Source organism: Spinacia oleracea, chromosome 4 (genome assembly GCF_020520425.1).
Source record: "Spinacia oleracea cultivar Varoflay chromosome 4, BTI_SOV_V1, whole genome shotgun sequence".
Lineage (NCBI taxonomy): Eukaryota > Viridiplantae > Streptophyta > Magnoliopsida > Caryophyllales > Amaranthaceae > Spinacia > Spinacia oleracea.
In genome coordinates this window covers 67,999,407-68,060,354 of record NC_079490.1, presented here as the reverse complement: position 1 = coordinate 68,060,354, position 60,948 = coordinate 67,999,407, and the positions used below count along the sequence as shown (strand labels likewise).

At 35.2% G+C, this 60,948-nt stretch overlaps 3 protein-coding genes and 2 long non-coding RNA genes across 5 annotated transcripts; all 5 read right to left on the bottom strand.

Moving 5' to 3' along the window:
• Positions 1 to 20,221: 20,221 nt before the first annotated feature.
• LOC110805332 (uncharacterized) lies at positions 20,222 to 21,391 on the bottom strand. Its single transcript, XM_022010925.2, has one exon. It carries the CDS (start codon positions 21,389 to 21,391, stop codon positions 20,222 to 20,224), a length of 1,170 nt encoding a protein of 389 aa, XP_021866617.2.
• Positions 21,392 to 21,422: 31 nt separating this feature from the next.
• LOC110805333 (uncharacterized) lies at positions 21,423 to 24,080 on the bottom strand. The gene is made up of 3 exons (XM_056841821.1): positions 23,490 to 24,080; positions 23,195 to 23,378; positions 21,423 to 23,137 (listed from the first exon to the last, which is right to left on the bottom strand). The coding sequence occupies exons 1-3, from the start codon at positions 24,078 to 24,080 to the stop codon at positions 21,423 to 21,425; spliced, it is 2,490 nt and encodes an 829-aa protein (XP_056697799.1).
• Positions 24,081 to 24,786: 706 nt separating this feature from the next.
• LOC110805331 (uncharacterized) lies at positions 24,787 to 26,576 on the bottom strand. The gene is made up of 3 exons (XR_002537987.2): positions 26,141 to 26,576; positions 25,791 to 25,919; positions 24,787 to 25,243 (listed from the first exon to the last, which is right to left on the bottom strand). It is a non-coding gene; the product is annotated as an uncharacterized lncRNA (long non-coding RNA).
• A 3,976-nt stretch (positions 26,577 to 30,552) lies between these two features.
• LOC110781018 (replication protein A 70 kDa DNA-binding subunit C) lies at positions 30,553 to 32,494 on the bottom strand. The gene is made up of 6 exons (XM_056841820.1): positions 32,435 to 32,494; positions 32,042 to 32,315; positions 31,872 to 31,962; positions 31,609 to 31,733; positions 31,450 to 31,528; positions 30,553 to 31,358 (listed from the first exon to the last, which is right to left on the bottom strand). Exons 1-6 carry the CDS (start codon positions 32,492 to 32,494, stop codon positions 31,211 to 31,213), a joined length of 777 nt encoding a protein of 258 aa, XP_056697798.1. The 3' UTR covers positions 30,553 to 31,210.
• A 19,381-nt stretch (positions 32,495 to 51,875) lies between these two features.
• On the bottom strand, positions 51,876 to 52,790 carry LOC110805329 (uncharacterized). The gene is made up of 2 exons (XR_002537985.2): positions 52,384 to 52,790; positions 51,876 to 52,111 (listed from the first exon to the last, which is right to left on the bottom strand). It is a non-coding gene; the product is annotated as an uncharacterized lncRNA (long non-coding RNA).
• Positions 52,791 to 60,948: the final 8,158 nt, after the last annotated feature.

The following is a 60,948-nucleotide window of genomic DNA, read 5'->3' as shown; positions in this document are numbered from 1 at the left end:
GCCATGCAATCTGAATTAGACTCCATGTCTGAAAACCAAGTTTGGGATTTGGTCGATTTGCCAGATGGCTACAAGGCCATAGGAAGCAAATGGGTTTTCAAACTGAAAAAGGACAAGGATGGGAAACTAGAAGTTTTTAAAGCTAGATTGGTTGCAAAAGGTTACAGGAAAGTTCACGTTGTGGATTATGATGAAACCTTTTCACCAGTTGCAATGCTAAAGTCTATTCGGATAATGTTAGCAATCGCTGCATATTACGATTACGAAATATGGCAGATGGATCTAGGAGAAGCACAGTACTTATCGGAAATGACATTCCTATGTTGAACGCTGTCAAGATTTGGCTTGGGAAATGTTTTTCGATGAAGGATCTAGGAGAAGCACAGTACATACTGGGCATCAAGATTTACAAAGATAGATCAAAAAAGATGATTGGACTTAGTTAAAGCACTTATATCAATAAGGTGCTTGAAAGGTTCAATATGGAAGACTCTAAGCGAGGATACCTACCCATGTCTCATGGAATGACTCTAAGCAAGACTCAGTGCCCAAAGACACTGGATGAGCGTAGACGAATGAATGGGATTCCATATGCATCATTGATTGGTTCAATAATGTATACTATGATATCTACACGCCCGAATGTTGCGTACGCACTCAGTGCTACGAGAAAATACCAGTCAGACCCAAGAGAGGCACATTGGGCTACTGCCTAGAATATTCTGAAGTACCTGAAAAGGCACAAAGATGATTTCCTGGTCTATGGTGGAGATAATGAATTAATTGTTAAAGGCTATACGGACGCACGTTTCCAAATCGACAAGGATGATTTCAGATCACAGTCTGGGTTTGTCTTCTGCCTCAACGGAGGTGCAATAAGCTGGAAAAGTGCTAATCAAAGCACCATTGCGGATTCTACAACTGAAGCGGAGTACATTGCTGCACATGAAGCAGCAAAGGAAGCTATTTGGCTAAGGAAGTTCATAGGTGAACTTGGTGTAGTCCCCTCCATGAAAGGACCAATAGCTCTATATTGTGATAATAACGGAGTTATTGCACAGGCAAAGGAGCCTAGACACCACCAGAGAGTCAAGCATGTACTTCGTAGATTTCACCTTCTACGAGAGTTCGTTGAAAGAAAAGAAGTCGAGATAAGCAAGATTGGAACTGACGACAACATTTCAGATTCATTAACTAAACCTCTGCCACAAGCGAAGCACAACTCGCACACTGCAGCTATGGGAATCAAGCATGTTAGAGAATGGCTTTGATGTCCTTATTTAATGTTTTAAAGTTTTAGAGTTTAATACTTTATAAAACGTTATTGGTTAATGTGAAGGGGTCGAAAAAGCGCGAGGCTAATGCGTGACCTTGTCCCTCGTGGGTGTGACGATTCTTTTTATTCAATCAAGTGTAATTGGATTTCCTGTGAGTATACACCCAATTGACTAGTAATATATAGGAGTCGCCATTCAGTTTTTAACGACAATGAGAAAAACTGACAAAACCCGGTTATCGTGACATAAAGGGAGTGCAATTATGTTTGACCACGACGGCCGTAGGTTCCCTTGTGATCCCTGGTGTGGGGATCTCTCAATATACACCCGCAAGGTAGAGATTGAGGGTTCGGGGGACTGTAACTACCGAGAGGAGTAATTCGCTCGTCGATAACTCCAGAGGCAGGATATCCTTACTAGCTCAGCATAAATAATTGAAGGGACATGCGTTAACTATTAAACTAATCTGAGTTGATTTTAGCAATATGCAACATATAACACTAATTCGATCGTGATTATCTGATTTAAGTAGCATTAAGGGACCTAGCATGATAATCCGATTTCCCAAAAATATTATATTTGTTAGGCGTGATAGAACAATCATATTAGGTTAGTTTAACAGTTCATAAAAAGGGCGAGGAAAGCAGTTAAGTCATCGAAAAGGGACACATCACAACGCACCCTTGAGAGGTGCGTCACGGTTCTCAGAAAACTAACCACTTTGACTTTGTTATTTCTCCTTTTTATTTAACGAATCTCAATTATGGGACAGGATACGTTCTGTTCGATTTATGGATCGATTGCGACAGAACGCGTGAACAGTTTCGCATCGAGAGGCTTAGCCTAAGGGGTTTAGAGTCAATACTCAAAATATATTATGTGTTGTTGTGTGTTGTTTCACGTCGAAACTAGGGGCCTATTTATAGGGAAGAGTTCGTGGAAAGATAGAATTGCAGAGTTCTAATCCGCAAAGAGTTAGGAAAAAACACGTACCCAGGTACTTTCAGCGCCCAGCTCTGGGCGTCAAAGATTTCGGCGCCCAGCTCTGGGCGTTGAAAATAGGATCCTGGCAATTTCAGCGCCCAGGGTTGGGCGTTGAAATTGCTGTTTGGGCCGTTTCTTCGTCAGATTCCGATTCCTAGAATCCGGAGAGTTTGAGATTAATTCGAGTCTTTTAGCGCGTATGAATTTCATGACGGAATGCGTCTGGGCCCGTTACGAACTCTAGGTTCGTTAGGATTTTAATTAATACGTAACTCTTATTTCCGAATCCTATTAGGAATAGGATTCTCGCAGTTTTCTATCTCATTTAGGTTTTATGTTGGAGTGCAACACCTAATTCTGATAGGTTTCTATCCTTTATGTTTTGCCACTTTTAGAAGCTACCTTTTACGGCAATTACTATTTGGTGAAATGAAATGGGGAATCGAGATTCGTTTATTTTATAGGAGATGCGTTGTCAAGTGGAGTTTTTATGCTTTCATCATCGAACCTTTCCCTTGCGGGAATGGGGACAAAACTAGGTGTCTACAGTTAACCATTCATATAAATGAATAGAATTCATTTTTCCGTTTAATTTGTGGTTTATTAAATGATGAGTCCCTTAAAATTGACGATATATTCAAGATAGACTGTCAGGACCAGTCCTGTGACTAAGAAATGTCTATCAAGTGAACTTGAATGTCAAAAGTTGAAAATGGTCCCTAGTCGGAGTTTTCTATAAAGATGGACGCATAGAAAACACTAGTTAGACGACTAGAATGCAAGATGACTAGTAGTTCTGTTTCTTGAACTATGTGGACATGGCAATGTCGCAATCATTTGCATAGATACTTACTTTGGGAAGACTAGTATCGGACAGACCTATGAAACTTTACTTTAAGAGATGAAAATCTGTCACAAGTAAATTTCACTGAAATAATTAGACACTAGTCCTCAGTACCTGAGTGATTTGAGATTACTTGTTTGAGAACTGGTTACTTTGACGTTGTCAACCTTCGCACCGTAAAAGGAGGCCATAACAGCAACGTTCGGGTAATCACCTATCAAACAAAGTCTAACCTCAAGATCACAAGATTGGGATTGTCCTCCCATAAATCGGGATGAGATGCTGAAAGTTGTGCAAGGCCACTCGGAGAGCTAGAAACTGTAAAATGCATGGCTGTGCTCAGATGAATCATAGGCTATGATTATCTGTTTATTTGATCAGTTGAACTCTGAAACCGAGAAACACCTCTGGACATAATAAGGATGACAACTCTTACCTTATGTTCATCAGCAAGAATCAAACGACAAAGGAATTAGGCAATGCACACTTTTCCCTAAGGACAAGTGGGAGACTGAAGAAAATAATGCCCTTGGTCCAAGTATGAATTCAATGCTAAGTATAATAAATGCGGTTCAGTATTAATTAATTATGCAAGTTAATAATTCAGTGAGATCCAGTGAACTGTATGCCTAGCTAGAGGTCGCTTCAGTTCAAGTGGAATTAATAATATTAATCCAGAGCTTACTTTTGGCTGAAACCGTAGGGTCACACAAATAGTACGTGAACGGATCAAGTATTTATGTGAATTAAATACTCCATTTATGGATATTCGGAATCGACGGATCTCGGTTCCAGTGGGAGCTGAAATCGTCAAAAGGAAAATTATGAATACTCCGGAAACGATGATATTGCCGGAAACGGAAATATGGATCGTATTGAAAATATATATATTATCCAAGTCGTAGATGTTGCCGGAAACGGAAAGATGGTGCGTATCGGAAAATATTATCGGAAATGGAAATATTGCCGGAATCGGAAATATTGCCGGAAACGGAAAAAATGCCAGAATCGGAAATATTATCGGAATCAGAAATAAAATCCGGAATCGGAAATATTAAATATTTGTTCGAAACGGAAATTAAATCTGGAATCAAAAATATTAAATATTGTTCGAATCGGAAATGAATTCCGGAATCGGAAAATTAATCGGAAGCGCATCGTACGAAATAAACATCGGACGAGCTTGCTAGAAGCAAGGCCCACCACGAAGCTAGGCCCGCGCCTAGCGAATCCCGCGCAAGCACAGTAGGCGAGCAGCACAGCCCGCCAAGCAAGCTAGCCCAGCCGAGCAATAAAGCAAGGCCAGGCCCAGCGAGCGGCAAGGCCAGCAGGCTGGCACGCCCTTCGTGGGCCGCGTACCAGCTGCTGGGCCGAGCCAACCCACCGCGCGCGGGCAGGTGATAGGGTGTTTTTCCGTCGTTGAATAGAAATTCACCTCACCAAATAAAATTTATAAAACCACTAAACTAACCGGCTATATGGACTATAGCGGCAAGTATAGGGATCGTCCCATAGAAACGGTGGTTATCGAGTTGAGATATTAAGCTAGTTCGAACAAGAATTGGTTTGAATTATCACTAAGAAACTAAAACTAACAATTAAACGAAATTGAATCAAGATAGGGAAACGTTAGGGAGTCGGGGATAGGCTAGGAAAATCGGGGGAAATGAACTAAACTATCTAGCAATGATGATCATGCAACGACTTGGCAAATAGGCAAATAGCATCAAATGACGAACCCGCCACCTCTCGGATGGGGTATGCTAAGCGTCTAATCTACGGAAGAGCTTTCGCCTAATCCTAGACTAAACAAACTTGCATATAATAGGCACAACTATTTTCTTACACAAGATAGGCTCACAATCTCTTGCCAAACCTAACCTATGCTTCCAATTGAATCTAATCGAATAGCATTTGCAACTACCACTCAGTTAGGCATAGATATCCTATCACTAAATCATATTTAATCACATTAATCAATCAACAATCAATCATCAATTCCCCCTAATTAAGCCCCTAGATTCTCCCCTTTCCCTAACCTAATTCTACTCACTAATCATTAATTCTAGGCTAGAAAGCATGAAATTGAAAGATTAGAAAGAGAGAATCAAAGAGTAGAACAACCAATTGAACAATCAACTAGAAAATGAAGAATCAAAGTAACTAAAGTCAAGGCAAAGAAGAACTCAAGAATTAAAGGAATTAAAGAACAGTCAACAATCATAACAAGAGCAAGAAGTAAGAAATTGAATTGAATTGCAAGAAATTAGAAAAAGAGTTTAAGGAATTACAACTTGATGCTTCAATGGAGGAGAGTTTCTCTCTCTAGAAATGCTGAAAATCTATTTTGGGATTCTAAAAATGTAAAACTAAAATTCTACAATAAAATTAAAAAATGAAAAATCTATTTATAAGTTTCCCCAAATAGAAGCCGAAATTCGAAAACAAGCAGCTCGCGCAGCCATTCGGTCGAACATACCCACTGTGCGACCGAACATAAGAAACCCATTCGAGTAAACATTAAGACTTGTGCGAGCAAACGCAGCGAAGAACAATTCCTTCGTCATGCGCGACCGAACAAGAAAGCCTGTTCGGTAGAATAGTGTTTTCTTGGCCTTTGTCTCCTTTGAGCTTTGATTTGGTCGAACAGAAAAACCTGTGTGGGCGCACAACTCTTGTGCGGTCGAACACAATACCTGTGCGGTCGTTTACCAATTTTGAGGCATTCTGTCTCCAAAATCCATTTTGTCCGACCGAACAAAAAGGAACATTCGGTCGCACAAAACTGCAGATTCCTTGATGTCCATCAGCCCTCCTCTGTTCGGGCGCACAAGTAACAACTCGATCGCACAAGCCCTGTTTTGGCTCAATTCTACTTGTTTTCCATCACTTTTCATCATGATCACCTATAAAGCACAAGATGGAAAGAAACTTATAAAAATCACACAAAAAGCTATAAAAACTATAAAAAAGAATAACAAACTAACATAAATCCTAAGCTAAGAGCGACATAAATGTCGCTCATCAGCAGGCCCCTTGTGGGCTGTTCGTGTGTGTTTCGAATCCTTATGCATTTAGGATTTATCCGATTAAATTATTTTCCTGAAACTACTAGAATTAGTTGTTAAGCTAAACACTAAAATTAATAGATTTAATTTAAGTCTAATTCTAATTGAATTAGATAAATTGAATCCTAATAGGTTTCTAGTTCCGATAATCCTACCCTATAAATAGGTGATGGAAATCACAATTTATAATACATCAAAAAGTATTCATATAGTTTTAAGTTAAAAACTAAGGTTAATAATTTGCCAAATAATTATAAACGAATAACATAATACCTTAGGCTAAATTCTAGTTAATTGAATCTAAGACGGAACCGAACGTGTTGTGGACTATCTACGGAGGGACTACACTTGAAGTCCTAAACTTGTTCTTGTTCGGTTCAGGAGCAGCTAGGGAAGGCACGCTTCGAATGTATGCATCCTAAATTATGTTAATTTTTATGTGGCAATTAATTTGGATTCCTGGCTTTATGGATTTTAGGCATGAAATATATGTTTTATATTTGTCATAACCTAACATGATTTAGTAAATTTCATTACTTAATCTAAAACGATATCATAAGATCTTTGTAAATAGATCGTAATACCCAGTATGTACTAAGTTTCGCCTTGGTCCATCATTGATGAATGATTTCAAATCTAAGTCATTAGCATTTGAATGTTATTTCACAACAGAGAGATATGTGTATGATACACATAGGACCAAATTAAGTTTTACGTACTCCCACTAAACTTCTTATACATCTATAAGAATCATGTACATTTTATGAAACTAAAATACTTATTAGTTTCACTAAAATACATATTTCCAATTCCCAATTGCTTGCTTAAATCTGTACTTAGATTTTATAAATTAGTTTTCCCTTTTCAAGTATTTATTTGGATCCACAAATCCTATCACATGCCATATACATAGTTTCTTCAAACATTTGATTGAGGAAAATGTTTTGTCATCCAATTGCCATATGTACCAATATGCAATAATTGCTTGATTTATAGACTTCAGCATTACAATTATGCATGAGGTTTCAACACAATCCATGCCATGAATTTGCTTGTAACCTTTAGCAACTAATCTAGGTTTGTGTGTGAACACAATTCTATGTTTGATGGGTTTTATCCGTAAAACCAATTCGCAACCAATAGGTGTAAATCTATTCTTGCAAATCATCAAATTTTCAATTTTGTCATCAAAAAATTGGTTATGTTTTATGGCCTTCAGCCATCTAAAACATCTGAGTCTGTATATGGCCTCTAACCATTTTAGGGAATCTAGGTTTCGTCATAGCTTTCTTACAAGTCACAAACTCATTAATCTACATGATAATAGTTTGACTGTAAGTTGTAGGTTTCTTCACTATCTAATAGAAGAATCACATAGTTTCAGTGACCTGAACTCCATGTTAATTTCTTCACTATCTAATAGAAGAATCTCATAGTTTTAGTGTCTTACTTGGGTATAGAACATCAAACAATAGAATATCAACAAACACTTGAAAGTCTTTCAATATTCTGTTCTCCTTGAAGCACTTGTAAAGTCTCCTAAGAGATGTCTATTCTTTAAACCCACTTCTAAAGTCCTTAAAGAATAAGTGGTCGGATTTTCTGAAGAACTTCGAAAAGCCTCCGGAATGTCCATTTATGTTTGTTGTTCTCCTCAAAGACTTTCGAGGTCCAATTTCTCCCACTTGTCATTTTGGAAAAGAATCTCCAAAAGGACACTTTTCCGAGCAAACAAACATTATGTTCTCAAAAATTCGTGGTAGAAACAATACCCTTGTGTCTCATTTGAATAAATCACAATGAAACATATATCTATACTTGGGCCTTAGTTTGTTGAATAACAAACACTAACCTCCCACTGAGTTTAGCAACTCCTTAGATATATATATATATATATATTGAAAAGATATTCTGAAATTACTTTTCAATAGCTTTGACGAATTTGGTTTAGTTTGGTGGTAGTTGAGCATTTTGTTTTAGAAATTATAGGAAAAGTCTTTATGATTCATCATTGAACGAATCAAGTAATAATTGACTTCTATAATTCCAACTTAGATATGCCAAATCTTATGGAGCTAGATCGTGAAATTACAACACACAATCATTGATGATCATTTTTGGTCTTAAGGTAATCATCATCATGATCTAACCTAGATCTTTATGATTTCTTGCCAAGTGGTGATTTTATACTTTTTCTATGAATCTTTGAACTAGCCAAACAGATTCAAATTTATATCATTGAGTAAATAAACCAATATTCACTCAAACCTAGGTGAAATAATAAAGTCATAAAATCTTTCTTTAGCTTTGAACTCCATCGTCTAGGCGTTTTAACAATAGTTCATATCTTTTGTTACTTTCAACAAGTAAGACTAGCTTGTCTTGAATGATCTAGAAATCGATCAACTTTCAAAAGTCCATCAAAAGAGAGCTTTAGAACGTTAACTTGTTGATATGGTCTAAGTAACAATGCCAAAGATTTGTGGAACTCAAATCAAGAGATTGATTTGAACCTAGTAAAGTTCTTATTGTTAAAGATTTGTTTGTTTTAATCAAGCACACATGACTCAACCCGTAAATGACCATTTCATTCAAATCACAAACAAACATTGTTTTTGTCTTTCTTGAATGTGAGTCTTTCTGTGTTTGAAAACAGAAATTTAGGTATGCTGATTATGGAACAAAATAGCCATTAAGTTCCAGCCTTGAAAGGACTTAAAACAAACTAGATTACCCTACAACTAATGTAGCATTGTCATGCTTCATTTCCCACTTGTAGGCCATTAGTGTATCCTAGCTTCCATCATTTGAGTTATTACCGAAGTAAGAACCTCAAGCGGTATATGATACCAAGGAAGTGAGATTGCTAGGTTACTTTTCTTTAAACCTAAACTTATAGGTAGAAACGGAATCGTAAATTCCTTTCATTTGTTCCTTGTTTTCCTATTTCTTGTACCCTTTCTTATAGCCTTAAGAATTGAATTCTCTAGTGTTGGCTTTTATACTTTGTCCAATGTTACTCCAACAAAGTTCTTTCCATTTTATTTATGTTGAAGCTTCCAAAGTTCTTTAAGCATGGATCTATTCAAATGTCTAGGGACTAGACTCATTCGAGAATTAAATGGATAAAAGATATTAAGTTGTTAACCATTGGTAAAGCTGAGCGTTTAAACTCAATGCTTTATGATCTCAAAGTTACATTGTATTTTCAATTCACAAGCACCAATCGGTTTGCCATTTGACTTTGATACTCGAAAACAACTATAAAAGTCTCTAAAAGAAGCGTACATTTTAAATTGTTCATTTTCTCTCATTTCCGTGAATCGTTCTTGGATTCACTACCAATCGAGGAAATTTACTGTTACCTTTCTAAAAGGATTTACCGAAGTGCAAGATATATAATTATAAACAATAATTAAAACATACATTGAAGAATGCAAAGTCTAAACATTTATCATGAATAATAACTTGAAAATTAAAGCAATCATGCAATTTAAACAAGTCATTGGCATTTTATTCGAATTTATTGTTCCAACAGGTGTGAATAAAATGAATCCAAGATCCTAATTTCATTGAAGAATTAAACACATTATGTATTTAGACTCAATTCTAAAATATTTTAGGTAAGAAAATCCTTTGCTAATAGTCTAGAAACTACTCTTGGTTGATAGGCACGTCTAAGAACTTATTAGGTAAACCTATCCCGTTTGCCACGACATAAAAGGACTCCTTACTTATATTGTTGAGTTTCACCAAAACTAACATGTACTCACAATTATTTGTGTACCTTACCCCTTTAGGATAAAAACTATTACTTGAAGGAAATAATGCCCTTGGTCCAAGTATGCATATAATATTAAGTCTAATAAATGCGGTTCAGTATTAATTAACAAGTTAATAATTCAGTGAGATGAAGTGAGCTGAATGCCTAGCTAGAGGCCGCTTCAGTTCAAGTGGAATTAATTATATTAATCCACTGCTTACTCTTGACTGAACCCGTAGGGTCGCACAAATAGTACGTAAACGGATCAAGTATGTAATGACATTAAATACTCCATCTATGGATATTCGGAATCGACGGATCTCGGTTTCAGTGGGAGCTAAGATCGTCAAAGCCAAGCAAATGAATACTCCGGAAACGATGATATTGCCGGAAACGAAAATATGGATCGTATCGGAAATATAAATATTATCTAAGTCTTAGATGTTGCCGGAAACGGAAACATGGTACGTATCGGAAAATATTAATGGAAATGGAAAATATTGCCGGAATCGGAAATATTGCCGGAAACGGAAATATTGTCTGAATCGGAAATATTATCGGAATCGGAAAATAATTCCGGAAACGGAAATATTAAATATTTGTTCGAAACGGAAATTAATTCCGGAATCGGAAATATTAAATATTGTTCGTATCGGAAATGAATTCCGGAACCAGGAATTTAATCGGAAGCGCATTGTACGAATTAGCATCAGACGAGGCTTGCTAGATGAAGGCCTAGCACGAAGCCAGGCCCGCCCTCAACAAGCCAAGCGCCCAAACACGGAGCTGCCACAGCCTCGCCAGGCCCAGCACAAGGCCAGGCCCAGCAAGGCGCGCGCGGGCTGCGAGGCCGCGCCTGCTCGTGTGGGCCGCAAGGCCTGCGCGGGTGCGTGCGTTCCTCGTAGTCGTGCAACACTCGTGTTCGTATTGAATCCTAATCCTATTGGAATTCGTGCATTGATTAAAACCTAACCCTAATCCTAAGAGATTAAATTTATTATTTAGGGTTCTAATAGGATTCTAATTAAAAAATCCATATCCTAGTAAGATTATAATTCCTTTCCATAAACTCTATAAATATCGGCCTAGGGTCACATATTTAACAGACGATTTTGAAGTATTCAAAGGTAAGATTTTTAAGCAAAAATCAGCCAAACACTTGCAACCCAAATAGCCGAAAATCCTAGTAACCTTAAGGGCGATTCTAGTTGGTCAAGCTTAAGGCGGATCCGAACGTGCTGTGGACTATCTACGGAGGGACGACACTTGGAGTCCTAAAGACTTGTTCTTGTTCGGTTCGGGCGCACCTAGGGAGGGCACGCTACTAAGTGTATGCATTTGAATTATGCTAAATGATTATGTGTAAATAATATGTTTCCTGGCTTTATGGTTTTTCCGCATGATTTATGTTTATTCATATGTATCATAACCTAACAGTGGTATCACGAGCCTCTTATTATTTTCATAATCTAAATTGCATGAACATGGTTAAGTTTTACAAATTTGCAAAGAATTAAAAGGGGTGATTAATTTTCGTAATTGTTAATTAATTGCAAATTGCGTTTATTTAATTATATGTACGCAGTTTTTCGGCAGTTTCTTCGTTACTCATCCAAATCGAGTGATTTTTGTGTCAATTCCGCATGTAAAAGGCATTCTAAAATTCGAAGCCTAACTATGACTTTTCGGAGGTTTTAGTTTTTCGAACGCAAAAGTTTGTAAATTTAAGATGTTAAATTAAATATTTGCGATTCTTGTTGAAAAATCTTGAGTTTTTGATTGACCTACAGTATATGTTTAACAATTATGAATGCCTAGACTTGTTAATTATACAACCTAATTTGTAATTATGATTAATTTGTTGAAATTCGAATAATTTAGAATTGATTTGATTTTCATAATTAATTAATAATTTAATTAGGTATCCATGATTCAAATCCATCATAAAAATTGTTAATTTATGTTAAATTTTTAATTTTTATGACCTAGATTTGAATCCTTGTTAAATCGGAAATTAATTGATTAATAAATTTTCGATTTTTCGCCCTAAAGTTTTGAAATTAATATGTTTTATTAATTCGTCATTAATTTTAAATTAAAAATTTTAAATTTTTATGAAAAAGCTCATGAATATTGCACGCACAAAGCAATGGAAGCTACGTGTTACCCTTAAGGGGTGTTGTATAGTGCGGGCACGCGACGACTAGCAAGGGAGCTCGTCGCCCGTGCGGTACGAATGCAGCGAGCAACATAGCGTGGCGCGCGCGCGAAGCAAAGGAGCTGGCTGTGTGTGCTATGCGATGGGCGTGGGCAAGGGGCAAGGCAAGCGAGCAGTCGCGTGTGGGCAGCAAGCGAGCTACGCCACCGCGCGCACTGCCTCGCGCCAGCGATCGAAGCCTCGCGCAGCGAGCGCTGGCTCGCGTGCAGCGAGCGGTGCCTTGCGAGGGTGAACAGCAGCAGACGCGACACAGCACAGAGGATGCGCGCATCGTGGCCAGCGATGGCTGCATGTGCGTGTGGCCTATGGTTGTGCGTTGCGTGGTGATGTGCGTACCTTGTGTTACGATTAAATCGTTTTAAATTTTAATTTGAGTTTTTCAGTTCGAGTAATTTTAATTATTTTTTAAATTAATAATTTAAATTGTTTTCTTGGATTTTAATTTTGAATATTATAATTATTATAAATTTTAATTTATTCTAAATATTTTCCTAAAATTAAAAACCTTGAATTAATTTAAATTCGACTGAAAATAAATTAAATAAGTGGATTCAATTATAAATTTATATGAGCTTTAAATTTTAATTAAATTTTTATGTTTCCGGTTAGACTAGAAATACATTTTTATGTTTAAAATTAGTAAAGCATATGAATTTATTGGTTTAAGTGGGAGCAATTTTAGTCATAAACTCTTGATTAGGTCTACAAATCCTTTAAGGTTAAACAACTTGATTAGAATTAATAAGGACTGAATAATTGGTAGATTATTGGTGCCCTTAATTAATTGCTGCAAATATTTAAGTGATGCATACAATGTGTTTTAACAAACCAATTATGTGGGCCATTCATGATAATGAATGGATGAATGGTATATATTGTATATGTACTGTTTTGCAGGTTATAAAGTGACTAGTATGGCCCAAATAGGATAGAAAATATGGTCTGCGTACCATTAATTTGAATGTAATTGGTCTAAAGCACCAAATTTGTTTTTCAATTCAAATATGGTCTGCGTACCATCAAATAGTTGTAATTAGTTTAATTATAGCTTATCCTATTTGAAGAAAATGGCGCCTCCCACGGAGATTTTCATGACCGACTTTGAAGTTGAAGCTTCAAGATGAAGTCGGGCCATACTAGATCACATTTATCTTATGCATGTTTTAAGTTATTTATTGCTTTTAAATATGTCTTAAATATGCATGAGATCGAAGCTTGATTATGTTGCATGATTAAGGATTTTAGTTCACTTAAAATCTATCCAACATAGTAAGAGCCTTAAGTTCCAAACTTAAAAATTGAGTTAAAAGGTGCCATGCCAAAATAACACTTACTTGGATATCCTTTTTTTCATCGATCTTAGTAATAGTTTTCCGCCATAGCGAGGTGTTACTTATCGATACTAAAGGGGTAAGGTACACAAATAATTATGAGTACATGTTAGTTTTGGTGAAACTCAACGATGTAAGTAAGGAGTCCTTTTATGTCGTGGCAAAATCGATAGGTTTACCTAATAAGTTCTTAGACGTACCTATCAACCAAGAGTAGTTTCTAGACTATTAGCAAAAGGCTTTTGCTTACCTAAGAGATTTTAGAATTGAGTCTAAATACATAATGTGCTTAATTCTTCAATGGTTTTTAGGATCTTGGAATCATTTTATTCACACCTGCCGGAACACATAACTTGAATAAAATGCTTAATGAACATTGAATTATGCATGTATGCTAGAATTTAAGTTTATTAAGAGAAACTGTGAATGATTATTTATTTGTTTATTCTTTTTCAATTGTAGTTTTAATTATGGCAAACAACAATTCATTCAACATTCGATCAATTCTCGAAAAGGAGAAGTTGAGCGGGAAAAACTTCCTTGACTGGCAAAGGAACTTGCAAATAGTTCTTATGCAGGACGAAAAGGAGTATGCCCTAGAAGAGGCGATGCCCGAAGCCGCAGGCGAAGGGGTCACTCAGGAAGCCCTCAATCGTTGGATTGATGCCAACAAGGATGTGAAATGTCAAATGCTTGCAACCATGAGTGCAGATCTACAGAAAACGTTCATCAACTCAGATGCTTTCACGATCATCAGTGAGTTAAAGAACATGTTCCAAGATCTGGCTCGGGTCGAAAGATTCGAGACTCATAGGCAAATTCTTGAGACCAAGCTTAAGAAAGGCGATCCCGGAAGTCCACATGTTCTCAAAATGATTGGACTCATTGAGAATATGAGTCGGCTGGATCAGCAATTCTCTCAGGAAATGGCTGTAGACACCATCATCCATTCTCTTCATAACGGGTATGATCAGTTCAAACTGAACTACAGTATGAATAGTCTGGACAAAACGCTCACTGAGCATCACGGTATGCTGAAGACCGCTGAAAAGACGCTCAAAAGTGATAAGCAAGATGTGCTTATGGTGCGTGGGGGCAAGTTCAAGAAATCTGGAAAGAAAAGGAATGCTAAGACAGGTGGCAACAAGGCCAGCCCAACTAAGCAAACTGGTGCCAAGTCTCAAAGGAGGAAGGTCAGTCAACCCACTTCTGAATCCGAATGCTTCTACTGCAAGAAGAAGGGGCATTGGAAGAGAGATTTCTTGAAGCTAAAGGAAGATCAGAAGAACGGAACAGTCGTTCCATCTTCAGGTATTTTCATTATAGACTGTACACTTGTTAATTCAACTTCTTGGGTATTAGATACTGGTTGTGGCTCACACTTATGTTCCAATTCACAAGGACTAAGAAGAAGTAGAAAGTTAAGCAAGGGTGAAGTCGACCTACGAGTGGGAAATGGAGCACGGATTGCTGCATTAGCTGTAGGAACATATTATTTGTCGTTTCCCTCTGGGCTAGTTTTGGAACTAGAAGAGTGTTTCCATGTTCCAAGTCTTATTAAAAACATCATTTCTATTTCTTGCTTAGATGCTAAGGGATTTTCCTTTTTAATAAAAGACAATAGTTGTTCGTTTTATTTTAAAGAGATGTTTTATGGATCTGCTAGATTAGTCAATGGACTTTATTTATTAGATCACGACAAACAAGTTTATAACATAAATACCAAAAAGGCCAAAAAGGATGATTCAGATCTCACCTATCTGTGGCATTGTCGATTAGGCCATATTAACTTGAAACGCATGGAAAGACTTCAAAAGGAAGGAATTCTAGAACCATTTGACTTAGAGGATTATGGTAAGTGCAAATCATGTTTACTTGGAAAAATGACAAAGCAACCTTTCTCTAAAGTTGGAGAAAGAGCAACTGAACTATTGGGTTTAATCCATACAGATGTATGTGGACCAATGAGTACAAATGCTAGGGGTGGTTTCAGCTACTTTATCACTTTCACTGATGACTTCAGTAGATATGGTTATGTCTACCTAATAAAGCATAAGTCTGAATCCTTTGAAAAATTCAAGGAATTTCAGAGTGAAGTAGAGAATCAATTAGGCAAGAAGATTAAGGCACTGCGGTCTGATAGAGGCGGTGAATATCTGAGCTATGAATTTGATGACCATCTGAAGGAATGTGGAATTCTATTAGAATTGACTCCTCCTGGAACACCACAATGGAACGGTGTGTCGGAACGGAGGAACAGAACCTTGCTAGACATGGTTAGATCAATTATGGGTCAGGCCGAACTTCCAATAGAATTCTGGGGACATGCACTAAATACAGCCGCACTCACTATAAATAGAGCTCCGTCTAAAGCTGTTGAAAAGACTCCATATGAGTTATGGTTTGGAAAGCCTCCAAAAGTGTCTTTTCTTAAGATTTGGGGATGTGAAGTATACGTCAAGAGATTAATTTCAGACAAACTTCATCCAAAATCTGACAAATGTATCCTTGTGGGCTATCCAAAGGAAACAAAGGGGTATTACTTCTACAATACATCTGAGAACAAGGTGTTTGTTGCTCGAGATGGTATCTTTTTGGAAAAGGATCACATTTCCAAAATGACAAGTGGGAGAAAAGTAGACCTCGAAGAAATTCGAGTCGAACAACAAACTCTAGAGAATGCTCAAGATGACATTCAGGATGAAACTCAGAGATCTTTAGAAGTTTCTGGTGAGAATCATGGTCAATCTAGAAATGTAACCCCGCATAGATCGCAGAGATATAGATCTCAACCGGAAAGGTACTTAGGTATTTTGACGAACGAGAGCTATGACGTTCTATTACTTGAAAGCGATGAACCTGCGACTTACAAACAAGCTATGACGAGCCCTAGCTCCAAGCAATGGCATGAAGCCATACAATCTGAATTAGACTCCATGTCTGAAAACCAAGTATGGGATTTGGTCGATTTTCCAGATGGCTACCAAGCAATTGGAAGCAAATGGGTTTTCAAACTGAAAAAGGACAAGGATGGGAAACTTGAAGTTTTCAAAGCTAGATTGGTTGCAAAAGGTTACAGGCAAGTTCACGGTGTGGATTACGATGAAACCTTTTCACCATTTGCAATGCTAAAGTCTATTCGGATAATGTTAGCAATCGCTGCATATTACGATTACAAAATATGGCAAATGGATGTCAAAACCTCTTTCTTAAACGGCATTTTAACATAAAATGTGTTTATGACACAGCCTGAGGGTTTTGAGGATCCAAAGAATGCTAAAAAGGTATGCAAGCTAAAGAAATCTATCTACGGATTGAAGCAGGCATCCAGGAGATGGAATATACGTTTTGATGAAGCAGTCAGTGACTTTGGTTTCATCAAGAACGCAGACGAATCTTGTGTATACAAGAAGGTCTGTGGGAGCAAAATTTCTTTTCTAGTATTATATGTCGACGACATATTGCTTATCGGAAATGACATTCCTATGTTGAACTCTGTCAAGATTTGGCTTGGGAAATGTTTTTCGATGAAAGATCTAGGAGAAGCACAGTACATATTGGGCATCAAGATTTACAGAGATAGATCTAAAAGGATGATTGGACTTAGTCAAAGAACTTATATCAATAAGGTACTTGATAGGTTCAAGATGGCAGACTCCAAACGAGGCTACCTACCCATGTCTCATGGAATGACTCTAAGCAAGACTCAGTGCCGAAAAACACTTGATGAGCGTAGACGAATGAATGGGATTCCGTATGCATCATTGATTGGTTCAATAATGTATGCTATGATATGTACACGCCAGGATGTTGCGTACGCACTCAGTGCTACGAGTAGATACCAGTCAGACCCAGGAGAGGCACATTGGACTGCTGCCAAGAATATTCTGAAGTACCTGAAAAGGCACAAAGATGACTTCCTGGTCTATGGTGGAGATGATGAATTAATTGTTAAAGGCTATACGGACGCAAGTTTCCAAACCGACAAAGATGATTTCAGATCACAGTCTGGGTTTGTCTTCTGCCTCAACGGAGGTGCAGTAAGCTGGAAAAGTGCTAAGCAAAGCACCATTGCGGATTCTACAACTGAAACGGAGTACATTGCTGCACATGAAGCAGCAAAGGAAGCTATATGGCTAAGGAAGTTCATAGGTGAACTTGGTGTAGTCCCCTCCATTACAGGACCAATAGCCCTGTATTGTGATAATAACGGAGCTATTGCACAGGCAAAGGAGCTTAGACACCACCAAAGAGTCAAGCATGTACTTCGTAGATTTCACCTTCTACCAGAGTTCGTTGAAAGAAAAGAAGTCGAGATAAGCAAGATTGGAACTGATGACAACATATCAGATCCATTGACTAAACCTCTGCCGCAGGCGAAGCACAACTCGCACACTGCAGCTATGGGAATCAAGCATATTGGAGAATGGCTTTGATGTCCTTGTTTAATGTTTTAAAGTTTTAGAGTTTAATTCTTTGTAAAACATTATTGGTTAATCATTCACAATAAATGAATAGAATTCATTTTTCCATTTAGTTTGTGGTTTATTAAATGATGAGTCCCTTCAATTTGACGAAATATTCAAGATAGACTGTCAGGACCAGTCCTGTGACTAAGAAATGTCTATCAAGTGAACTTGAATGTCAAAAGTTGAAAATGGTCCCTGGTCGGAGATTTCTATAAAATTGGACGCATAGAAAACGTTAGACGACTAGAAAGCAAGATGACTAGTAGTTCAGTTTCTTGAACTATGTGGACATGGCAATGTCGTAATCATTTGCATAGATACTTACTTTGGGAAGACTAGTATCGGACAGACCTATGAAACTTTACTATAAGAGATGAAAATCTGTCATAAGTAAATTTCATTAAAATTATTAGACACTAAATCCTCAATACCTGAGTGATTTGAGATTACTTGTCTGAGAACTGGTTACTTTGACGTCAACCAACCGTCGCACCGTAAAAGGAGGCTATAAAGGCAACAATCAGGTAATCACCTATCAAACGAAGTCCAATCTCAAGATCGCAAGATTGGGATTGTCCTCCCATAAATCGGGATGAGATGCTTAAAAGTTGTACAAGGCCACTCGGAGAGCTAGAAACTGTAAAATGCATGGCCGTGCTCGGATGAATCATAGGCAATGATTATCTGTTTATTTGATCAGTTGAACTCTGAAACCGAGAAACACTTCTGGACATAATAAGGATGACAACTCTTACCTTATGTTCAAGAGCAAGCATCGAGCGACAAAGAAATTAGGAAATGCACACTTAAGGACAAGTGGGAGACTGAAGGAAATAATGCCCTTGGTCCAAGTATGCATATAATATTAAGTCTAATAAATGCGGTTCAGTATTAATTAACAAGTTAATAATTCAGTGAGATCAAGTGAGCTGAATGCCTAGCTAGAGGTCGCTTCAGTTCAAGTGGAATTAATTATATTAATCCACAGCTTACTCTTGACTGAACCCGTAGGGTCACACAAATAGTACGTAAACGGATCACGTATTTAATGGCATTAAATACTCCATCTATGGATATTTGGAATCGATGGATCTCGGTTTCAGTGGGAGCTAAGATCATCAAAGCCAAGCAAATGAATACTCCGGAAACGATGATATTGCCAGAAACGGAAATATGGATCGTATCGGAAATATAAATATTATCCAAGTCGTAGATGTTGCCGGAAACGGAAACATGGTACGTATCGGAAAATATTAATGGAAATGGAAAATATTGTCGGAATCGGAAATATTGCCGGAAACGGAAATATTGTCTGAATCGGAAATATTATCGGAATCGGAAAATAATTCCGGACACGGAAAATAATTCTGGAATCGGAAATATTAAATATTGTTCGTATCGGAAATGATTCCGGAACCGGGAATTTAATCGGAAGCGCATCGTACGAATTAGCATCGGACGAGGCTTGCTAGACGAAGGCCCAGCACGAAGCTAGGCCCGCGCCCAGCAAGCCAAGCGCCCAAACACGGAGCTGCCACAGCCTCGCCAGGCCCAGCGCAAGGCCAGGCTCAGCAAGGCGCGCGCGGGCTTATGCTCGTGGGCTGCGAGGCAGCGCCTGCTCGTGTGGGCCGCAAGGCCTGCGCGGGTGCGTGTGTTCCTCGTAGTCGTGCAACACTCGTGTTCGTAACGAATCCTAATCCTATTGGAACAAGCTTAGATTTGCACGCCATGCGTGCACAATATAAGAAATTATTAATATTTTAAAACGGTGATATATTAAAAATATACGGAGTAGTTGTAATAATTACATACTTAAAGTTGAACAAATCAAATTTCATAAGTAATGGACACTAATTATACAGGCTTGAAGAAAATCAAATGGCGAACTTAGATTAACTTTACAACCAACATCCTTCAAGCATGAGGATATTCCAAACACTTTGTTGTCTTCTTGTTGTCGTTCTTGCTCCCTAATAAGAAGTATCATTGTTAGTTAAAAGATGTAAATGAAAATCACAAAAGCTAGGTATATAAATATACACACAAAGTGTTATTGAAAATACCTATGGTTAAGTTGAAGAAAATTAAGGCAAGAGAACTTCTATATACACAACGTTTTTAGTGAATACACCGTCTCTTCCTCGAATATCTCCTTTGCTAACCAAAATTTTGGTTGTTTGTTGGGAAATTCCTCTCGATAGTGCGACATACAACTGACCATGACTAAAAACATGTTGTGGAAGATAAATACCAACATGAGGAATGGTTTACCCTTGAGATTTGTTAATAGTCAAAGCGTAGCATAATTTCACAGGAAATTGTTTTCGAATCATTTCAAATGGTAACTTTACATCTTCAGCTGTTTTCAAAGGAATACGTGGAATAAAAACTCGTGTACCTTTGTTATGCCCAGTCAAGATTTCAGCCTCGATCACATGATCCATTAACTGACAACATACTAACCTTGTCCCATTGCATAGTCCACTACTTGTATCAATGTTCCTCAATAGCATGATCGGCGAACCTACTTTCAATCTTAGAGCATGTGGTGGGAAACCGCCAAATGACAATGAATTCAAGAACTCTTGCTGATAGAGATTTTGACGATCTTTTGGCACAGAGTCAAAGGAGTAGTAAATTATTTCTCTCCCCGCAAACCTTTTTAGTATCTTCTCATTCAACATGTCAACTTCATTGTTTGTTGGAGTTATTATGGCTCTCTCAACCATATATGTCACATCACCAACATGCTCAGTTAAGTTTGGGAATATCTCATGAACTAAGCTATCAATTGAGTTCTGATTTCCATTTGTTACACACAATGAAGGTGGTAACTTTTTCATGTTTTCATGAACCATAGGCTCACATCCATCACCGACTCTTAAAAGGAATGCTGCAAACTCTTCATCATTTCTGGATCTCATATTCTGGCTGAGGCGAAGTATTTGAACATGCCTCCAAAGTGTTGACCTTACCAAACATGCATCTATGGTTTGAGCTTTTGTTCCTTTTGGTACAACAGGGAGAATTTGTCTAAAATCTCCACCAAACACTACGACCTTACCACCAAACGGAATATCAACCCCCATTAAATCTCTTATACTACGATCAACTGCCTCATATGAATGTCGATGTGTCATTGTTGCTTCATCCCATATTATAACAGCGGCATGTTTTACTAATTGTGCTTCAATATCTTGTTTGCTGAACTTCCATGTTGATGAAGCATGCAACGACACCGGAATTCCAAAGGTTTTATGAGCAGTTTTTCCTCTATGCAATAATGTGGCAGCGATACCCGAGCTAGCTACTGCAAGACCATAATTTCCTCTAAGCTTAATGGTTGCAAGTATGGCGCGATATAAAAAGGTCTTACCGGTCCCACTCGGACCATCTATGAAGAAAATTTGACCAGTATCTCCATCAATAGCTTCCATTATGACATTAAACGAATTACGTTGATCATCATTAATATGTTCTACGCAATGCACATCTTCCGGGGGGCACTGGTGCAGATATTTCTTCAGGTATAACTCTGGCCAATTCTACGTTACCATCTAGTTGCATGCTTATTTCAGGGAGGTCAAAGTCAGTTATAGAATTACTTAATTGCTTCAACATGCGCTCTATATCATAGAGAACCGAGTCACGCACAAAATTTGTATTTGATGGAGATGAGAAAGTATGGTCTTCGGCCATGAAAGGGTAGAATTCATCCCATAAAGATCGAACTCCAGTTGGTTGGCAATAGACCAATAATGTGACAAATAATTTTCTCAATGATGATGGCATTTTAGAGTTAGATGCTTCATGTAAACAATCACGAATGCTTGCATCGTTCTCCATTAGACCATGTTTCTCAGCTGCTTCTCTAAAAGTCGGATAGACAATTCCATTGACAGTTCGAAGATGTTGGAATGATTCTGGGCCTCTGACATGATTTAAGAGCAAACGCAAGAAAAATCTTTCTCCTTCCATTGGAGATGCAGTATATATTCTTCCAATCACTCTCTGCTTATTCCTCCTTTTTCTCCATGTTTTTGATGATGTTAACCACCGATAATGTTGAGGGAATTCTATGTAAAGGTACTTTCTTGCTTCAGGATCAGAGACATTCATCTTAAAGAATTCAGTGAGCATGGTTCGCGAGTTTTGTGGCATTTGAAGGATATCTTCAATAGATTGATTTGTGTTGAACCTGATCTGGTGCCTGTTTTGCAAGTGGAGTTGTAATCGTTCCACGGATGGGCACATTCGGGTAAGTGTAAATTGGTAAATTCTCCATAATGCCTCAGGTGCACAAACCCATCTAGCATCTATAAATTGTTGAATCTCGTTGGTATCTGTTCCTGTTCGAACTTCCATAGAAACACGAGCGACACCCTTGTGCACATACTTGTACAAATATTTGACACACTTGATGCTACTACAAATCTCTACATTGATATGACAATCATACTTTAGTAGCAGCCATGGATTATACGGAACAACCCAACTATTATCAACATATGTTGTGCTATTCTCATGCAAAGGTACCGCAGGGAGATCACCACGACGACGATAAATAGGGTAGGAGTTATCACCTTGGATAGTTCTTGCCGAAAATGGTTTAGGAAATTTTCTTTTACAAACTCCATTCTCCATGCAAGATGAATTTCGGTGTCCAGCGCCACAGGGGTTATGGATCATATGTTTAAGAACAGCATCATATAGTTGTGGCTCCTCATCTCTATCAGGTATCTCAGCTCTCACGATTTTGTCATATTCTTCAGGTGATCTTGGTTTGTCATTTTCATCCAATATCAGTAACATGTGGACATGTGGAAAACCTCTTTTCTGAAACTCAATGACATACACATATGCCACAACCTTTCCAAGGGCACTTTTATCGACAACATCACTTTTGAACTCCTCAAATTTTGCATGAAATATCCTAGTGATTAAATCAGGGCGATCTTGTGATGTTTGACCAGGCAATAACTCTTCCACAATCTCTCTCCATGATGGGTTGCATGTCATAGTCACGAATAGGTCTGGCTTTCCATAATGTTGAACTAATGCCATTGCATCTTGGTATCTTTGGTTCATGTCTCGTGGACTTCCAACAAACGAAGAAGGCAATATTGTTTTTTTACCGGCATTTACTGGTAACCATGATGTGGGATTAGTATATTTTGTGAAACCTATATAAATAAAGTTTAATAATAAATTTAGATGATTCTATGTAAGAAAATATATACCTGGGTTAAGTTCTCCTGCATCCAAACAATCTTGTAAGCCTTGGTACAATTCAGCTCTTATGGTATCTTGATGGTCTCTAAACCATCTCAGCTTATTAGCCTCAATTTTGACAAAATTATCAACAACAAATTGTTGTAATAATCTCCCTGCTAATAAGATGATGGATATGACATGTAATCGTATCTGCAATAAAATAATCCCCTTGTATCATAAATCATTAGTAAAGATACATATATATATATATATATATATATACACGAATATAGTAGTTATTGTTATTTAATTTGACATTACTTGGAAGAGATAGGCGTAGAAAGCTCGGCAAGGAATGGTTCTTCCAGTACTGTCAAGACTATTAATCGACCATCCATAAGAACCATATGGAAAGAGTAAAGGATATTGAAGGGGGTCATAATATCCGGCCGTGTCCATCACAGTCATTAACTGACCAGAATTTGACTCAACTAAAATATCTCTAGGATTTAAGTTCGCAACTTCTTCTCCACCAACAATCACCGCAGCAACTTGAGAAGCAGTAGGAAGGCAATATTGTGGTCGATTTGAAGGTTGTTCATTGATACGAAGTGCACAGTTCTGTATGTCTTGTCGTTGCGCTAATCTTCGAAGATTATGAACAAAAGGATTGCATCGATCGAGAATGGACTTAATCTTTTCAATAATATCTCGATGCAATGTGTTATTCTCTGCAAGACGATGCTCAAGCTCATGTTCGGTGTCGTATATATACATCTGGAGGAAGCGTGGTCGAGCTTGTGAGCCGGATGGAAGTAACCCACCTATCTTATGATATATAGAACCTTGAGCCCGAAAGGTATATACTCCATGTTGAGCATTTGCTAAACTCTCATCTAAGTGAACACCCATAGAAGTGAAAGCAAATAAGTGATTAATTTTTCGTAAGTCTTTCCTAAAATGTAATCCAATGGGCGTCTGATCGGCATATAAAGAAAAAAGGTCGTCGGAAACATGTATGGTTGGCAAGGTAATCTTCCCAGACAAACAACATATTTGGGATGATTCATTGTGAAAAAGGCGAGCCTGACAACTTGCACATGTTCTAGGAGGTGACAATTGAACACTCGGGACTCCTCTTTGCTCATGAAAGTTTATTGCCGAACGATGATAAACTCTTTCCCTATTTTGTCGACGAACATTGTTACCCTGCCTGACATTAGGATCTAAAGTTTCTGAAGCATCATTTTCACCAAAATCTATAGAACCACCTTGGACACTACTTTGCCCGACGCATGTAGATATATGTGATATGGTACTGTGACCATCATGCCTTGCTGTATTACGAATTACACTTTAATTAGAAATTTTGATTAATATTTAAGGTCTTACAATTAAAAGTAAGTGAAATCATATATAAATTATTAAGTTAATAATTATAGCATTATACACGAGTTAGTAAAAAAAATATAATCATGATTAGTTAATTGTAATTGTTGATTTCTTTCACGTGTAACATAAAAAAAATTTGACAAATTTATATATTTTTTGTACAAAGATATTTTTGCATAAGTAATGCTAATTCCTTTTCTTCATGTTAACAAATGTACTATACCAATTTCGTCAAATGCATTATTTTTAAGCATACTTCATAATAAAACATTAAATACTAAAAGAGTGTGTCTGAGTACATTACTTAATTCCATGACCCACTAACCAATGAAGTGTTATTTAATTGAGCTTGAAAATTACAAATACATACTATTGTCAATTTGTCATACGAAGTAAAATAAATAATTTCTCAATATTAAGTATGCTAAAAACATGATAATAAGTAACTCAGGTGTGTCTTGAAGGATTGGTTGAAGTAGGGTGTGTTTCAATTGTAACACGCTGATTGGTAATTTTCAATAAAGCAGATGAATTAGTGCGTTGCCGACTATTTCTCCTTGAATTATAAGTAGCGCGCCTTCGAGCATTCTGAGTAATCGCTTCTTGTTCAAGTTGTTCGGGGGTACTTCTTTCTCGTGCTAAGTTTCGATAGTATGATGTAGATGACATTTGATTTTCCATACCTTGGTAAAAATATATTTCATTAATTTTTTGGAAAATATGTTCCAAAATTTTCACATAAATTAGACAATATGATAAATTAGTGATACTTCCCAATTTATATGTTTTGACATTTTCATAACGTATAATTAAAACCCAGGTCTGTACCCAGAGAATTATTTTACACAAAAAAAAATATAATGTGAAATTGAATAATCCCTCATTAGTATTTACCGTGCATAACTTTAGAACATTAATAACACAATTAAATTTAGAGGATTAAAGTCACAAATAGCTACAATATCTCAATGCAGGGCTATTATACTTTTTTCTTTAACTAAAAGCAACCACCATTTAGACAATAGTATATCAAAAATTAGAAGCGCTAAATCACAATGTTTCATGAAACACTTCTTTTGACAACATACCAAATTATACACGTTACTGAATTCATAAGTGTATTATGACAATTAATACCAAATGATATATAAAACCCATCTTTTATATTACTCCAAATTAAATTCTAAAATTAAAGACTCAATAGTTGCTAAGATCATGATCAAGCCTTACTTTAGAAAAAAGAGAACATCTAACTTGGACAATGAGAAGATTGTGTGGTTGCCGACTATCGAACTGCATTGGAAATGACAGAATAACAACGACGATATTCCACTACTCCGTATATCATGCCGAACCTATCTGTTGACATTAAAAAATGAAAATAAGCGATCACTTTAACACATGAACAAAACTAAGCAGCGTAGAAGAAAGCAATACAACTTCGAGACATGATAAGTTTTTATCTATCTATCATAATTCAGGTAAAATTTTAGTCGGTTATAACATTGGAGATCATGAGAGAGATACAAAAAATCAAAACCATATATATTCTTGATACCTTTTAAAGTAATTATACTTACATGTAAATTAGTACCCAGGAGAAACATAATCGTGAATTTTCGCGAAATGGAGTAACATTGTAGGTGTTTTATTTGTGGTATAAGTACGAAGTTAGTTTATTTTGTGGAGTGTTAGTGTAGTGGCCTAGTGGGCATTTTAATGGTAGTTTCATCTAGATCGTGGGTTCCTTTCCCTCCCATTTTCTTTTGTCAAATTTTTTAAGAGTGTTTCATGATGGAGTAGTTAAGTGCAGTTTTGCAATTTTATTTTTATTATTATTTTATTTTTTATTTTTTTGAAGTATATTTTAATTTGTGCAAGTAATCTATTGTTTTGTGTAAGTAACCTGTTGTATTATCTTCTTTTGTGTTTTTAGCCCCATAAGAATTATGCTGCTAATTAATTTGAGTGTAATTATTAGAACGGTGCTTCTAATTAATATACTGGGTATGTGTTTTAAAATATTAAACATATTACTCCCTCCGTCCCTTAATACTCGCACCGGTTTGACCGGTGGGAAATTTAAAATATTTGAATTGACTTATTAATTCAATGTGTGTTAGTTGGTAGTAGGGGTGCTTATGAGCTCCCCGAACTCGCGAGCTACTCGAACCCGACTCGGTCAAAGCTCGGTCAAAACTCGACTCGAATCAGCTCGACTCGAGCTCGAGATCGACTCAAAAATTTAACGAGTCGAGTCGAGCAACTTGATACTCGACTCGAAAAGCTCGAGAAGCTCGAATTATATATACATAATAAAAACTGTTATAAAAATATAAATGTTTTATTTTATCATTTTTATTCATCATTTTATGTTTTTTAATTCTTTAATAAAAATATTTTTTTTCTTCCTAAAATGGATGAATAAGTTATTAAGGACAAAGAAAAATAATCTAATTCGTCCATATGGATTACACTATTTGGCAGTCAAAATGTCTTCTACCGTTACTCCAACGTTGGTACATAAATAAGGGAGGAAAGAAGAAAATAAGTATATTCATTTTGTCCCACATGGGTAAATAAGTGGGGGAGGAAAGAAGAAAATGTTATATTAACTTTGTCCCACATTGGTAAATAAGTGAGGGAGGAAAGGGGAAAAGGGTTATAAGTATTACTCTTTGAGTATGAAAGTGTACAAATCACTTCCATTGGGCTTTCATTTGGGCTAATGGATATATTGACTTGGGGTATAAACTTACTTTTTATAATATTTAAATTTGATTTAAGTCGAATTTAAGCTCAATTTTGGGTTTTCAAGTCGATTACGAGTTGAGTTTTAGCTCGAGTGCTTATGTTTTCGAGCCAAGTTCGAGTCGAGTTCAAGCCGAGTTCGAGCTTGAGTTTAGTTTTTGAGCTCGGCTTTGAGTTTTCGAGCTGATTTCAAGCCGATTTCGAGTCGAGTTCGAGCTCGAGTTTAGTTTTCGAGTTCGAGTCGAGTTTGAAAATTTTAGGCTCACGAGTTTTCGAGTCGAGTCGAGTTTCACTATGAGTTTTCGAGTTCGAGTCGAGCTTAGCCAAACTCGAGCTCGACTCGGCTCATTAGCATCCCTAGTTGGTAGTGAGATATTTTTTTAATATAGTTAGTGGAAAATGTGTAAGGGGTGGGGAGTGGTGAGTGTGGGGTGTGAACTTTTAAATGATTTTTTTGTAGGGAGTAGAGGTGTAGGTGGGTTAGTAGGTAAGTGTGAGAAATAATATAATATTGGTAAATATTTCCATTTATAAAAGCGGTGCAAGTATTAAGGGACGACCCGAAAAGGAAAGCGGTGCAAGTATTAAGGGACGGAGGGAGTATATATTATGCGAGTATGACGGAGGTTGTAGAAAGGTACTAAGAACTAAATCTTTATACGGAGTGTTAATTACATAAATAAAGTGAGTATAGACAATCAAGGGATGGACGCAACGAAAGAATTATAAAAGTGCATAAAGGTGCATATAATTTACGTGTTCCTGGGTGCAATAGAGGGGTAAAGATTAGTCATACTATCATTTATAATTTTCTATATTGTTCTTTATTGAAATCGTCAACAATAATGAAAGTAATAATTGATAGACCTATATATATAGTTGCATTGCTTATTGAAACAATATTTGAGTTACAACTCTATTATATCATAACTACATAGCTCAATCTTGTAAAACCAATGAGGTCTTTACATAATAGTTAAGAATAAGGGCCTATAAATGATAGGTCTCAGATTTGAATCTCCCTTCCCCATTTGATATGTATTGCCTTGTGGCTCACTCTATATATATATATATAAAAATATAAAAAAAAACATAGCTCAATCTTGTTACTGAAACTTTAGGGTGATTTATTTGGTGACATTCCTTTTTACCAACTAATATATTTCCATGTTTAAAAGCACTTTGACTTTGTATTGTTTTACATAAAAAAAATAAACAGATAGAATGCGAAATTTTGGTTGACGATAAGAATTTTTGAATACTACAACTGAGAAATTCATCGTATTTGCAGTCATATAAAACCTTATCGGTTATTCCGTAATAGAAAAGCTTACCGACGATCAAATAAAAAAATTAAGTAAATAACATTAAATTGTAATATTAAATATATACATGTGCCCTAAAATGGAACAACTGATAAATAGAAAAGAACATGATGATCTTGATGCTCATTGATCCAATTTGATTCTACAAATTCTGCTCGCAAGTTATAAATTTTGTATTAGTAGTGTAAAGAGAATGTTATTAACAAAATAATGTCTAAGATCAAGAAATGATGATATAGAACAGGTACGACCCATATAGCCATATACAAAATCCCACGGCGGTTTTTTTAGAGAGAGAGGCTCTGCCTTTTCTCTAGAAAACCTAAGGCCTTTGTTAGAAAACACAAAACCCTAGCTAAATTTTCACAGCCGCCATCCTCCAAAACACTCAAATCTAGTATTATGCTTAGAGCAATCTCTCAGCTATGATGAATATGAGGTTAAGATCCATTCCTTTAGTCCTCTTTCAAGAACTTTAGTGACAATGGCTCTACATTTTTCGATTAAATTTTTATTGGGAAATATCTTAGATCATTTATGGTCAAAGTTTATTGCTTTTCGGTAAAGGTTGTAGCCAACCTCGCCTCTTTTTCAGTCCGGTGATCTTTGGTGCCTCAGTCGGCTTTAGCCTAAGATTGTTATCTCGATAAAGATTTCATCCCAGAAAAAAAAACTTTAGCCCACGAAATATCTTGGTCGAACAAAAGGGATCCAGATCTAAACCAGACATGTAGATCTGAATTTCTCCAAGTTCTTCCATGCCGTATTTGTCTTCTTCAAAGCCCTCTTGTATCCAGAGGTGATGATTTTCTCAGATCGTCGTCATTGCAACCTCCCTCGACATGGTCGGTGCCGACACCTCCGATGGATGCACCTATACTCACAATAAAGAAAGTTTGTAATAATTGTAAATGTAGTTGTAAAGTTATTTTTAATTTTCTTCTAATACTGGTTTTGTTTGATTTGTACATGCTGTTTTTTTTTAAGTTGATTATAGGATAGAATTAGCTTAATTTTTTTCTATGGTATAGTGGGTTAGTGTAGCTTCAGTTTATAGTTTAGATTTAGCATTTTTTCTATAGTGTAAATGTAGTGTCGGGCTTCGGGTTTGTAGTCTTTCGGAGGATGGAGCGTAATCATATATCGTTCGGCTAATCGTTTATCTTTGAAGCCTATTCACCAAGTTTACTTGGAACTGGGGCTGGGGTAGTTCGAGGTTAGAGCGTAGTTTCATTGTACGTTTTGTTCTACAAGAAGTGTTTTACTAGTTCGGAGTCCTCGTAATTCACCCATTCGAAAGGATGGTGTCAGGTAGTCCGCCTTGGTTTTCTTTCCTTATAAAAAAAAAAAAAAAAATATGATATAGAACAGGTACGTGCGTAACGATCAATTTGTAATCCACATAGTACCTACTTTTTTAGGAGATGAGCACATTCTTCCGCCCAATCAGCATATATAACATACGTGACTTTGTAGTCTGGAAGTTTCAAAAATGCACGGGGCGGGTTTTTTAAAATGAAAACATAGGAATTAGATAAATATGACCGACATTTGCGTAATAGAACATCTTTCCCATTAACCTACACGAAGTATAAAAGAGGAACACTAATGTAAGAAATTAATATGTATGAATAATTAAATCATTAAAATTCATGAAATTAGGGAAGTTTTAGACCTGGTCAAATATTTCCCTCAAGGCTTCGTTTGGTAGAGTGTAAAACGTTTTCAATGTAAAATGATTTTCCATGGAAAACATTTTTCAAGGGAAAACAAAACTTCAAACTAGTTTTCCTTTGTTTGGTAACTTAAAGGAAAATGGGAGAAGATGGTGAATATTGAGGGGAAGAAAGGAGAGGGAGGTAAGGAGGAATGAAGGAAAAGTGGTTTCCCTCCATTTCAAATGGAAAAGAGTTTTCCACATTTGAGGGAGTCATGGAAAATTATTTTTCATCCCTTACCCTACCAAACAACGTAAAATGATTGAAAATGGGAAAATCGTTTTCCATGAAAACGTTTTACGCCCTACCAAACGGAGCCCAAATGTGATGCAGAAGATTGTAAGAGGAACTCAACATGCTTGGTAAATAGTATGAGTCGCATAGAGCCAGTTGAATATTTGATCTTGATCCTCATTGACACACTTATAAGAGGTAAATGTTTCAAATGATTAAGCTCGGTCATTGTATGATATAAGAAAAATGTACATATAAAATGAATAATGAATAGTTTCCATTACCCCTCTGTAATTTGTATGTTTTGCCTACGACAACCATAACACACCGTATTATGACCGGTATAAGTGAGCTCATTATTGCATACGGAGCAAGCATCGAACCAATAAAAACTTTTAACATCAATATCAACTAATTCTACCAACACCCGGTACATGATCACCTATATCACATAAATAAATAAAGAAATTAAAAATATAAATGACACTATATTCCAAATAAGTTTTGTTAGCAAATAAAACTACATAAATATCTATTAATAAAATACAAATCTAAAATTTTAACGAATTGTGTATGCTTTAAGTGAGAGAGAAGGATTATAATTTGTGAAAAAATGCATGTTTCAATGAAGTATTCTTACTGTCCTTATGGTACCAAACTTCTTGATGGTGGTACGATGAGCATTTGATGTCAAAAGTGTATGATGTATCGACAAAGTACTGTTACAAATGGACTTTGACTTCCTTTGAGCAAAGTTATCATTAGCATACCTATAAATAAACATATCACATAATTTAATATATAAATTAGTTGATAGTAGTAGTTGATAAAAAAAATATAGAATTACGAAAAACATCATACCATTGCACTAAGTTAATAGTAGTCGCATCTTTGTGTGTCATGTACAATCGACTAAATCTCTCAGTTGATAGAAATAAACCTGACATATATGTTAATCATTATTAATCTCTCATATAAATTATGTTCGTATAGCAAAGAAATATTAAAAAAAATTCATACCATTGAAGTTCTTCACTTGCCAGCCACATGCTAGCAAGACCACAATGTGGTCTTTTTTTTGTAGAAGTTGCTTGCCGATTTCCAATATGAAGGTATCCCAAATTGTCATTCTTATTGCTATGCAACTACAATGTTAAACAATAGAAAATTGTTAACTAATGTACCGAGTATTTGAATTATTTATAAGCTTGAATATGTAACTTCGTACTCTATAACTTTTTACATTTCTCCATTTTTATGAAAACTTAACATAAAAATATTACCTTTGATCAAGAATAATAATATCTTGTTTTAGGAACCAATTATTTTCCAGAGGAATCACATTTCCCACATATACAAGAATTCCCATAACATCTGCAAAGGAAACCATGTATTTTTATCAATCGTAAATTTGTAGGTTGTTAATTAGAAATTGTAAATTTAGAAAAAATACCTATTAATCGTTCTTTATATTTATTATAATCTTGAATTGCATGCAATCCCACGAGATTATAATAAGTTGTTGGATAATCGTCGTTATCTTCGTCGGATACGATAAATTCTGTTTCTTTGGTTATCTGCAGTTGATATTGATGGGGCACCGTTTTAAATATTTCATCCGCGGGAATAACACTCACTCCTTCGATAATGTATACTAAACCTTCTTGTAGCCGACCAATGAAGGAGTCCACATCTTTGGGAAAAATAATGCATTGAATTGCTTCTCCCTGGATTCATGCATATATATAAAAAATCAAGTGTTATTCATGAATGTACATTTTATTTTCTGGATAAAAAGAAGTTGGAATTGAATTGTTTGCTTACATTGGTGTCGACTAAAATGAACTTCCATAGCTTCTTTCCTTGTTTCAATACTTGAACATCCAAAAGTCGAACCAACCGTCATTTGACATTTAATCTTCTTACGGTCGGAAACAAATACATAAATGGTGCATATCTTGTCTTTTGAAACATGATAAAAATAAATAATAGAGACTCGATTAGTACTACTACTTCCGTCTTAAATACGGTAATGTACTACTCCAAAGATGGAGGGAGAAAGGTAGACAATGAAATGGGTAGTGTAATTGATCAACAATAGATTCTAAATAGGAGTACTCCGTAAAATTTGATAGGGTTGCTTTCTCTTAATTATATTAGTGGGTAGTTATTTTGCTTAATACCATTGACACATAAGGAAGAGATACCCTAAATTATATGCCTACTATAGGATTAGTAAGATATAAGATACGGAGTATATAAAAACTGCTCATATTTTTAGTAGGTAGTTATCATATTTTTTTCTTAAGTATTGATTTTATTTTATTTTTTTTTTTTTTTTTTTTTTTTTTGAATATTGTTGTTTGTGAGCTAACTGAATGTAGGGAGGTTAAAGTTACGTAAATGTATTTGAGTAAAGGACATTTTTAGCAAGTGAAAATTCCCAACCATGAAAACGGTGTTCCCTTTAAAGTGTAACATAGATTCGTGCATTGATTAAATCCTAATCCTAAGAGATTAAATTTATTATTTAGAGTTCTAATAAGATTCTAATTAATAAATCCATATCCTAGTAGGATTATAATTCCTTTCCATAAACTCTATAAATATAGGCCTAGGGTCACATATTTAACAGACGATTTTGAAGTATTCAAAGACAAGATTTTTAAGCAAAAATCAGCCAAACACTTGCAACCCAAATAGCCGAAAATCCTAGTAACCTTAAGGGAGATTCTAGTTGGTCAAGCTTAAGGCGGATCCGGACGTGTTGTGGACTATCTACGGAGGGACGACATTTGGAGTCCTAAAGACTTGTTCTTGTTCGGTTCGGGCGCAGCTAGGGAGGGCACGCTACAAAGTGTATGCATCTGAATTATGCTAAATGATTATGTGTAAATAATATGTTTCCTGGCTTTATGGTTTTTCTGCATGATTTATGTTTATTCATATGTATCATAACCTAACATTACTAAGATTGATGTAAAGGTTATCCAAGTAAGTGTTATTTTGGCATGGCACCTTTTAACTCAATTTTTAAAGTTTGGAACTTAAGGCTCTTACTATGTTGGTTAGATTTTAAGTGAACTAAAATCCTTAATCATGCAACATAATCAAGCCACAATCTAATGCATAATTAAGACATATTTAAAGCAATAAATAACTTAAAGCATGCATAAGATATAAATGTGATCTAGTATGTCCCGACTTCATATTGAAGCTTCAACTTCAAACTCCGTCCTGAAAATGGATTGGAAACTCCGTCTTGAATTTTACCATGGGAGGCGCCATTTTCTTCAAATAGGATAAGCTATAATTGAAACTAATTACAACTATTTGATGGTACGCAGACCATATTTAAAATTAAAAAACTTTGGTGCATTAGACCAATTTTACATTCAAATTAATGGTACGCAGACCATATTTTCTATCCTATTTGGGCCATACTAGTCACTTTCCATAACCTGCAAAACACCATTCACCCATTCGTTTATCAATGAATGGCCCTCAAAGCTGGTTAGTAGAACATATTATGCATCACATAAATATTTGCAGCAATTAATCAAGGCTTCCAATAATCTACAAATTTTTCAATCCTTATTAATTCTAATCGAGTTGTTTTAACCTTAAAGGAATGTAGACCTAATCAAGAGTTTATGACTAAAAAGCTCCCACTAAAACCAAGAAATTTACATGCTTTACGAATTTTAAACATAAAATTGTATTTCCTAGTCCAACCGGAACTTACAAATTTAATTAAAATTTAAAGCTCATATAAAATATTATTTAAATCTTTTATTTTATTTTCAGTTGATTAAATTAATTAATTTAAATTTCATCAAGGTTTTAATTTTAGTAAAATAATTAGTATAAATAAAGTTATAATAATTAAATTATTCAAAATTAAACTCCAAGAAAAAATTAAATTACGAATTTAAATTTAATCAAAATCGTTTTCAACCGAAAAATTAAAACGAACCAATCGGGCCAAGACAAGGCCATAGGCTTGCGCCCATGCCTCGTCGAGGCCTCGATGCAGCAGCGCCCATGGGCTGCCACTCGCATTGATCGTACCACAAGACACGAGCAGCCACGCGTAGACGCAACAAGCCACGCCAACGCGCATCATGCTCCCTCGTTGTGGCGAGGCATACCTCACTGGGCGGGGCAGCGCTCGATGGTCGAGCCAGCTCTCGCTGCCCGCGCGCGCAGCCTTGTTTGCTCCCTATCTTGCTTCTCGCCTCTCCGCCCACATGCCCATCAGGGCTGCCCCCCCCCCCCCCCACGCGCATGTGCCATGCCTTGCTCGTTGCATCGTACCGCATGGGCGATGAGCTCCCTTGCTCGTCGTCGCATGCCTGCACTATACAACACCCCTTAAGGGTAACACTTAGCGTCCATTGCTTCATGCGTGCAAGAATCGTGAACGAATTTCATAAAATTGAAACTTTTATAATTTAAATTTATTGACAAATTAATAACTCATAAATTTAGGCGAAAAATCGAAAGTTTATTATTCAAATTAATTTCCGATTATATTTATTTTCATGGATTCAAATCGAGGTCATAAAATTTTAAAACTTTTCCAATTTTAACAAATTTTATGGTGGTTTTTAATTATAGGTTACTAATTAAATTGCTAATTAATTATGAAAATAAAATCAAATTCTAAATTATTCGAATTTCAACAAATTAATTACAATTACAAATTAGGTTGCATAATTAACAAGTTTAGGCATTAAAATTGTTAAACATATACAGTAGGTCAATCATATATTCAAGATTTACATACAAGATTAGCAAATATTTAATTTAACATCATAAAAATTTTAAATTTTGCGTTCGAAAAAATAAAACCTCCAAAAAGTCATAGTTAGGCTTCGAATTTGAGAATTCTGGGTTTGACATCAAATCTATGATTTTAGTCAAAATTTTAAAACGTCGTTTATATGCAAAATTCACTATAAAATTATACGATTCCGTCCATTATTGACTTAACTGCCGAAAATCCTGCGAACATATAATTAAATAATCACACGAATTTGAAATTAATTACAATCAATGAAATTAATCACGCCTTTAATTCATTGCAAATTTATAAAATTTAACCATGTTAACTATGGAATTAAATAGAGGCTTGTGATACCAGTGCTAGGTTATGACAAATATAAAACATATATTTTATACGGAAAAACCATAAATACAGGAATCCAAATTAATTGCCACATAGTCAATTAGCATAATTCAGGATACATACATGTGACGCGTGCCTTCCCTAGCTGCTCCCGAACCGAACAAGAACAAGTTTAGGACTCCAAGTGTAGTCCCTCCGTAGATAGTCCACGGCAGGTTCGGATCCGCCTTAGATTCAATTAACTAGAATATAGTCTAAGGTTTTATGTTATTCGAACTTAATTATATTGGGAAATTATTAAGCTAGTTTAATCTTAAACTATATGAATACTTGTGATTGATGTGTTATAAATTGTGATTATGTATCACCTATTTACAGGGAGGAAATATCGGACTTAGATTTCCACTAGGATTCAATTTACTAATTCGATTAGAATTCTATTAAAAATAATCCTTTGAATTATGTGTTTAATCAAACAACTAACTCTCGTGGATTTAGGAAAACAGTTAATCGGACAATCCTAAGCGTTTAAGGATTCGTAGCGTTGCACGAACACACACACACACACGCAGCCCACGAAGGGGCGCTGTGCGCGCGGCTCGGCCCAGCAGCCCCTGGCAGTCACGCAGCCCATTGCTTGGGCGCTGCTGCCAACCTGCCTTGCCTTGCTCGTTGGGCCTGGCCTTGCTTCGTGCTCGGTTGGGCCTGCTTGCTTGGCGGGCTGCTGCTGCTCGCTTGCTGCGCTAGCGCGGGCTTCATTAGGCGCGGGCCTAGCTTCGTGCTGGGCCTTGCGTCTAGCAAGCTTGTCCGATGTTTATTTCGTACGCCGCGCTTCCGATTCGTTTTCCAATTCCGGAATTCTTTTCCGATTCGAACAATATTTAATATTTCCGATTCCGGAATTTATTTTCGTTTCGAACAAATATTTAATTTTCCGTTTCCGGAATTTATTTCCGATTCCGATAATATTTCGATTCCGGCAATATTTCCGTTTCCCGCAATGTTTCCGATTCCCGCAATAATTCCATTTCCAATAATATTTTTCGATACGTACCATGTTTCCGTTTCAGGAAACATCTACGACTTGGATAATATTTATATTTCCGTTACGATCCATATTTCCATTTTCAGCAATGTCATCGTTTCCGGAGTATTCATAATTTTCCTTTTGACGATTTCAGCTCCCACTGGAACCGAGATCCGTGGATTCCGAATATCCATAAATTGAGTATTTAATTCACTTATATACATGATCCGTTCACGTACTATTTGTGTGACCCTACGGTTTCAGTCAAGAGTAAGATGTGGATTAATATTATTAATTCCACTTGAACTGAAGCGGCCTCTAGCTAGGAATTTAGCTCACTTGATCTCACTAAATTATTAACTTGCATAATTAATTAATACTGAACCGCATTTATTAGACTTAGCATTGAATGCATACTTGGACCAAGGGCATTATTTCCTTCAGATTAGTGTCTAATAATGTAATGAAATTTACTTATGACAAATTTTCATCTCTTACAGTAAAGTTTCATAGGTCTGTCCGATACTAATCTTCTCAAGTAAGTACCTATGCAAATGATAGCGACATTGCCATGTCCACATAATTCAAGAAACATAACTACTAGTAATCTTGCATTCTAGTCGTCTAGCATTTTCTATGCGTCCATCTTTATAGAAAACATCCTACCAGGGACCATATTCAACTTTTGACATTCAAGTTCACTTGATAGACATTTCTTAGTCACAGGACTGGTCCTAACAGTCTATCTTGAATATATCGTCAAATTGAAAGGACTCATCATTTAATAAACCACAAAATTAAATGGAAAATGAATTATATTCATTTATATGAATGGTTAACCAAAAATTTTTACAAAGTATTAAACTCTAAAACTTTAAAACATTTATTAAGGACATCAAAGCCATTCTCTACCATGCTTGATTCCCATAGCTGCAGTGTGCGAGGTTGCGGCAGAGGTTTAGTTAATGGATCTGAGATGTTGTCATCAGTTCCAATCTTTCTTATCTCGACTTCTTTTCTTTCAACGAACTCTGGTAGAAGGTGAAATCTACGAAGTACATGCTTGACTCTTTGGTGGTGTCTAGGCTCCTTTGCCTGTGCAATAGCTCCGTTATTGTCACAATATAGAGCTATTGGTCCCTTAATGGAGGGGACTACACCAAGTTCACCTATGAACTTTCTTAGCCAAATAGCTTCCTTTGCTGCTTCATGTGCAGCAATGTACTCCGCTTCAGTTGTAGAATCCGCAATGGTGCTCTATTTAGCACTTTTCCAGGTTACTGCACCTCCGTTGAGGCAGAAGACAAACCCAAACTATGATATAAAATCATCTTTGTCGGTTTGGAAACTTGCGTCCGTATAGCCTTTAACAATTAACTCATCATCTCCACCATAGACCAGGAAATCATCTTTGTGCCTTTTCAAGTACTTCAGAATATTTTTTGCGGCAGTCCAATGCGCCTCTCCAGGGCCTGACTGGTATCTTCTCGTAGCACTGAGTGCGTACGCAACATTCGGGCGTGTAGATATCATAGCATACATTATTGGACCAATCAATGATGCATATGGAATCCCATTCATTCGTCTACGCTCATCCAGCGTCTTTGGGCACTGAGTCTTGCTTAGAGTCATTCCATGAGACTTGGGTAGGTAGCCTCGCTTGGAGTCTGCCATCTTGAACCTTTTAAGCACCTTATTGATATAAGTCTTTTGACTAAGTCCAATCGTCTTATTAGATCTATCTCTGTAGATCTTGATGCCCAGTATGTACTGTGCTTCTCATAGATCCTTCATCGAAAAACATTTCCCAAGCCAAATCTTGACAGATCAACATAGGAATGTCATTTCCGATAAGTAATATGTCATCGACATATAATACTAGAAAAGCAATTTTGCTCCCACTGACCTTCTTGTATACACAAGATTCGTCTGCGTTCTTGATGAAACCAAAGTCACTGACTGCTTTATCAAAACGTATATTCCAGCTCCAAGATGCTTGCTTTAATCCGTAAATGGATTTCTTACGCTTGCATACCTTTTTAGCATTCTTTGGATCTTCAAAACCCTCAGGCTGTGTCATAAACACAGTTTCCTTTAAAACGACGTTTAAGAAAGCGGTTTTGACATCCATCTGCCATATTTCGTAATCGTAATATGCAGCGATTGCTAACATTATCCGGATAGACTTTAGCATTGTAACTGTTGAAAAGGTTTCATCGTAATCCACACCGTGAACTTGCCTGTAACCTTTTGCAACCAATCTAGCTTTGAAAACTTATAATTTCGCATCCTTGTCCTTTTTCAGTTTGAAAACCTATTTGCTTCCTATGGCTTGGTAGCCATCTGGAAAATCAACTATATCCCAAACTTGGTTTTCCGACATGGAGTCTAATTCAGATTGCATGGCTTCTTGCCATTGCTTGGAGCTAGGGCTCGTCATAGCTTGTTTGTAAGTCGCAGGTTTATCGCTTTCTAGCAATAGAATTTCATAGCTCTCGTTCGTCAAAATACCTATATATCTTTTCGGTTGAGACCTATATCTCTGCGATCTACGCAGGGTTACATTTCTAGTTGGTTCTTGATTCTCACCAGATACTTCTAAAGATCTCTGAGTTTCGACCTGGATGTCATCTTGAGCATTCTATAGAGTTTGTTGTTCGACTTGAATTTCTTCGAAGTCTACTTTTCTCCCACTTGTCATTTTGGAAATGTGATCTCTTTCCAAAAAGATACCATCTCGAGCAAGAAACACCTTGTTCTCAGATGTATTGTAAAAGTAATACCCCTTTGTTTCCTTTGGGTAGCCCACAAGGATACATTTGTCTGATTTTAATTCAAGTTTGTCTGAAATTAATCGTTTGACGTATACTTCACAACCCCAAATCTTAAAAAAAGACACATTTGGAGTCTTTTCAAACCATAACTCACATGGAGTCTTTTCGACAGCTTTAGACGGAGCTCTATTTAGTGTGAGTGTAGCTATGTTTAGTGCATGTCCCCAAAATTCTATTGGAAGTTCGGCCTGACCCATCATTGATCGAACCATGTCTAGCAAGGTCCTGTTCCTCCGTTCTGAAACACCGTTCCATTGAGATGTTCGGGGAGGATTCAATTCTGAAAAGATTCCGCATTCTTTCAGATGGTCATCAAATTCATAGCTCAGATATTCACCGCCTCTATCAGACCGCAGTGCTTTAATCTTCTTGCCTAATTGATTCTCTACTTCACTCTGAAATTCCTTGAATTTGTCAAAGGATTCAGACTTATGCTTCATTAGGTAGACATAACCATATCTACTGAAGTCATCAGTGAAAGTGATAAAGTAGCTGAAACCACCTCTAGCACTTGAACTCATTGGTCCACATACATCGATATGGATTAAACCCAATAGATTAGTTGCTCTTTCTCCAACTTTAGGGAAAGGTTGCTTTGTCATTTTGCCAAGTAATCATGATTCGCATTTACCATAAAACTCTAAGTCAAATGGTTCTAGAATTCCTTCATTTTGAAGTCTTTCTATTGCGCTTCATGTTAATATGGCCTAATCAACAATGCCACAGATAGGTGAGATCTGAATCATTATTTTTTTCCTATTTGGTATTTCTGTTATAAACTTGTTTGTCGTGATCTAGCACATAAAGTCCATTGGCTAATCTAGCAGATCCATAAAACATCTTTTTAAAATAAAACGAGAAACTATTGTCTTTTATTAAAAAGATAAATCCCTTAGCATCTAAGCAAGACACAGAAATGATGTTTTTAGTAAGACTTGGAACATGAAAACACTCTTCCAGTTCCAAAACTAGCTCAGAGGGCAACGGCAAATAATAAGTTCCTACAGCTAATGCAGCAATCCTTGCTCCATTTTCCATTCGTAGGTCGACTTCACCCTTGCTTAACCTTCTACTTCTTCTTAGTCCCTGTGAATTGGAACATAAGTGTGAGCCACAACCTGTATCTAATACCCAAGAAGTTGAATTTGCAAGTATATAGTCTATAACGAAAATACCTGAAGATGGAACGACAATTTCGTTCTTCTGATCTTCCTTCAGCTTCAAGCAGTCTCTCTTCCAATGCCCCTTCTTCTTACAGTAGAAGCATTCAGATTCAGAAGTGGGTTGGCTCACCTTCTTCTTTTCAGACTTGGTGCCGCCAGTTTTCTTAGTTGGGTTGGCTTTCTTGCCACCTTTTGTAGCATTCATCTTCTTGCTAGATTTCTTGAACTTGCCCCCAAGCACCATAAGCAGATCTTGCTTATCACGTTTGAGCGTTTATTCAGTAGTCTTCAGCATACTGTGAAGCTCAGTGAGCGTTTTGTCCAGACTATTCATGTTGTAGTTCAGCTTGAACTGATCATACCCTATATGAAGAGAATGGAGGATGGTGTCTACAACCATTTCTTGAGAGAACTGCTGATCCAGCCGACTTATATTCTCAATAAATCCAATCATCTTGAGAACATGTGGACCTTACGAGCTCTCCCTTCTTGATCTTGGTGTCAAGAATTTGCCTATGAGTCTCGAATCTAGATCTTGGAACATGTTCTTTAACTCATTGATGAATGTGAAAGCATCTGAGTTGAGGAATTTTTTCTGTAGATCTGCACTCATGGTTGTAAGCATTAGACATTTCACATCCTTGTTGGCATCAATCCAACGATTGAGGGCTGCTTGAGTGACCCCTTCGCTCGCGGCTTCGGTTATCGCCTTTTCTAGGACATACCCCTTTTTTCCTGCATAAGAACTATTTGCAAGTTCCTTTTCCAGTCAAGGAAGTTTTTCCCGCTCAACTTCTCCTTTTCGAGAATTGATCGGATGTTGAATGAATTGTTGTTTTCCATATTTAAAACTACAATTGAAAAGAATAAAAAAAAAAAAAAAACCATTCACAGTTTCGCTTAATAAACTTAAATTTTAGCATTCATGCATAATTCAATATTTATTAAGCATTTTATTCGAGTTTTGTGTTCCGACAGGTGTGAATAAAATGAATCCAAGATCCTTAAATCATTGAAGAATTAAGCACATTATGTATTTACCAAACAACTAATCAAATCAGCTAATGCAAACAGCTAACGCTAACAGCTAGTCAAACCAGCTAACAGCTAACCGCTCCTAACCAAACAGGGCCTAAATCATTTTCCACGACATAAAAGGACTCCTTACTTATATCGTCGAATTTCACCAAAACTAACATGTACTCACAATTATTTGTGTACCTTACCCCTTCAGAATCAACAAGTAACACCTCGCAATGGTTATCCAAGTAAGTGTTATTTTGGCATGACACCTTTTAACTCAATTTTTAAAGTTTGGAACTTAAGGCTCTTGCTATGTTGGTTAGATTTTAAGTGAACTAAAATCCTTAATCATGCAACATAATCAACCCATAATCTCATGCATAATTAAGACATATTTAAAGCAATAAATAACTTAAAACATGCATAAGATTTAAATGTGATCTAGTATGGCCCGACTTCATCTTGAAGCTTCAACTTCAAACTCCGTCTTTGAAAATGGATTGGAAACTCCGTCTTGAATTTCACCATGGGAGGCGCCATTATATTTTCTTCAAATAGGATATGCCATAATTAAAACTAATTACAACTATTTGATGGTACGCATACCATATTTAAAATAAAAACTTTGGTGCATTAGACCAATTTTACATTCAAATTAATGGTACGCAGACCATATTTTCTATCCTATTTGGGCCATACTAGTCACTTTCCATAACCTGCAAAACATTACATTTACAATATATCATTCACCCATTCATTTATCAATGAATGACCCACATAGAAAGTTAATAGAAAAAATCATGCATCACATAAACATTTGCAGCAACTAATCAAAGGTTCCAACAATCTACAAATTATTCAACCTTATTAGTTCTAATCGAGTTTTTTTAACCTTAAAGGAAAGTAGACCTAATCAAGAGTTTAGTGACTAAAAGCTCCCACTAAAACCAAGAATTTACATGCTTTGCAAATTTTAAACATAAAATTGTATTTCCTAATCCAACCGGAAACGTACAAATTTAATTAAAACTTAATGCTCATATAAAAATATAATTTTTAAATCCCTTAATATTATTTTCAATTGATTAAAATTAATTAATTAAATTTTATGAAGGTTTTAATTTTATTAAAATAATTAGTATAAAGTAATTTATAATAATTAAATTAATCAAAATTAAATTCCGAGAAAAAATTTAATTACGAAATTAAATTAAATTAAAATTGTTTTCAACCGAAACATAAACAAATGACGGCCCAAAGTGCCAAGGCAAGGCCGTAGGCCGAAGCCCACGCCACGCCGCAACGCCCATGAACCGCGTGCACAAGGCAGCGCCCATGGCCTGCTTTGTTGCTGGTTGAGTGACGCACCACAGCAAGCAACCCACCAGCACTTGTTGTGCTTGTTGATGCGCGCTGGGCAGGGGGCTTGGCGCAACGGCACGCGAGCTCCCTTGCTCGTTGTGCTGATGCCTCGCCTCTTGCCTTGCGCTACGATGCATCGCCGCCTTGCTCGATCACCCGCACAACACACACATCACAGGCCCGTGCCCTCTCGCGCATGCTTGTGCGTGATCGCTGCCTCGTAGCGCATGGGCGACGAGCTCCCTTGCTCGTCGTCGCATGCCCGCAATATGCAACACCCCTTAAGGGTAACACTTAGCTTCCATTGCTTCGTGCGTGCAAGATTGGTGACCGATTTATAAAAATTAATAACTTTTATATTTAAATTTAATGACAAATTATTAATCGATTTTAATTTCACTAAATTTAGGCAGAAAAAAAATCGAAAATTTATTATTCAAATTAATTTCCGATTACATGTATTTTTAAGGATTAAATTCTAGGTCATAAAATTTTAAAAATTTACAATTTTAACAAATTTTATAGTGGTTTTTAATCATAGGATCCTAATTAAATTATCAATTTATTTATGAAGATCAAAACAAATTCTAAATTATTTGAAATTCAACAAATTAATTAAAATTACAAATTAGGTTGTATAATTAACAAGATTAGGCCTTAAAATTGTTAAACATATAAAGTAGGTCAATCATAGATTCAAGATTTACATACAATGATACAAGATTCGCAAATATTTAATTTAACATCATAAAAATTAAAAATTTTGCATTCAAAAAACTAAAACCTTCGAAAAGTCATAATTAGGCTTCGAATTTGGGAATTCTGGGTTTGGCATCAAATATATGATTTTTGTAAAATTTTAAAACGTAATTTACATGCGAAATTCACTATAAAAACATAAGATTTCGACCGTTATTGAAAAAACTGCCGAAAAATCCTACGAACATATAATTCACTAATCGCACGAATTTGCAATTAATTACATACACTAAATTAATCACCCCTTTAATTCATTGCAAATTTATAAAATTTAATCCATGTTAACTATAATTGATTATGGAATAAATTAGAGGCTCGTGATACCACTGTTAGGTTATGAATTATACAACAATATAATTCATGTGGAATAACCATAAAGCCAGAATCCAAATTAATTGACACATAGTCAATTAGCAAAATTTAGGTGACATACAATGTGATGCGTGCCTTCCCTAGCTGCTCCCGAACCGAACAAGAACAAGTCTGTAGAGCCCCAAATGTTGCTCCTCCGTAGAAAATCCACAGCACGTTCGGATCCGCCTTAGGTTCAATCAACTAAGATCTTACTTAAGGTTTTATGTATTCGGGCAGGCTTGTATTATGTTCTCCCTTGAACACAATGGGAAATAAAGAATATGAATTTTCAATTCAATTGATGTGTATAACTATGAGACTCTAGCCCTATATTTATAGTGTATGAAATAAGGAATTTGAGTTTTACTATGAATAGAATTACTAAACCTAATAGGAATGAAATTCTTATTCAATTAGAATTGCAACTATAATTAAACTCTTAATTATTTTAATTCTAGTAAAACTAGGAATTTAACTAATCGGATATTTCTTGGAGCCCAAGACGAACAACCCCACGCAGCCACAAGGGCCCACGTGGATTGCCCGAGCTGCCTTGGCCTACGGCGATGCGGCCCATGCCTCGCAGGCCTCTTAGCTGCTGCACGCAAGTTGGGCGCATCCCATGTGCTGTTGCCTTTCCGCATGCTTGGCGCGGCCCATGAGCTTCTACCTTGCTTGCAGCTTGGCGCGGCCCATGGGGTGCTGCCTTGCTCGTAGCTTGGCGCGGCCTCATGGCTGCGGCCTTGCTCGCAAGGCGCGGCCCATGGTCTGCCTTTGCTTGTCGAGCGATGGGCCGACTCGCTTGCCGGCATGTCGCTCGCCGAGCTTCCGATTTGTTTTCCGATTCCGAAATTCATTTCCGTTTTGAACAAATACTTACGTTTCCGTTAATATTTCCGATTCCGGAAATAATTTACTTTTCCGACAATATTTTCGATTCCCATAATATTTCTGTTTCCAGCAATATTTCCGATTCCGGCAATATTTCTATTTCCGATAATATTTTCTGATACGAGCCATGTTTCCGTTTCCGGCAACATCTACGGCTTGGATAATGTTTATATTTCCGTCATGAACTATATGTCCGTTTCCGGCAATATCATCATTTCTGGAGTATTCTTTATTATGCCTTTTGACGATTTCTGCTCCCACTGGAACCGAGATCCGTCGTTTCAAAATGTTCATAAATGGAGTACTTAATGAATAACATATTCACTTAAATACTTGATCCGTTCACGTACTATTTGTGTGACATTACGGGTTCAGTCAAGAGTAAGTTGTGGATTAATATTATTAATTCCACTTGAACTGAAGCGGCCTCTAGCTAGGCATTCAGTTCACTTGATCTCACTAAATTTATTAACTTGTTAATTAATATTGAACCGCATTTATTAGACTTGGCATTGAATGCATACTCGGACCAAGGGCATTATTTCCTTCACTGACAGATATAAGATGATTTGTGCTCCATTTACTGGTCTTGATAATCACAAACTTTGTATTACATTTGGAGCAGCATTTTTGGGGATGAGAAAGCTGAATCTTTTTCATGGTTATGTGAAAAGTTCTTAGATGCAATGGAGGGTCATAAACTTGTTTGCATCATCACTGATTAAGATCCTATAATGGAAGTAGCCATCAATTTTTTTTACACGTCTACTCATAGGTTTTGCATATTGAATATATATAATGAGTAAACTTTCAAAAAAGGTGGGAAGCTCTTTGAGTAGTAATGACGTTTTTATGAACCAATTTAAGTCTTGTGTGTATATTTCAGAGATAAAGGAGGAATTTGAACCATCTTGGAAATCAGTTATTAGTGAATTTGAGTTACAAAATAATGATTGGCTTTCTCAGATGTTTTCAATTTGGAACTTGTGGATACCGGCTTATTTCAGAGATGTTTTCTTAGGAGTTGTATTACGGGCAACGTCGAGGTCTGAAAGTGAAAGTAGTTTCTTTTGTAGTTTCACAGATCCGCATTTGAGTCCAGTGGAGTTCAGGATGCGATTTGAGATTACTGTAGAATCACATAGACATTAATACTCAATCAATGTCTGACAATGATAACTTTTCTTTAATTCATGAACTAAAAACAAATAGGGATTGGGAGAGACATGCAAGTCCAGTCTACACTTTCACTAACTTTTACAAGTTTCAAGAGCAGTTGTGGCTTGCTTGTATGGATTGTGAAGTTGAGGGCAAGAAAGAGACAAAAGAGGGACTAGTTATAACAATATCTAATCATGCTCGAAAAAATCGGAAGATGCCTGAGGTTGTATATAACTCTCTCAGTCATATGGCACGCTGTTCGTGCAAAATGTTTCAATGTGAAGGCATTCCATGCTGACATATATTGTGCATTCTGAAGGGAAAAGGTTTGTCTAAAGTTCCAGGTTACTATATCTTGAACAGATAGACCAAGATGGCAGCAAGCAAGTCAATTTTTTACGTGTCTAATGAGACACCAGTTTGTGTCGTTATATCATATCAAAATATGTTAAGTATAGTATTTTATAATTACGGTGATCACTTTGAAAAGATAACCAACAGTTATCCAATGAAATATTTGAATATGATATTATATACGTACGATGTGATAATTCAGGCCATCCGGGATTAGGAAAACCAGTCATGAGAATTTGAAAATTCTTTTCAAATAAAAATTTATGTGTTGACATTCCCTCATATGTTGTATATATTCAAAGGCAGGACATAATGATGAGGTTGAGTTGTATTTCAATCAAATTTTTATAATGACTCGATTGAGAAAATAAATACAAGAGATATTAAATACTTTGAAAACTTGTATAATGATATGATAGGTGACTTGAAGTTCACCATGATAGTAAGTGACCTGAATTTCACCAAAATGATAGTAAGTGACTTGAAGATCACCAAGAAATTTACAAGTGTTTTGTGATTGATTTAAGTATCATAAAATCTCTTGATAGGGGCAATCATATGTCAGCACGAAATGAGAAAATATTTGAAAAAAAAAAAAAAAACAACTGCATAGTGCATCTACTCCCCATGATCAATGTTAATCTCCAGAAGAGAACGAAAGTATGAAATATTTATTAAAATACACGTTTGAAAATGTATTATTAGTTGGTGAAAGAATTTATGCCCCATAACATATTGAAAATATTTTCCCAACTTAAGGAGAGACGAGCAAGAATAAGTTGGCAAAATTGAAAGATAATAAATTGATCCCCATATGAGTAAGTGTACATGCCAACTTTATGTCCTCGAAGTATGTTTGGACATAAATATCTATGACTTAATTATGTTAAGAGACATAAAGGTATATGATAGTAATAGTGCTCGATGTTACATAAAGTAAGTGTTGAGAAATATATACACCTGAAGTATAGATTATATATACGGTTCCAACATAATGATAAATTATAGATTTATTTATATGAAAGGGCAAGATAATGCAGTTGATGATATTATTGAAAATAAAGAAAACACTAATATATAGTGTATGAAATACCCTTGAAGCGGTATAGATATCTGAACTATAATAGATGGCCCGTGTGAAAAGACGAATGATACCTATTGAATAATTATTCAGATATCATTGATGAATAGCATGCAAAGTATATGTTGAAGAATTTTGATGATACCGGTATATGATGGAACCGAAATATAATGCATATGCGAGAAATAATGGATTGAATAGGGGATTGTAAATTTATGTCTATTTCGATGTAGACATCATTATAATGATCAAATGAGCTCATGGACCTGAAGTCCAACAAGTTATGGATTTGAAATATCCACACTGTACAGTGTTTTGCATTTGAGTCTTGCATTCATATACATGTGTAGTTAATAGGAAATTGCATCATTCATCATAAATTTAGTTTGTTTTATATTTTATCATGGTATGATGTAGAATTATCCAGTTATAATTTCATATTACATGTTTCAAAACTATTATGATGTCGTATATAAATATGCATCCAAAGAATGGTAAGCTGGATTTGCAACATTGTGGAAATTTATAAGAGGAATTTCTTACTCCAATGGGCGAATAGTTGCGAAAGAAGTATATATAATGTTGATTTAATAACATGTTATGAATCATGCAAATAAGAAAATTTCCTGAAGAACTTATACATGATGTTCTTAAACATCTAGCCCTTTAATTTTTACATATGAATGTCATAACATTGATCAAATATTATCTAAACTCTTGAAGAGTGTTTTTGAACTGTTGTCTCAACCAGTAGTTTGAGTACCTCAGAATTATGAAATATACATATTAGTTTATTCACGGAAGAATTCGTGTACAAATATGAGTTGATTCAAAATTGTAAGATAAGAGTCTGTAATGTCCTTACATTGAGTTTTATTTTATGGTCCAGAAGAACCATAAATTACATTATACCCTAAGTTGGATAGTGATATTATTATTTATCATATATTGTCATGAAAGTATGACTAGAGAAATTTTGATCAACATTGATGATTACTACTACTTATGACCTCCAGAAGAAGGTTTACATATGTCCAATATGAAAGCTAGGATACATTTTGTAATATTATATGCAAGAATATATATTTATTTCAGGTATTATTTTCAAAAGTTTGGTGATATAAATTTTCACCTAGTGCATACAAGTGAAGATTTGAAAATTCAAGTCAAATGGTGGAGAATCAAATTTCAAGGAGCTACATGTTGATACATTTGAAAAGTTATCAACAATATTATATTCATTGAACTTGAAGATCTCAAGTGATGTATTCATCAGGGGGAGAAAATACGCGTTGCACTCTTTTTCCCTTAACCATGGTTTTGTCCCATTGGGTTTTCCTGGTAAGGTTTTTAACGAGGCAACATCCCAAGTGTATTATGATGAGTGTTGTACTCTTTTCCTTCACTAGGTTTTTATCCCACAGGGTTTTCCTATAAAGGTTTTTAATGAGGCATCATCTCATGTACATTTCAGAGTCATTGTATTATTTTAGATAATGGACATCCAAGGGGGAGTGTTATAAATATATTGTATTGTGGATGTCCATTATAAGTCTGACATCCTTATCCTATATAATACATGTATATGTATATATTATATTTGATGGGAATAAGGTTATAACTGCTTGTTTCTCTCTTCCCCTCTCTCCCTCTCCTCTATTTTCATAACACTTTTTGATTTTTATTCAACCCATGTGCTTGATTTTTGTCTTTTTTAGGCCTTTTTATTATGTACACACCTTTAATCTCTAATTTCTCTCTCCATAAAAGCCAACTAACATGTACTTTATCTTGAAAGTACAAATAATTATTGTTTTTATTATCAATGTTATCCTTTACCTTAATAACCGTGATTTTGGTCAAACAGGCACTATATTATGGGACGGAGGGAGTATATTCCACTTTCTCATACAAATCAATTATCAATGTATTATATTCCAATTTTTCGTGTACTATATTTCATATTTCTTAAGACCCGTGTTTTTAGTCAACGGGAGTATAATATAGGACGGAGGGAGTATAATCTAATATATATTTTTTTAATAAATCTAAAATAATATTATTGTTTGATGACGTAGGATTTCCTTGTCATCAAACAATAATATTATTTTAGATTTATTAAAAAATAAAAATAGATAAATAAAGACCCGATAAAAGATAATAAGAGATAAAGATAAATAAAACTCAGTAAAAGATAATAAGAGAAAAATAAAAATAGATAAATAAAGATCCGGTAAAAGATAATAAAAGAAAGATAAATAAAACTCAGTAAAGATAATAAGAGAAAGATAAAAATAGATAAACAAAGACCCGGTAAAAGATAACAAAATATAAAATTTGCTAGAAAGTAAAAAAAAAAAATAAAACTCAGTAAAAGATAATAAGAGAAAAATAAAAATAGATAAATAAAGACCTGGTAAAAGATAATAATATATACATTTTTAATTTTTTTAAAAGATAAATAAAACTCAGTATAAGATAATAAGAGAAGAATAAAAATAGATAAATAAAGTCCCGTTAAAGATAATAAGAGATAAATTTTGAAATTTTGAAATAGATAAATAAAGACCCGTTAAAACTGTCATATACTCATTGATTATACAAACAATCACTCTCATTAAAAAAAATGAATATAACCCGTACGTCGCACGGGCTTTAAATTTAGTTCTAATAAATTAAAGAGATCGACGGGGATTAATAGTATACTACATGAAAACTAATGACAATAAAGTGAAATAATGAATGATCATTATTTTTTTATGACAAAGATTAAATAGAAAGATTAATAAAGTTTGGACATGTGTCTTCAAAATGGGATTCCTTATGTGTCATTGAAATGATGATGGTTATGTTTTTTAAATACTAGGTATTGATGTGTAATTTAAATTTATTTTTTGTTTTGTCTTACTAATGTCTTTGTTTCCTAGGGTGTTTTGTTGCTGTGATGTTGTATGTGGTTACAATTTTGGCTCTAGCTGCTGCTGCTGGTGATGGTGGTGGTATTGCTGATGTTGATGTGGTGGTGATGGTGCTGCTTTTGATGTGGTGTTGATGCAGCCGTTTATTTTCTACCATCTGTTGTTGTCTTTTTCATTGGATAATAAGGAGAATTTTGTGTTGGTTTTCGTTGCTTGAGTACTTGTTAGAGCAATAAGCTGAAGTATGTATTATGTATCATCTTTTTAAGGTCACAGTTTGGTATCAAACTCAATTGTGTCTTGTGAGCAGTTGATGTACTTAAGAAGTCTAAATATTGGCTAATGCAGAAGACAGTTTTATAAAAATTTGCTACTTGTTGCAAGGTTAGATAATGTGACTATTGGATCAAACTAAACATCATTAATAATGATGTCAATATGGGAATTGTATTCTGGTTCAGATCAATTCACGGGATACTAATTGCTAAATCAATCATACCAATCATGATTCACGAGGAGGAAACACTAACACAAGCAATTAGTATATGGCCTGCAGATCTACCAAGCTGTGAAATCTGGTTATTGGAAGGTTGACAGTAAAGCGCATTCAGAAGTTCACTTTTGACATCAGTAATCATACCAGTTTTGAGATAGTTCATTTCTTATAAACACTCTGGAAAATCAATTTGTGATCCAGTTTTGAGCAAGAATACAACAAACAATTGAATGATCAAAGTTCCTCTCTGATTCAGATTTTTAGTGTTGAACTACTGAGTTGCAGTTGTAGATTTAACTCAACATTGTTAACTTTCTTGATAGTTTGAGCTTTGTTATGATTGAAATTTGGGAATACAAAGTACAACAACATTTCATAATTTACTGCCAACTGATTAATCAATCCCTTCTAAAGTTGTAACTGCAGTATTAGTGTTGCGTATCTACTACTATAAAACAAGTAATACTAAATTGAATAAGGTATTGCCATCTTAGGAATAGCTCTTAAAATGGCATACACGTATACTATAACGTTTAAAGACAACCTATTTAGGAATCGAACCCACGTCCTATGCATCATTTTCATAGTGCTCTACCACTTGAGCTAATAGGTTATAACACAGCTCCAACTACAGATTATTAAAATCAAGCAAGAACAAGACTATAGTGTTCGTCCATCACAAATTATTAGTTTTCAACTGAACTCTTCTATCATACTAATTCCAATACCAGACTCCCAAAATCAGACAAATTGATCATTGAAACCAAACATGATAAGAGTTTGCTAAAGCAACCCGTATAAACAAAAGTTTTCTTTCAATAGGTACAACACCAAATCAACAACGCATACACTAAGTATGCTAATTATCATTACCTATCCCAAATAGGACAATTAATAGTTTGACTTCAAACATTAAATTACCTTATGTAAATAATCATTCATCCTTTCCAATCAACATTTTTGCAGTACCTGATGGAATAAATAACAAAATTTTGCACCAACATTAAATTTACAAGCAATATTATTGGAAAAAAATCACTACACTTTCATATTTTTTCGACTTAATAAATCAAAATTTCTAAAATAGCTCAATCTAAAATTAAACAATAAAGAACAAATTGAATGAGAGAAAACTCAATAAACTTGAGACTTTTAGTACTCAAGTAACCAGTTATGGAATAAGACCTAAAAACCTAGAATTTGAAAGAAAAAATTATATAAGTTGAAGTAGAGAGGCATACTTATTTCATGAATCACAAGGCTGGTTTAGTTAACTAAACAAGGAGGGAAGGAGAAGCAATTCATCATCACCAATTCCTTGTTATCATCGATTCATGGATATGAGGAGTCTCGCGAAAAGAACAAAAAAAACTTAAATTGGCTTAATAATCATCTACACTTTCAGACGTAACTAATGTTTCCGTTGTTGAGGTCACACTCCATGGTGTTTGAATATTTACAATTTGCAGGGAGATTGGAAGGGATTCAAGGGAAGGAGGAGGGTAATGAATCGAGAGGAGAGAGAAAGATACTATAAGTTGTGGTTTTATATTTTTATAACTTTTTTTCAGTTTTAATAGGTTTTAATTATCATAAATCTTGGCCGTCAATCAAAATCCAAGGGTTGCGGATGAAAGTTGTCATTAAAAGAGGGGTTCTCATTATAAGAGGAGTTCTCATGAGAACCGGCCCCCTATATATCCTTCTATCTTTCTTATCTTGGTTGCTTTTTTTGGTTCAGATTTTGGTTAAGTTGTACATCACTCTTCCTAGGTTTTTCACCAGTAACTTTTGGTTCCTCAACAACAGGACCAAGGCTTCAAGTTTCCTTCTCATTCTTTTCTCTGCAGCCTCCGCATTTGAAATTTTCACATCTACTTCATTTCTGCCACTTTCTTTCGAACTGATCTACAAATATGTAAATATCAAGTCATATATCTATAGTAACAAAAAAAATATGAAATAACATAAGCCGTTAAATTACATGTAGTGAAAAACTAAATAACATACATTTCAAAATAAATAGCATCCATTGTAACAGAAATAACACACACATTTTACTAGAATAACACATGTTAAGCATGAATCGTAAAATAACATGCATGTTAACATGTATTATAATCTAAATAACATACATATTCTACATTAATAACATAATCAGGAACAGCAATAACATAAGCATTTTACTAGATTATAACAGATTAAGTGAACCTGGTTAAGAAAGAAATAACTCAAAGTGCTACTGGAATAACATACACAATAACATAAATAACACAAGATTTTAATTAATTATTTCTTTGATTTAGGCTTAAGAGAACAATTACTTTTCTTTATCTTCAAGATTCTTATTTGAGATTTCATCTTCTTCATTATTATTATTCTCTTCATATTTGTTAATATTCCAGTATTACAATATAACAAGATTTTCATTAATCCTTATAAAAATCTTAGGTATGAATAATAACATGAAAATGATGGAAAGTATTATCAAATATATAAAAATAACATACAAATCATGAACAAATTGAATTATAAAATAAATTATATGTAAAGTAACATACGTATAAGTTGTAATTGTGTTAATGGTTTTATTGATGTCGTTTAACAACTGAAAGCTCACGAATTGCCCAAAAATTGTATTTGTGGCAGTTGTGGAGTTGGAAAGTGGAGAGAGAAAGTGGAGAGGAGAGAGAAAGTGTCAAAACGGAAATGAAGTGTTTTTTGTATTTTTCTTCATTTTTCAGTCTATTTATAAGATATAATTTTGACTGTTATGTTATGTTATTTTTTTCATTTCGTATTTTTTTTCATTTCGTATGTTACTTTAATTTCTATGATATTTGGTCACGCGCATTTTATTTTAGCTGCGTTTCGGCCCGGGAATACCAATTGGACAGTACTCTCGGGTGTATAGTTGTATAATTGGTGTAAAAAAATTATTTTAAATAGTGTGGCAGGTGTCACTATGATGGTATGTCATATCATTATGGTGATACGACTACGATGGTATATGTCAAAAGATTGGTGTACCACCTAATTTATTTCACACGTTTGTTTTTTATTTATTTTGGGTGCGAATGAGTTACAAGGGAAATACAAATTACATTTTTACGCACATTTATCACATGATTAATATTATAAGTTAGTAATGTTTGGAACAAATTAAACAATTTTTTTGTTGCGAATTCCTAACTAGATTAATATAAACTCTATTATAAACCAGGCCGGTCTCGCTAACTTTGCGTGAATCAGGGCAGCAAAGTAATTTTGGCCGGACAACGTGTAGCTGACGTGTGATAGTTATTCGCGACTTTAAATAGTAACTATCTGAGTTTTACAGTAACTTTATGATTTAAAGAGTTACTATATGATTCATAGAGTTTCTATGCGGTTTGTTCATAACTAACTATATATACCTTTTAAATTTTAATATTTTTCATTTGAGCATTATTATTCAAAAGTTTCAAATCTGTATTATGTTCATTTCTCGATGTTCATTTTCTCTCTGTGCTTTTTCAGATTTTTTTTTCCCAATTTTCTAGGGTTTGTTCATTTTTTCGATTTTATTTATAAATATCTTATAATTCTCATAATTGGATCACTAGAGGAGGAAAAAATTGGAGTAAGTAGTATATCAAGAAGGAGATTTTCCATTATCGAAACCGAATCAAAAATTTGCGCTCATCTACAAAACATCCGAAATTTTTTGAGAGATCACATCTCGGTACACTGTTTTTAAAGTAATTTTAAGTATATTTTTATTTAAAATTGAAAATGTTTGTGCTTTGGAGAAATTAACGTTTGTATTCTGTCGAAATATCGTTTTAACTTCACGTATTCGATCAGTGAATTCGCGATTTTAAATAGTAATTATATGAGTATTAACTTTATGATTTAAAGAGTTACTATGTGACTTTTAGAGTTTCAATGGGATTCTAACTACAACTATATGATATATGTTAGACTATTATTGTAAATAAATATTTATTGCACGTTATAATGATATATCGACTATATTTGACTATTAATGTCATGATTATGTGACTATAATCGAAAAGGTTTGCGCTCTTCTACAAGTCGATCTATGCAAGAATTTGGAAAAATATGTCTCGGTTCGTTATTTTTAAAGTATTTGAAGTTATTTTGATTTAAATTTTAAAATGTTTGTTGTGTTGTAGAAATTAGGGTTTGTGTATTGTCGAAATACCGTTTTTACTTCGTGAGTTTAATTAGTGACTTCACGATTTAAATAATAACTATATGAGTTTCACAATAACTTTGTGATTTAAAAAGTGACTGTGATTTAAATAATTATTATATGGATATTGATGATTATTACTCCCTATAGTCCCTTTTGATTAAAAACACGGGTTTTAAGAAAAATGGAATATAGTACATGACAAAGTGGAATAAAGTACAAATGATGATTGAGTTGTATGGAAAAGTGGAATAAAGTACATGTGAAAGAAAATATAGTACATATGAAAGTGGAATATAATACTACATTTATAATTAATATAGTACGTGAGAAAGTGGGGACCTTAGTAGACAAAATTAGAAGACGCCAGATTTAGAAAACAATACTATAATTTTGGGACGGAGGGAGTATGTCATTTGTTTACGGTTATAATTATTTATTGACTATAATGGACTAAAATTTTATGATGATTGAATCATATATATTTTCTTGAGATTCATAGGGACATTATAATTCCAATAGCAAGCACTAATTCTTATAGTTATTATTTTAAATAATGACTCTATGGCTTGTACAATAACTTTATGATTTAAAGAGTGACTATTAAAACCACTACATACTTGTCCAAAAATGCATGGAATGCACGATTATCAAGTCCATGAATATCGCAGGCGCATTAATCAAACCAAATGATATAACTGTGAACTCGTAGGGACCGTATCTAATCCAAAATGCAGTCTTTGGTAAATCGTTATCCACGATTCTCAACTGATGATTCCCGAACGCAATCGATCTTTGAGAATATTCTCGCTCCTTTTAATTGGCCAAATAAGTCGTCTATCCTAGGTAAAGGATATTTGTTCTTGATTGTGACCTTATTGAGTTCCATGAAGTCTATACAAAATCGCATACTTCCTTCCTTCTTCTTCACAAATGGAACAGGGGCTCCGCATGGTGTTGCACTTGGTTTAATATAACCTTTATCCAACAAATTCCCAATTGACCCTTCAACTCACTCAATTATGCTGGAACCATTCGATACGGAACTTTCGAATTAGGTGCGGTTCTAGGTAGTAAGTCTATGGTGAACTCCATAGGTTGATTGGGAGACATTCCCGGGATCTCTTCCGGAAACACGTATAAGAATTCACTCACTACTGCAATGTCCCCTAGCCTAGATTTGGCCTCATTATCTAGGTCTCTCACATTGTACATAAATACAAGGTTCCCTTTGTTGATTAGTTTCACTAATTTCTTTGCCGAGGTAATTCCTACACTTCTAGTTTCACCAAAACTATGATAAGATACTACTTTACCTAATCTTGATCTAAGATTAACCTTCTACCTCTCACAATCAATCTTGGCTTTGAACATGGCCAACCAGTCGATACCCAAGATTACATCCAAATCTCCTAACTCAAATTCAATTAGGTTAGATGGAAAAACACTCTTAGCTATGGTCAACGACATATTCCTATGGATTTTGGTACACTTAACTACAACACCTGTTTGTATAACTACGGGTACCTCAATGGTTTCAGATTCCCTCAACCCCAACTTTCCCAAAGTTTCTACTGAGGTAAAAGAATAAGTAGCACCAGAATCAAATAGTACTTTAACTAAAATGGAGTTAATAAAAAAAAAGTACCAGCTATCACGTCATAGGATGTTTTTGCTTCCTGCCGAGTAACATTCAACTTCCCTTTAGCATTTCCCTTATTATAGCCATTCCTGTTGTCAATTTCATTCCCATATATTCCTATTCCCATTTTGCTGGTGATTTCCTCTTGGCTTTCCATTGCCATGGCTCAATTTTCATTGTTGTTACCTCCTTGATAAGCCGTTTGTCTTCCTCTATTTTCTCCAAAATTTCCCCCATTCTTATTTAGGAAGTTGTTCTGACTAGGCTTTCCTTGCTTCGCATAAAAATCGTATTCTCTGTGACCATAACCTTCAAATTACTGCTTTACCATCACAATCCTTTCTAGGATGGTTCCGTGGGAATTTCCTGCATTTATAGATCTTTTCTTCACTATTCCCTGATTGGTTTCTGTTACTATTATTTAAGTTATAGTTTCCATCGTTGCTCCCCTTGAACTGGAAGTTATTATTCCTCTTATGTTTCTTTAAATTACTCTGGTTTTGTTGGTTTCTCCCATTTCTCTGGTTACCAACATCCTTCCTCTTCTCACCAGCTCCACCTTCAGTCGTGTTCTGTCTCACCTACAGTCCATATATATGGGTTGTTGTCCAATACAAGACATTTAGAGAGGTAAAGCTCTCCCAAACAACATCAACTAGGTCTATTGATAGTCCATTCTCAAATCTCTGAGCTCGAACCTTCTTAGTTTCCACCACCCCTGGTGCAAACCTAGATAACTCAATAAACTTGGAGTAATAATTTTTCACAATCAATTTTTCCATTTTATGCTCTATGAACTCTTAGGTCTTCTTCTTTTACAGGTAGTGTGGATAGAACTTGTTTCTTACCTAAAAATATTCCCACCCAAATTCTGGTGCATCTCTTGGGGAAGTTTCACTCCTCTACCACCATAGGCCACCTTCTTCCCTAAGGTAGTAAACAACACGTACTGTTCACCCTAAGGTTTCCACGACAACTAACAACATTGAAAAACTTATCGAATTCTCTCAGCCAATCTCCCGGACACTAGGGCCAGACTCCCCTTGGTATAGTGGATGGTTACTCTGGGATACCTTTTCGAACATATCCCCAACAGGGTCATTGTGTGGAACTTTCCTAGTCTATGCTAAGTTATGGACCACTAATGCTAGCTACCAAACGACTTCGGTTATCCCTTGATTAACTATTTTCTTTCTTCTAATGAAATAAAAAGACTTACTTGAACAATTGAGTTTGACTTAGATAACACTAAGGTCACAGACCAACAAACCAAATCAAATTCTCCTTACAACAATACAAGTAAAATTTAGGACAATATTGGGAAAGTGGCGCCACCTACTGGCCACCCCCTTGTTTTGTTCGAAATCATATAGTTAAGTGGTAATTTGGATTAACCACCATTCACTTAATAAAATCATTCAAGAATAAGAAAATAAAATAACCCCTTGTGTTGGTTACTAAGAACTAACTTGGAAGGAATTAGTTGGTAACTTAAATAAAAGAAAGAAAAGATAACTGAATAATACTTTCATTGCTTAACTAGAAGTTCTACATCTTTGAAATAATGAACTAATCATTCACTAATAACCAAAATCATTGCTTTGCTACTTTATTGCTTTGACATAAATAAAAGAAACTTTACTTTTACAAGATCATACTCATATACTAATGGCATCACGCCTATCATTTCTTTCTGTATAAAGCTTTGGAGTAAAATCTTGATCTTCTAGATCATCAAAGTCTTCGTCTGGATTTGAATCCGCATCCAACTCATATTTTTTTGAGGCATGCTTTAAACTTCACCATCAAGTTCAGGCTCCATCTTAGAGCCACTAGAAATATCGATCGTAGGCTCACGAACAATTGGGTTTGGGTTCTCAATCTTCATAACATCATCATCATCATCATCTTGTTCTATCTCATTATCCTCTTCTAGCTCATCATCTCCTACTATCTCATCATCACTTCCTTCTTTGTACTCTACAACAACATCAAAACCTTGACCCAAAGAAATCATACGTAGCACTTTTCTGCTACTTCAAGGGTAGAAGAATTACCTATGTATCATACCTGCATCTACCATTCCTAGTACCATACTTCACATAGTTTGGTATACCATCCTCATAATGCTTATCTCTGAACTTAGCTTTCAATTCTATGTATGGTTCTTTGAGTAGTAAGCAATGAACAATAATAGATGCTATGACATCTTCTCTCATCAGGTGAGGTTGACTCCTAACCTTAGAAAAGTAATCACACCCAAACTCAATTTTCTTCACATACAAGTGTGTAGTCTCTTCACATCCTAACCTGCAAACTCTCGAAGGAAACATCTTAAATCCTGAAATAAACAACTTAAAAGTCTTATTAATGTTTTCCGAATAAGCCAAACCCCAAAGAAATGAGATCTCGACTTGAAAAGTTCAAACAAGTTCAACGCACAAGTATATGCTTTACATGAAATATGACGCAATTAGTCACATAAAGGATAATAATCATGAAAAAGAATTCAGTCAGTTCAAATAATCACTTAGCACAAACTTGAATTAAAAGACACTTAAATGCACACTTAATTAACTGAATATGTCCTTTTTAATCTGCCCTTTTCTCACTTAGAATAAATGATAATTTTAGAAAATAATTAAGAAATAACTACTAAATAATTGAAATTATTTAAATTAATTCAAAAATTATTGATTAATAATCGAATAAATGAAAATAATAATTTCAAAACAAACTTAAGTTAATCGAATTAAATTGAAAAATAAATTCAAAAAATTATGTTCAAGTTCGAATTAATTTTCGAAATTAAAATCCAATTTTCGGATTTTATTTTATTAGATAAATAATAAATAAATAATTATAATCTTTACTCACTTAAAAATAATCCTTAAATAATTGGTATCATACTTTAAAAATATCACTTTTGACAATAGAAATATAAATTTCAAGATCCAACCTAAAGCTCCATGTACCATTTAAATAGTATGTATTACTATCAAGTAGCTATTTCTCAACCTTTGCTTAACGAATTACCACTTTGCATATTAGTTAGTGCAAATCAGCTCTTAAACTAGAGATCTAAGATACCATTTTCTAATATTACATACTATATAATACTCCCTCCGTCCCACATTACTTGTTACCCTTTCCTTTTTCGCCCGTTCCATATTAGTTATTACACTTCTAAATTAGGAATGACCCAACATTCATAATTCCCACTAAAAAAAGTTTTGTCCGCACACCCTCTGATATTCAATTAAAAAAAATACCGCACTAACTCCTATCACATCTACTTTTTCAATAAAATAACAATGATAATCAAACAATCACTTATCACCTAAAACTTTGTGCAAAGGAAAGTGTAACGAGAAACGTGGGACAGAGGGAGTAACACTTAAACGAAAGCTCTTATACCATTTTGTAACACCTTAATAATTCCTTGCTTTTATAAAACTATATTTTGCTTTAATAAATGAATTACTAGAATATTACCATCACCGTGATAACGGTTAAGGCTATTACCAGAATTACGTAGCGGACCTAACCAAAATTTAAAACATAATAAATATAGTTAATGGCCTCCATTACAACTTGGAACCATAATGTCCCTTACAAAAATTCAACTTTAAAACAAAATCCATTAACTACGAGGATTGTCTAGAAATTTATTAAATAAAGTTTAAACCATGCAAATAAACTCTCAACATCCCAATCCCGAATGCTGACTTCACTTGAAAGTTACCTCTAATAGTCATACTTAAGAAATACTACTCAACAACAACGCAAGTGCAATTGACAGATCATCATAGGGTCATTATGAAATAGGTCATGACTAAAACCACATGAACACACGTAATTAGCAAAGCTAAGTAATTACAAGCTAAATAAAAGCTTAAAACTAATCATGCTTCCCTCTAAAATAAATAACTAATCATGCTTCCCTCTAACATAAATAACTAACTA

What these genes read in the sequence shown, in the direction of transcription:
- LOC110781018 (XM_056841820.1), bottom strand. Translation starts at nt 32,494, where the DNA reads ATGACGGTTGGTTCGACTTTTGGATGTTCAAGTATTGAAACAAGGAAA. An exon ending in ATATAAAGAACGATTAATAG is followed by an intron (nt 31,963 to 32,041) that starts GTATTTTTTCTA and finishes TTTCCTTTGCAG; the next exon opens with ATGTTATGGGAATTCTTGTA. An exon ending in GCAAGTGAAGAACTTCAATG is followed by an intron (nt 31,529 to 31,608) that starts GTATGAATTTTT and finishes CATATATGTCAG; the next exon opens with GTTTATTTCTATCAACTGAG.
- LOC110805332 (XM_022010925.2), bottom strand. Translation starts at nt 21,391, where the DNA reads ATGGAAGCTATTGATGGAGATACTGGTCAAATTTTCTTCATAGATGGT.
- LOC110805333 (XM_056841821.1), bottom strand. Translation starts at nt 24,080, where the DNA reads ATGGGTGTTCACTTAGATGAGAGTTTAGCAAATGCTCAACATGGAGTA. An exon ending in TCTACGCCTATCTCTTCCAA is followed by an intron (nt 23,379 to 23,489) that starts GTAATGTCAAAT and finishes ATTTTATTGCAG; the next exon opens with ATACGATTACATGTCATATC. An exon ending in TGCAGGAGAACTTAACCCAG is followed by an intron (nt 23,138 to 23,194) that starts GTATATATTTTC and finishes TTATTTATATAG; the next exon opens with GTTTCACAAAATATACTAAT.